At 34.9% G+C, this 72089-nt stretch overlaps 1 long non-coding RNA gene across 1 annotated transcript; it reads left to right on the top strand.

Annotated features, from left to right (window-relative positions):
* Positions 1-40985: 40985 nt before the first annotated feature.
* LOC112799731 (uncharacterized) lies at positions 40986-43227 on the top strand. Its single transcript, XR_003201197.3, has 3 exons — positions 40986-41285; positions 41381-41505; positions 42662-43227. It is a non-coding gene; the product is annotated as an uncharacterized lncRNA (long non-coding RNA).
* Positions 43228-72089: the final 28862 nt, after the last annotated feature.

Below are 72089 nucleotides of genomic sequence, written 5' to 3'. Positions count from 1 at the left end.
GCCCAAAACACATCATAACCTGAAGTTTGACGCCACGAAAGGCCTCTACACGTGGAAAGCTTTAGTCTCAGCTCCAGCACACACCAAGTGGGCCCCAGAAGTGGATTTCTGCACCAATTATCTTAGTTTATTCATTTTCTGTAAACCTAGGTTACTAGTTTACTATTTAAACAACTTTTACAGACATTTCTTGTACCTCATGACATTTTCAGATATGAATTACATACTTTGTGACGGCATGAGTCTCTAAACTCCATTGTTGGGGGTGAGGAGCTCTGCAGCGTCTCGATGATTTAATACAATTCCTTTGTTCTCCATTCAAACACGCTTGTTCTTATCTAAGATGTTTATTCGCGCTTAATTGTGAAGGAGGTGATGATCCGTGACACTCATCACCTTCCTCAATCCATGAACGTGTGCCTGACAACCACCTCCGTTCTACATTAGATTGAATGAACATCTCTTAGATTCCCCAACAGAATCTTCGTGGTATAAGCCGGATTGATGGCAGCATTCATGAGAATCCGGAAAGTCTAAACCTTGTCTGTGGTATTCCGAGTAGGATTCCGGGATTGAATGACTGTGACGTGCTTCAAACTTTAACCTGCTGGGCGTTAGTGACAGACGCAAAAGAGGGATTCTATTCCAGTAGGAGCGGGAACCAACCGGTGATTAGCCGTACTGTGACAGAGTGCGTGAGCATAGTTTTCACTGCGAGGATGGGAAGTAGCCACTGACAACGGTGACACCCTATATAGAGCTTGCCATGGAAGGGACCTGCGTGTGAGAAGAGGATTTCAAGGAAGCGTTGAAGTCAGAGGACAAAGCATCTCCAAAACTCCAACATATTTCCCAGTGCTGCAAATCAAAGTAACATTGTTCCCTCTTTTATCAAATCCAGTAATTTCACTTTTAATCCAAATAATCCTATTGACATCCTGACTAAGATTAATAAAATAAATATTGATTGCTTCAAACCAATAATCTCTGTGGATTCGACCCTTACTCACGTAAGGTATTACTTGGACGACCCAGTACACTTGCTGGTTAGTTGAACGAAATTGATTCTGGACCAGGCTCTATTATCATATTCTATAAAGAGATACAATTTCGTCCACCAGTGGCCAAATCACGCAATTCAAAAACAAGAAGCTTGAGGGCAAATTTTTTTTTTCATGTACTTGGTATTCACAAAAGTTAAGCATGAAAAATTCAAAACCAATTAACAATTTACGACCTCAACAATGGAATCCAACAATGAATAACCATGACAATGATGCTAAAATAGAATTCAATCAATACGAAGCAGCAATATATATATATAGTAAACAAATTCAATAATTCAACACTTAGAATGAAAAAGAGGAAATGAAATGAAAATTTAACTACTAAATAACTAACTAACTAACTAAAATAAGTGGTTGTAAATGGTGTTTAGAGGTGTTGGATGAGGGGTAAGAGGTGGAAAGAAAAGAGAAAAAGAGGGAAAAAGAAAAGAAATAGAAAGAAGATGAGAAAAGAAGAGTGTTGAGAAGAGTTGATCCACGCGTACGCGTACGTGACGCGTGCACGTGGGTGGTGGCGAAATGGAGGCAACGCGTACGCGTGAGTTGTGCCAGAGTGAAGCGATGCATACATGATAAACAACTATTTTATGGTTTATCTTGTGCTCAATTGAGTGGTTTTATCAACTCTTTACCCACTTATTCATAGTATTTGCATGAGTTTACGTTTTCCTTCCTGATTTTGTCCTATGATTGAAAACTTGCTTCCTAGAGTCTTTAATTTGTGTATTTTTCATCTCTTATTATCATTCGATGCCTTGATATGTGTGTTAAGTGATTTCAGAGATTACAGGGCAGGAATGGCTTAGAGGATAGAAAGGAAGCATGCAAAAGTGGAAGGAATACAAGAAACCGAAGGAATTGCCAAAACTGTCAACCTGCCTCTTCGCATTCAAATGGTCATAACTTGAGCTACAGAAATTCAAATGATGCGGTTTCAGTTGCGTTAGAAAGCTAACGTCCGAGGCTTCGATTTGATATATAATTTTCCTTAGTAGCCATACATATAGGTGATGCGAACGCGTGCTCCACACGGACACGTCGCAGTGACAAAAATCAGCGTGTTGGAATTCGCATCCAGCAATTTTTGGGCTGTTTTTGACCCAGTTCTCGACCCAGAAAATACAGATTAAAGGCTGCAAAGTAGAGGAATGAAGAGAGATGACTCATAATTCACAATTTTAGTTTCTAGATGTAGTTTTTAGAGAGAGAGGCTCTCTCCTCTCTCTTAGGATTAGGATTTATCTTAGGATTTAGGATTAGGATTTATCTTATTGGGATTATTTCATCTTCATCACAGGTTCAATGTTCTTTTTATTTATTTTTCTCTTTTATTTGTTTATGAACTTTTCCATGTTGGATTTGATATCTTTTATCTAATATAAATTGAGGTATTTCAGACATATGACTTTTATTTAGTTTCTTATATTCTTGGCTTTGGTTGATTAATTAGTGACTCTTGAGTTATCAAACTCATCGTGATTGATAATTTTTATCTTTGCTGATTGATTTAGATTCCTATAACTCTAGTCTTTCCTTAGGAGTTGACTAGGACTTTAGGTGTTAAATTGATTTGTCCACTTGACTTACCTTCATAGTTAGAAGTTGACTTAGTGGTAGCAAAAATATAATTCTCATCACCATTGATAAGGATAACTAGGATAGGACTTCCAGTTTTCATACCTTGCCAAGAGTTTTATTAGTTATTAATATATTAATTCTTGCAATTTATTTCTCTTGTTCAAATCCTTTTTAAAACCCAAAAATACTATTTTCCATAACCAATAATAAATCATACTTCCCTGCAATTCCTTGAAAAGACAACCCGAGGTTTGAATACTTCGGTTTATAAATTTTATTGGGTTTGTTACATGTGACAACCAAACGTTTGTACGAAAGGATTTTCTGTTGGTTTAGAAGCTGTACTTACAACGTGATTATTTTTGTGAATTTCTATACCGGTAGGAAATTCCGCTGGTCAAAATGGCACCGTTGCCAGGGAATTGCAAACGTGTATCTTATTATTGGTTATTGTAAATATTTTTCAAAAAAAATTCAGATTTTTTTTTAATTTTTATCTTATCTTATCTTATTTTTCAAAATTCAAATCTTTTTTTCAAAAATTATATCTTTTTCAAAATCTTATCTTATCCTTTTTCAAAAATCATATCTTTTTCAAAATCTTATCTTATCTTTTTCAAAATATTTTCTTATCTTTTTTTTTTCAAAAATCATATCTTTTTCCAAAATATTTGCTTTTTGTTAGTTTTTGTTTCTATTTTCTCCTACTACTATGAACTCTCACCCCTTTGGCTATGAGTCTGGTTACAATTATGTTGTAGGAAGAGGAGATTACAATGAGAACAGGCATCAAGGTTGGAAAAATCAAAGATGGGAGGAGCCACAAGAATTTGATCAACCCTCATGGCAACAACTACCTCCAATGGACTATCAACAACCGTTCTATGATGCATATCAAGGTAATGGCTATGGTGAGCGCTCTTTTGATTATCAACAACCACCACTATATGCCTATGAACCCCCTCCTCAACATAATTTTGGACCAAAATGTGGAAATAGGAGAGACCCTTGAAGATGAAAGAATAGTTGAAAGGAGTTGTCATGGAAAGAAAATCATCAAGGATGAGTACAATTTTATATTAGAACTACTGGACAAAGCAGTAATTATTGAAGAGGAAGAAGTGGTTGAAGACTTGGGAGATGCTGAACCTCCATGGGAAATTCAAGACATAGAGCCTCCTTCCAAGACGATTGTATTTGGTGTTGAGGAAGGTGTACAACCTCCATGGCATATCACAGTTGAAGACCTGGAAGAGGTTGATCAAGAGATGGAGATTCAAGAAGAAGAAGCACAACCCCCCATGCCCTTGGTGAGCAATGAAGAAGAGATTGAATTAGAAGAAAATTACCAAGAGGAAGAGGTTGATATTAAAGAAGCTTGCAAAGAGGTGGTAGTTGTCAAAGAAGAACACAAAGGAGTGGAGCTTGCAAGTTCATTAGAAATCCCTCCCCCTAAGTTGCCATCATCATTCACAACATTCAAGTGGGTAAAATTCATATCCCTTAGCTTTCTAATTCCACTTGAATATGGGCTACTGGAGACGGATGGTCAATTTAGAGCTCTTTGTGGCATTAAGAGTAAGATGAAGATGGTCAGTGGTAAGAATTGTCATGCAAGGTTCATTATGGTTGCAAGCTTTAAGTTTAAACGCAAAGGTTGGTATAGAGCTCAATTGAATGGGTCTAAGAAGTTGTTTGGACACTTCAGTGACAATTCTAAAGCTGAACCACCCGGATGGAATCATGATAATCAACTTGAAGACGGGTGTAGAAATACGATTTGGGATCCCAGAGGATATTGGATTTGCAAACATTGGTGGAGATTCCTGGATGAGTTCAAGCACAAGCCACCATAACAAAAGAGCTTGCCAACTTTCTAACTTAAGGACTTTAACTAAAAGTGCTAGGTGGGAGACAACCCACCATGGTATGATCGTTCTTTTTTTTCAGTTTTAATTTTAGTCTGTTTTTGAGTTTTGATTGAACCTGGAATCATGCATAGCATTCATATTAAGCATTGCATTCTGCATACTACATTATAAAAAAATCACGCACACGACATGACAGCGTCGCCGTCGCGTCCGCGTCATATGTGCGTTAGGAAGAAAACAAAATTGAACAGAGAGTCACGCGAAAGCGTGGCTGGAGGTGTGCCTTTGTCACAAATTGATCCACGTGACTGCGTCACTGACGCGTTCGCGTCATTTGCGAAAAATGCCTCCCACGCATCTGCATCAACCACGCGAATGCGTGACCTGAAAATCGGCGTAAAAAAGGGTGTATGGCAGCAAGTTGTGATGGAGTGGGGCTGGAACCATGCTAGAAGCACAAGCCCTACCACGTGAACGCGTGCTCCACGCGTCCGCGTCATTTTTCAAAGTATGGCTAATCATGTGATCGAGTCAATCACGCTACCGCGTCACCCAGATTTTTGGCAAAATGCATTTGAAACAGAGAGTTGCGCGACCACGAGGCTGCCCTCGCGCTAATGGCTCAAATCACTCCACGCGAACGTGTGACCCACGTGTCCGCGTCGCTTTATAAATCGCGCCAACCACGCGAACGCGTGCTCCCCGCGTCCGCGTCACATGCGATGCACAACTTATCCAAATCACCGCCAACTATCCTATCTTTTCTTCCCCAAATCTAAATCTTTTCTTTCCCTTCTCTTTCTTTTTCTTTCTTTTTCTTTTAATTGGTGTTAGAAATTTATTTGGGTCATTATTTTACTTGTGGATTATTAAGGAATTGTTTGACAATTATATATTACTTTTTATAGGGTTGCTTGCATGTTTAATTTAATACTTTCAATAACTTATTTACCATGCATGCTAAGTGTTTGTGAAAAAGCCCGTATGGCATCATGCACTACTTTTATATTATCCTACTACTTTAATGCCTATTTTTTCACAAAACCCCTTTTATATTTTATTAATTAAAATATAATTGTCAATCCAAACAGATTGTTAGTTTGAAAGCGATGATAATCTAACTTGGGCATTTAATACTTGATCTATGCTACTCATTCCTTTGCCAGCATGCCAATAAACATCTTGCATTTAATAGCCATCACATGCACTTGCCATATTTCCAATTGATGAACTTTTCACATGTAGTCATGACCATGTGTTAACAACATCATTCTTTACCATTCATTGATTATCACTTGTACCATCCTCTTCCTTGCTCTAACCCTTAGCTTTAAAAGTTACTTTCTTTTTCCCTTTTCAGGATGGCCACCAAGAAGGGTAAAGAGAAAGCTACTCCCAAACCACTGGCAAGGAAAGGAACAAAAAGAGCACCAGCTGAGGAACCACAACCCCCATCCACTTGCAAATCTTAGCATGCACCAAGGACGGTGCAATCTTTAAGTGTGTGGAGGTTGATACCGACTTCCAGGGGTTAGTTACCGTCTTTTCAACATAAATACTCTATTTTCTTTGTTTGTTCATTGTTGCATTTGCATATTTGATTGCATGTTTGTTTGATTTTATGCATTTAGTTACTACTTGGTTGAAGTAATATTTTCTTTTTCAAGAAATTTTTATAGTATTTCACTAATTTAAATCAAAACTTTTGTGTTAAACTTGTTTGAAAGTTGTATTTGGAATATAGTTAAAAGCTAGAACACACAACCTGCAAGATTTTGAGATTATTATATGGTTACATTATTTAACCATATAAATTAAATAAGTTATTTGAAAATTTGGGAAGCATGCTCAGGTGAAATCAAAATAATTAAAGTACCATGTGCATTGATATAAAAAAATTTATTAAGTAATTAAATAAGGGGATACATATATATATATATATATATATATATATATATATATATATATATGTCGAGACCTGCCAATTCTGAAATACATATTTCCGGATTACAAAACAATTCAAGCATCTCTCAAGGAGTTTACCAAGAAGATGATGGTGATGTAGAATTTGAAGTTGAATCTTCTATTCCATCCCATCAATCTCCAACATATTCTTCTTTGAATGGTAAATGAATAATACGGAATTTATTATAAACAGAGAAGCCTTACTTAAAAACCTTAACTCTAAAGAGTATGATCTCCAAAGAGAATGGTATTTAAGTAATTATACAGCTTCTCAAATCTCATCATTCAAAGAAAAATATTACAAATTTTTAAATGATGTTAGATTGCATATTCCTTTTTTTGAATGGTTTCATGCTTATTCCATAAAAAACAATATTGAGTATCCTTTTAAAAATAAACAAACTTCATTTTCAGCAAATGTTATTTCAACTTGGAAAGTCAAAGATGGGAACTTAGTTAGATCTGAGTTTCCTCCAAAAGGAGCTTTTATTATCTCAAATACGGAAGGACATAATCCTGTTATGGCCTCTCCCTTTAAAACAAAGAATGTGGATGAAGCTGTCGCCCCTAAAGATATTAAAAATCTTATTGAACAATCAAATTATACCAACAAATTTTTACAATGCTTGGGTGACAACCTTTCATCTTCAGGATCTACTTTCTCCTTGAAAAATGTTTCTGAAGCATCAACTTCTAAAAGTATTGAGAAAACTCTTTTTAAACCTTTCAAAATAAGTAGCAAGGCTAAGCAAAGTCTTAAAACCTCCATTTTAAAACAACAATCTAGTGATTCGGAAGTTATTCAAAAGATTGACCAACTTTTGAACTGTTTTACTACTATCCCTGAAACTCCTACAAACTCAGGTGAATCTACTTCTCGTATTCAAACACGAGCATCTAAAGCAATTAATGCCCTTGGCCTTGAGTCCAATGAATCTTGCTCTGAGCAAAGTGATGATTCTGGCAAATCATCCCTCAAGATCAGCCCCATTTTGACTAACTCCCTAACCAAGTGGAAGGGTTTAACTAAACCCTCTACGTATGGTTATAACCGTGTATCCGCTCCAGATCTAGAAGAAAAAGAGTTTCGTCTATCAAAGAAAATCTCTACTTTCCCTGATTCATCTTGTTTTACTTCTCTTAAAAGAGGTGCTTGTCTAGGTTGCGTTGGAATGGCTCGGTCAATAGACCATGATTGCGGGAGGTCAATTTCATCCCATCTTATGAGCCTTGGGATCATGACGTTGGCTTTTGTCATGTCTGTGACAAACAAAGTGGTTTCACGATCTTGTGACTTAAGAAGGACTCTAGAGTTACAAGTGTTCATGACCTTGTATTGAATTCTATAGATTAAAGCGGCTGGAATGGAACCTTCTTTCATGTTAAGACCATGAATTCGAATGTTTAGGAAGAGGGAGTCAAGAATGTTAAGATCTAACAGACTGACTGTCTTATTTGGGAAACAGTTGAAGTAAACTGGACCATGTCCAAGACTTGTTTCAACTGTTCCAATTAAGGAGTCTTGGAAGTCATTGTGTCTAATGTCTCTAAGACACATGAGGATAGAGGCATTCAAACCTTCTCGGATGAGTGGTTTGACTGCAACTTGGACACACCCTATGTGAAGATATCTGTAGTGGCGGGCATGTTCTCTAACTGATTGTTTAGTCAGAAGATGGAATTCCTCACCGGAATCGGGTCCTAGAGGAATATTGTTTTCAGCGGTTTTGATGATATAATCAGATTTTCTCTTGTTATCATCAGGAACATATAACTCATCTTGTGGGATTTTGGGTATTTCCCAATTGTCAATGGCTTGATTGATATCTTCGAAGCAAACTTCTTCTTCAAAGATATTGTGTTTGGGGGAAAGTTCCTCAGGGCGAGTAACTTTCTCAGTGAGAGGATTGGAAGAGGAATGGATCAGAGAGGAAGAAGAAGAGGATGGTGAAGAAAAGGAAAGTCGCCTAGAGAGAGAGCGAAAGAGTTTAGACATGATTACATAAAATCTGATATCATGGCCCTCCTTTGGTTCAGAGAGAACATATATATTATCACTAAACTATCACTCAAACTTTTGAATCTGGGTTTTTAACTCTTTTTTTTTTAATCCTTTAAATCTATAGCCACCAGGAGTTCTTATGTTTGGACCATTATCACTGTTGGGGACATCATCAAGTTAGCCTTACTGCCCTAAATCCAGGGACTTACTGCTACAGCCCCTTTGAGTGATAAGGTTAAACGGCCTGTACTTCCAGATTTAAAGTATTGTTTCTTATGTACAAAATGAACAGTAACTAAGAATATGAACAACAGTAAATAAGAACATGAACAGTAAAATCCCAGATCCATGAATTTCAGAGAGAGTTTAATGATAATATGTATATTCCTACTTCCCCATCAGGCTCTGATACCAGATGGCCCGAAGTGGATCTAGGAGGGAAAGGGGAAGAAGGAGGTAAGCGTCAGTATGAATGCAGATGGATGTATGCAAAAGCAAGGAAGTAAATATGAAGTTAGATGCGGCGGTAGTCCGCACGCATATGCAAGTTAGCTATGTAGTTAGATGTGGCGGTAGTCCGCACACATATGCAATTGCAGAAATCTAAATATGGAAACACTTAAAATGAAGAACTGAATAAAAGATTTTTATTGAATGTATTGAAAAAGGAGAAGAGGGAAGAAGAGCTGGAGAGCTTACAAAGGGAACTCTCAGAGCATCTCTCACTAACTTCTCTCTATATTTTTGTAGAATGAAAAGGATGCCTTACAATGAAAGCTTGGCCTCCTTTTATAGTTGAGAAAAATACTATTTCTACAGTGTCGGTTATGTTGACCGGTACTATTGATACAGTACAAGTTGAAACATTTTTGTTTTTTGCAAAATTGCCTTAAGATCTAATCTTCTCCTAGATTGATTCCAAAGCAATCGTCTTCATTTTGATTGTAATCGCTTGATGATTCTTCTGAGGGAGTAGGATCATCTTTGTGTTTTTTATCTTCATCAATCATCTCCATGATTTGTTGAAGGTGTCTTGCTAAGGTTTCTTTTGATTGGGCCCCTGCAAGGGCTGCTGCAATTTGGGCTTTCTGGTTGAGGAATACTGATTCTTCATGGTCGAATGGTTTGGTGAACTTGGGATGCTCTTTGAACCAATTTCGAACTTTTTCTGGATGAGCCATGGTGGCATCAAACTGAGACCGCCATTTTACAAAGGCATTCCTTTGAAGCATAGGTGGTGCTTTTGGATGTTCTTGTTTGCCGTACCTGTACTGCCATGAGAATACCCACGCCAGGGAGAAAACAGAGAAAAATTGAAGATCTGCAGGAATGCTTGTTTCCTGTTGGTCAAATTTTTTGGTGAAAATTTTGAACCCCTCGTCGGCAGGTGGGGGCAAGATTTCTGGTAGAGGACCAAAGTAATCCCACCATTGGGAGAACCAATTTGGGAACTGGTAATTGGTATTTTTCTTGAAATAGATAAGCCAAGAATGTCTATTCTGATTATTTTGTAACCAAAATACTCTTGTCCAGGCATCCACATAATCCCAATAAGAATATCCTATCGGATCATAAGGATTAGAGAATTTTTTTGTATTGTTTGGGTTTTTACCAAATTGATTAGGGGTGAGTACTTTTAGAATTTGAATGGTTGAATGAGTTATGTTGGAGGCATCTTTAGGATCTTTGTAATGTTTTATTGAGACTGAATCTGAATCTACTAATATGAATTCATAAAACTGTCTGGTTTTGTTTAAGGCTGTTGGTTTAAAATGGAATCCTGGTGGAAAGACTTTAGGGATAACTTTAAAAGGTGATTTTTCCCAAAACTCAGGTTCCATAAGAAGGACAGATGAGAACTTGTTTTTTGAAATGTATGTGGTTGGTTGTTTTGATTGAGTCTTGACATGCTGGGTTTGGTTTGGTTGAGGTGGCATGGTTTGGGCAATTGTTTTTCCTTTTGGATCATTGCAAATGGTTTTTTGAGTTGCCATTTGTGAGATAAGTTTGGTAAGGTCAATTTCATCTTCATCTGAGCTGTCACATATGTCAGCCCAGGATTTTTTATGAAGTTTTGTAAGGCCTGCATCTTGTAAGGCCAACAAGGTTTGGATTGGGAAGGCATAATCTGCCTTTGTTTGTTTGGCTGTTTGGCTACTTGGGGGTTGAGTAGATGACTCAACTACATTTTTTGTTAAAACTTTTATGTACATCATCCAAAAAAATGGACTTGCTGTTTCTAAACCAAAAATTGTTCTTTTCCAAACAAAAATCCGATTTCTTGGTCACCTAATTTTCCAAGGAACAATAACCCCTATTGAAAGATCAATTTTGTTTGCGGAAAAATTTCCAGATTATATCCTCGATAAACCTCAGCTCCAGAGGTTCCTAGGGTGTCTCAATTATGTTTCAGATTTCATCCCGAATCTGAACAATCTCCTTAAGCCCCTCCATGATAGGCTTAGGAAAAATCCCCCACCTTGGACAGACAAACATTCGGATATTATCCGATTTCTTAAAACCAAAGTCCGCAATCTTCCATGTCTTTACCTACCCATTCCTCATGCATTCAAAATAGTAGAAACTGATGCATCAGATTTAGGATACGGTGGTATTTTAAAACAAAAACTGCATGATAAAGAATGTATCATTGCATTTACATCCAAACACTGGAATTCTACTCAACAAAAATATTCCACAATCAAAAAAGAAATTTTAGCCATTGTTTTATGCATTACAAAATTTCAATCCGACTTACTCAATCAAAAATTTTTAGTCCGTGTTGATTGCAAATCAGCCAAAGATGTTTTACAAAATGATGTAAAAAATCTTGCATCAAAACAAATTTTTGCCAGATGGCAAGCAATTTTAAGTGTCTTTGATTTTGACATTGAGCATATCAAGGGTAACTCACACTCTCTCCCTGACTTTCTCACACGTGAATATTTGCAGGGAGATAATCAAGGAAACGATGCCTAAAAAGGCAACATTAGCCTCGGTAAGAGGCAGAGGTATTCGCCTAGCCCTTCCTGGGCCAACCAAGAGATCTTTAATTTCTTGTTGACAATGCTGCAAAAGCTGCTCATTCATTTGAATGGGACGGGCTTTTGTAGGGATTTTCGATTCTTTGAAATCCTTTTCATATGGAAGATCAACTATGTGTTGTTTCCTATCCCAGAAGGCATGAGGCAAATCAGAACAAATAGATGTTTCAATTTGGTTTAAAAGATTTTTTATTTTTTCTTGAACTTTTGGTTGCGCAAGCTGCGATTCAAGAGTTTTGAAAGAGATTTCTTGTTTTAGAAAACAAATCTGTTTGGTTTTGGATTCGATTAGGTTTAGAGATCTTTGTTTAGGTGAGTCTAGGAACTCAAAGAATGTTATTTGTCCTCCTACAAAAGAGGTAAGTCCAGGCCAATCTGCCAGATAAGGAAACAAAAGATTTATAAAAGGTGTCCCCAAAACTACATCATTTTTTATCTCTTTTGAGATGATGAAATCGGTGGGAATACTGATATTTCCCTTTTCAATAAAAACATTGGTTATTTTAAAATTGATACTTAGCCTTTCACCCGTTATTGAGCTAAGGCGTTCAGTAGTTTTTTCAAAATATTTTGTGGGGACCAGACCTTCCATAATACAGTTTGAATCTGCACCTGAATCAAAGAGTGCAATGGTGTCAAAAACAAAATCTTTAACGACAATTCTGACATTAACACGATGCTTCATGAAGGAGAATACATTTATTATTCTCAAAATTTGTTTTACCTCATTGTCGTTAGAAATTTTGTTTTCTTGTTCCTTAGAGGACTCAGTTTGGTTTAAAAGAGAACCAAGATCCTCATCACCAGATTCTTCTTCTTGTACTAATTGTGAGAGAATAAGATGATGATCGTTTTGGTTTCTTTTGATTTCCTGGATTTCTCTCTTAAGGTTGTTAACCTCACTTTGGAGGTCCTGAATGGTTACGGGACGAATAACTTGTTTTTCTAATTTTTTGAAAATAGGTTTGACGTCATATTTGTTATTAAGGACCAAACTTTTGGGTTTTTTCTCCTTTTGCAAAGATCTTTTTAGTTTTAAAAGAAAATCTTTCTTTTGTTCTGGATTGTCAATAGCCTCGATTGCATCAAATAAGAGATCTTGATCTTTGGATAAAACATTAATTTGCTTGATATCTGAATCTGAGGATGACTCAACATCATCAACTTGGATGTTGTTGATATTATTATCAGAAGATTCTGGTCCAGAGTTATCATCTGAACTTTCAATCATAAGATTATTAATCTGGTCCTCAATCTGAGGATCAAGGTTCAGATTATTAATCTTTCCTTTTAACCGACAATATTTGCTAACATGTCCAGGTTTTTTACATGTGTAACAAATAATGGGGTTTTTCTGGGGATACTTTTGGAAATTCTTTTGGAAACCTGTTTCATTTTTAGGTTTTTGAAAATCCCTTTTGAAACGTCTGAAATTCTTTTCAGGGTTAGGTTTAAAAACTTTTCGTTTGGAAGGTCTTTTAGATTTCCTTGGATGACAAGCAGGAAGACCAAATTGTTCACAGAAAGTTTCCAAATCAATACTATTTTGAGTTTTCTCACGAGCAAGTTGCCTTTGGATTTTATCATCTTGACAAATCTTTAGGGCAACCTTTTGGATAAAAGAAATGAGTTGGCCATAACTTAACTCATCATAGGGTATTATCCCGTTTGGAGTTAGGCTACGAATTTTGTCCCTTACAATATCTCCAAGTGATTTGGGGAGTCCAGCAAGAAATTTTTCTTTCCAGAAAGGTTGCTGACTGTCTTCCCTGGTATAAACCCTAGTAAGAAAGGTATCTTTATACCATCGAAAGTCAGACAAAGTTTTGCATCTAAGATTGGAAAGCAGTTCCGCAGAACGATCTTTCCAAAGAGATGGATCACCAATGAAGTGGCTTGCTATGGTAAAAATTAAGGTATTGACAGCATCGGGGATAGGTTCTCCGTCGTCACCAATGATGGGTTCGTTCTGGTCGTTGACTTTTATCGCAGAAAAGATTGAGTGTTTTTGGTTATCGGAAAGGTAGTTATCCCACCATCCCTTCAGCTGGCCACTAAATCCAGAAACAATAACATTGGCTATAGCTTCTTCAGAGGTGTCATGGGCTGCTTGATAGGCTGTGCCTACCATTGTCATGTGTTGGAGCATACTCATGATATTATATTCCGTTTTGCCATCTATATTCCATTCATAGACATTATTGGCATTGAACCGACTGGGTCATCTACCCAACAACCTTCCCCTATAACCCAAGAACCGACTGGGTCATCTACTCAGATCACAAAAAATGTAGTTGAGTCATCTACTCAACCCCCAAGTAGCCAAACAGCCAAACAAACAAAGGCAGATTATGCCTTCCCAATCCAAACCTTGTTGGCCTTACAAGATGCAGGCCTTACAAAACTTCATAAAAAATCCTGGGCTGACATATGTGACAGCTCAGATGAAGATGAAATTGACCTTACCAAACTTATCTCACAAATGGCAACTCAAAAAACCATTTGCAATGATCCAAAAGGAAAAATAATTGCCCAAACCATGCCACCTCAACCAAACCAAACCCAGCATGTCAAGACTCAATCAAAACAACCAACCACATACATTTCAAAAAACAAGTTCTCATCTGTCCTTCTTATGGAACCTGAGTTTTGAGAAAAATCACCTTTTAAAGTTATCCCTAAAGTCTTTCCACCAGGATTCCATTTTAAACCAACAGCCTTAAACAAAACCAGACAGTTTTATGAATTCATATTAGTGGATTCAGATTCAGTCTCAATAAAACATTACAAAGATCCTAAAGATGCCTCCAACATAACTCATTCAACCATTCAAATTCTAAAAGTACTCACCCCTAATCAATTTGGTAAAAACCCAAACAATACAAAAACATTCTCTAATCCTTATGATCCGATAGGATATTCTTATTGGGATTATGTGGATGCCTGGACAAGAGTATTTTGGTTACAAAATAATCAGAATAGACATTCTTGGCTTATCTATTTCAAGAAAAATACCAATTACCAGTTCCCAAATTGGTTCTCCCAATGGTGGGATTACTTTGGTCCTCTACCAGAAATCTTGCCCCCACCTGCCGACGAGGGGTTCAAAATTTTCACCAAAAAATTTGACCAACAGGAAACAAGCATTCCTGCAGATCTTCAATTTTTCTCTGTTTTCTCCCTGGCGTGGGTATTCTCATGGCAGTACAGGTACGGCAAACAAGAACATCCAAAAGCACCACCTATGCTTCAAAGGAATGCCTTTATAAAATGGTGGTCTCAGTTTGATGCCACCATGGCTCATCCAGAAAAAGTTCGAAATTGGTTCAAAGAGCACCCCAAGTTCACCAAACCATTCGACCATGAAGAATCAGTATTCCTCAACCAGAAAGCCCAAATTGCAGCAGCCCTTGCAGGGGCCCAATCAAAAGAAACCTTAGCAAGACACCTTCAACAAATCATGGAGATGATTGATGAAGATAAAAAACACAAAGATGATCCTACTCCCTCAGAAGAATCATCAAGCGATTACAATCAAAATGAAGACGATTGCTTTGGAATCAATCTAGGAGAAGATTAGATCTTAAGGCAATTTTGCAAAAAACAAAAATGTTTCAACTTGTACTGTATCAATAGTACCGGTCAACATAACCGACACTGTAGAAATAGTATTTTTCTCAACTATAAAAGGAGGCCAAGCTTTCATTGTAAGGCATCCTTTTCATTCTACAAAAATATAGAGAGAAGTTAGTGAGAGATGCTCTGAGAGTTCCCTTTGTAAGCTCTCCAACTCTTCTTCCCTCTTCTCCTTTTTCAATACATTCAATAAAAATCTTTTATTCAGTTCTTCATTTTAAGTGTTTCCATATTTAGATTTCTGCAATTGCATATGTGTGCGGACTACCGCCACATCTAACTACATAGCTAACCTGCATATGCGTGCGGACTACCGCCGCATCTAACTTCATATTTACTTCCTTGCTTTTGCATACATCCATCTGCATTCATACTGACGCTTACCTCCTTCTTCCCCTTTCCCTCCTAGATCCACTTCGGGCCATCTGGTATCAGAGCCTGATGGGGAAGTAGGAATATACATATTATCATTAAACTCTCTCTGAAATTCATGGATCTGGGATTTTACTGTTCATGTTCTTATTTACTGTTGTTCATATTCTTAGTTACTGTTCATTTTGTACATAAGAAACAATACTTTAAATCTGGAAGTACAGGCCGTTTAACCTTATCACTCAAAGGGGCTGTAGCAGTAAGTCCCTGGATTTAGGGCAGTAAGGCTAACTTGATGATGTCCCCAACAGTGATAATGGTCCAAACATAAGAACTCCTGGTGGCTATAGATTTAAAGGATTAAAAAAAAAGAGTTAAAAACCCAGATTCAAAAGTTTGAGTGATAGTTTAGTGATAATATATATGTTCTCTCTGAACCAAAGGAGGGCCATGATATCAGATTTTATGTAATCATGTCTAAACTCTTTCGCTCTCTCTCTAGGCGACTTTCCTTTTCTTCACCATCCTCTTCTTCTTCCTCTCCGATCCATTCCTCTTCCAATCCTCTCACTGAGAAAGTTACTCACCCTGAGGAACTTTCCCCCAAACACAATATCTTTGAAGAAGAAGTTTGCTTCGAAGATATCAATCAAGCCATTGACAATTGGGAAATACCCAAAATCCCACAAGATGAGTTATATGTTCCTGATGATAACAAGAGAAAATCTGATTATATCATCAAAACCGCTGAAAACAATATTCCTCTAGGACCCGATTCCGGTGAGGAATTCCATCTTCTGACTAAACAATCAGTTAGAGAACATGCCCGCCACTACAGATATCTCACATAGGGTGTGTCCAAGTTGCAGTCAAACCACTCATTCGAGAAGGTTTGAATGCCTCTATCCTCATGTGTCTTAGAGACATTAGACACAATGACTTCCAAGACTCCTTAATTGGAACAGTTGAAACAAGTCTTGGACATGGTCCAGTTTACTTCAACTGTTTCCCAAATAAGACAGTCAGTCTGTTAGATCTTAACATTCTTGACTCCCTCTTCCTAAACATTCGAATTCATGGTCTTAACATGAAAGAAGGTTCCATTCCAGCCGCTTTAATCTATAGAATTCAATACAAGGTCATGAACACTTGTAACTCTAGAGTCCTTCTTAAGTCACAAGATCGTGAAACCACTTTGTTTGTCACAGACATGACAAAAGCCAACGTCATGATCCCAAGGCTCATAAGATGGGATGAAATTGACCTCCCGCAATCATGGTCTATTGACCGAGCCATTCCAACGCAACCTAGACAAGCACCTCTTCTAAGAGAAGTAAAACAAGTTGAATCAGGGAAAGTAGAGATTTTCTTTGATAGACGAAACTCTTTTTCTTCTAGATCTGAAGCAGGAACATCAAATGATTTTGCTTCAGCAAGAAGATCTTTTTCAGTAACTTCCCAATCTCAGTTTTCAAAAATGTCGAGACCTGCCAATTCTGAAATACATATTTCCGGATTACAAAACAATTTAAGCATCTCTCAAGGAGTTTACCAAGAAGATGATGGTGATGTAGAATTTGAAGTTGAATCTTCTATTCCATCCCATCAATCTCCAACATATTCTTCTTTGAATGGTAAATGAATAATACGGAATTTATTATAAACAGAGAAGCCTTACTTAAAAACCTTAACTCTAAAGAGTATGATCTCCAAAGAGAATGGTATTTAAGTAATTATACAGCTTCTCAAATCTCATCATTCAAAGAAAAATATTACAAATTTTTAAATGATATTAGATTGCATATTCCTTTTTCTGAATGGTTTCATGCTTATTCCATAAAAAACAATATTGAGTATCCTTTTAAAAATAAACAAACTTCATTTTCAGCAAATGTTATTTCAACTTGGAAAGTCAAAGATGGGAACTTAGTTAGATCTGAGTTTCCTCCAAAAGGAGCTTTTATTATCTCAAATACGGAAGGACATAATCCTGTTATGGCCTCTCCCTTTAAAACAAAGAATGTGGATGAAGCTGTCGCCCCTAAAGATATTAAAAATCTTATTGAACAATCAAATTATACCAACAAATTTTTACAATGCTTGGGTGACAACCTTTCATCTTCAGGATCTACTTTCTCCTTGAAAAATGTTTCTGAAGCATCAACTTCTAAAAGTATTGAGAAATCTCTTTTTAAACCTTTCAAAATAAGTAGCAAGGCTAAGCAAAGTCTTAAAACCTCCATTTTAAAACAACAATCTAGTGATTCGGAAGTTATTCAAAAGATTGACCAACTTTTGAACCGTTTTACTACTATCCCTGAAACTCCTACAAACTCGGGTGAATCTACGTCTCGTATTCAAACACGAGCATCTAAAGCAATTAATGCCCTTGGCCTTGAGTCCAATGAATCTTGCTCTGAGCAAAGTGATGATTCTGGCAAATCATCCCTCAAGATCAGCCCCATTTTGACTAACTCCCTAACCAAGTGGAAGGGTTTAACTAAACCCTCTACGTATGGTTATAACCGTGTATCCGCTCCAGATCTAGCTCTCGAAGAAAGAGAACTAGGTTTTGTTAGCTTCAATGCCAATAATGTCTATGAATGGAATATAGATGGCAAAACGGAATATAATATCATGAGTATGCTCCAACACATGACAATGGTAGGCACAGCCTATCAAGCAGCCCATGACACCTCTGAAGAAGCTATAGCCAATGTTATTGTTTCTGGATTTAGTGGCCAGCTGAAGGGATGGTGGGATAACTACCTTTTCGATAACCAAAATACTCTTGTCCAGGCATCCACATAATCCCAATAAGAATATCCTATCGGATCATAAGGATTAGTGAATATTTTTGTATTGTTTGGGTTTTTACCAAATTGATTAGGGGTGAGTACTTTTAGAATTTGAATGGTTGAATGAGTTATGTTGGAGGCATCTTTAGGATCTTTGTAATGTTTTATTGAGACTGAATCTGAATCCACTAATATGAATTCATAAAACTGTCTGGTTTTGTTTAAGGCTGTTGGTTTAAAATGGAATCCTGGTGGAAAGACTTTAGGGATAATTTTAAAAGGTGATTTTTCCCAAAACTCAGGTTCCATAAGAAGGACAGATGAGAACTTGTTTTTTGAAATGTATGTGGTTGGTTGTTTTGATTGAGTTTTGACATGCTGGGTTTGGTTTGGTTGAGGTGGCATGGTTTGGGCAATTGTTTTTCCTTTTGGATCATTGCAAATGGTTTTTTGAGTTGCCATTTGTGAGATAAGTTTGGTAAGGTCAATTTCATCTTCATCTGAGCTGTCACATATGTCAGCCCAGGATTTTTTATGAAGTTTTGTAAGGCCTGCATCTTGTAAGGCCAACAAGGTTTGGATTGGGAAGGCATAATCTGCCTTTGTTTGTTTGGCTGTTTGGCTACTTGGGGGTTGAGTAGATGACTCAACTACATTTTTTGTTAAAACTTTTATGTACATCATCCAAAAAAATGGACTTGCTGTTTCTAAACCAAAAATTGTTCTTTTCCAAACAAAAATCCGATTTCTTGGTCACCTAATTTTCCAAGGAACAATAACCCCTATTGAAAGATCAATTTTGTTTGCAGAAAAATTTCCAGATTATATCCTCGATAAACCTCAGCTCCAGAGGTTCCTAGGGTGTCTCAATTATGTTTCAGATTTCATCCCGAATCTGAACAATCTCCTTAAGCCCCTCCATGATAGGCTTAGGAAAAATCCCCCACCTTGGACAGACAAACATTCGGATATTATCCGATTTCTTAAAACCAAAGTCCGCAATCTTCCATGTCTTTACCTACCCATTCCTCATGCATTCAAAATAGTAGAAACTGATGCATCAGATTTAGGATACGGTGGTATTTTAAAACAAAAACTGCATGATAAAGAATGTATCATTGCATTTACATCCAAACACTGGAATTCTACTCAACAAAAATATTCCACAATCAAAAAAGAAATTTTAGCCATTGTTTTATGCATTACAAAATTTCAATCCGACTTACTCAATCAAAAATTTTTAGTCCGTGTTGATTGCAAATCAGCCAAAGATGTTTTACAAAATGATGTAAAAAATCTTGCATCAAAACAAATTTTTGCCAGATGGCAAGCAATTTTAAGTGTCTTTGATTTTGACATTGAGCATATCAAGGGTAACTCAAACTCTCTCCCTGACTTTCTCACACGTGAATATTTGCAGGGAGATAATCAAGGAAAAGATGCCTAAAAAGGCAACATTAGCCTCGGTAAGAGGCAGAGGTATTCGCCTAGCCCTTCCTAGGCCAACCAAGAGATCTTTAATTTCTTGTTGACAATGCTGAAAAAGCTGCTCATTCATTTGAATGGGACGGGCTTTTGTAGGGATTTTCGATTCTTTGAAATCCTTTTCATATGGAAGATCAACTATGTGTTGTTTCCTATCCCAGAAGGCATGAGGCAAATCAGAACAAATAGAAGTTTCAATTTGGTTTAAAAGATTTTTTATTTTTTCTTGAACTTTTGGTTGCGCAAGCTGCGATTCAAGAGTTTTGAAAGAGATTTCTTGTTTTAGAAAACAAATCTGTTTGGTTTTGGTTTCGATTAGGTTTAGAGATCTTTGTTTAGGTGAGTCTAGGAACTCAAAGAAAGTTATTTGTCCTCCTACAAAAGAGGTAAGTCCAGGCCAATCTGCCAGATAAGGAAACAAAAGATTTATAAAAGGTGTCCCCAAAACTACATCATTTTTTATCTCTTTTGAGATGATGAAATCGGTGGGAATACTGATATTTCCCTTTTCAATAAAAACATTGGTTATTTTAAAATTGATACTTAGCCTTTCACCCGTTATTGAGCTAAGGCGTTCAGTAGTTTTTTCAAAATATTTTGTGGGGACCAGACCTTCCATAATACAGTTTGAATCTGCACCTGAATCAAAGAGTGCAATAGGGTCAAAAACAAAATCTTTAACGACAATTCTGACATTAACACGATGCTTCATGAAGGAGAATACATTTATTATTCTCAAAATTTGTTTTACCTCATTGTCGTTAGAAATTTTGTTTTCTTGTTCTTTAGAGGACTTAGTTTGGTTTAAAAGAGAACCAAGATCCTCATCACCAGATTCTTCTTCTTGTACTAATTGTGAGAGAATAAGATGATGATCGTTTTGGTTTCTTTTGATTTCCTGGATTTCTCTCTTAAGGTTGTTAACCTCACTTTGGAGGTCCTGAATGGTTACGGGACGAATAACTTGTTTTTCTAATTTTTTAAAAATAGGTTTGACGTCATATTTGTTATTAAGGACCAAACTTTTGGGTTTTTTCTCCTTTTGCAAAGATCTTTTTAGTTTTAAAAGAAAATCTTTCTTTTGTTCTGGATTGTCAATAGCCTCGATTGCATCAAATAAGAGATCTTGATCTTTGGATAAAACATTAATTTGCTTGATATCTGAATCTGAGGATGACTCAACATCATCAACTTGGATGTTGTTGATATTATTATCAGAAGATTCTGGTCCAGAGTTATCATCTGAACTTTCAATCATAAGATTATTAATCTGGTCCTCAATCTGAGGATCAAGGTTCAGATTATTAATCTTTCCTTTTAACCGACAATATTTGCTAACATGTCCAGGTTTTTTACATGTGTAACAAATAATGGGGTTTTTCTGGGGATACTTTTGGAAATTCTTTTGGAAACCTGTTTCATTTTTAGGTTTTTGAAAATCCCTTTTGAAACGTCTGAAATTCTTTTCAGGGTTAGGTTTAAAAACTTTTCGTTTGGAAGGTCTTTTAGATTTCCTTGGATGACAAGCAGGAAGACCAAATTGTTCACAGAAAGTTCCCAAATCAATACGATTTTGAGTTTTCTCACGAGCAAGTTGCCTTTGGATTTTATCATCTTGACAAATCTTTAGGGCAACCTTTTGGATAAAAGAAATGAGTTGGCCATAACTTAACTCATCATAGGGTATTATCCCGTCTGGAGTTAGGCTACGAATTTTGTCCCTTACCTTATCTCCAAGTGATTTGGGGAGTCCAGCAAGAAATTTTTTTTTCCAGAAAGGTTGCTGACTGTCTTCCCTAGTATAAACCCTAGTAAGAAAGGTATCTTTATACCATCGAAAGTCAGACAAAGTTTTGCATCTAAGATTGGAAAGCAGTTCCGCAGAACGATCTTTCCAAAGAGATGGATCACCAATGAAGTGGCTTGCTATGGTAAAAATTAAGGTATTGACAGCATCGGGGATAGGTTCTCCGTCGTCACCAATGATGGGTTCGTTCTGGTCGTTGACTTTTATGGTAGAAAAGATTGAGTGTTTTTGGTTATGGAAAGGTAGTTATCCCACCATCCCTTCAGCTGGCCACTAAATCCAGAAACAATAACATTGGCTATAGCTTCTTCAGAGGTGTCATGGGCTGCTTGATAGGCTGTGCCTACCATTGTCATGTGTTGGAGCATACTCATGATATTATATTCCATTTTGCCATCTATATTCCATTCATAGACATTATTGGCATTGAAGCTAACAAAACCTAGTTCTCTTTCTTCGAGAGCTAGATCTGGAGCGGATACACGGTTATAACCATACGTAGAGGGTTTAGTTAAACCCTTCCACTTGGTTAGGGAGTTAGTCAAAATGGGGCTGATCTTGAGGGATGATTTGCCAGAATCATCACTTTGCTCAGAGCAAGATTCATTGGACTCAAGGCCAAGGGCATTAATTGCTTTAGATGCTCGTGTTTGAATACGAGAAGTAGATTCACCTGAGTTTGTAGGAGTTTCAGGGATAGTAGTAAAACGGTTCAAAAGTTGGTCAATCTTTTGAATAACTTCCGAATCACTAGATTGTTGTTTTAAAATGGAGGTTTTAAGACTTTGCTTAGCCTTGCTACTTATTTTGAAAGGTTTAAAAAGAGGTTTCTCAATACTTTTAGAAGTTGATGCTTCAGAAACATTTTTCAAGGAGAAAGTAGATCCTGAAGATGAAAGGTTGTCACCCAAGCATTGTAAAAATTTGTTGGTATAATTTGATTGTTCAATAAGATTTTTAATATCTTTAGGGGCGACAGCTTCATCCACATTCTTTGTTTTAAAGGGAGAGGCCATAACAGGATTATGTCCTTCCGTATTTGAGATAATAAAAGCTCCTTTTGGAGGAAACTCAGATCTAACTAAGTTCCCATCTTTGACTTTCCAAAAGCAAAATAAAAATAATCAATGCACATGGGACAAAATTCAAAAATAAGTTTGATACATGAGCATGTAATACAAAAGTGGAAAAAATTTGGGTAGCTAGGTAAAGCATTTTAAATTATATAAAGTATGTATATGTTAGGTGAGATCTTAGACTAATCAAGGATTCACTTTGTTAGCTCACTTAGCCTTATATATATATCCTTACCTTTACCTCAGCCCCATTACAACCCTAAAAAGACCTCATGATGTTTGCATTGGTACATTAAATATTTGTTGATTGGTTAGATGAAGAACAAAGTTTAGAAAGCATGACTAGAGAAGAGTAGAGTGAATTACCCTATACACTTGAGAGATTAGAGTGCATATACACTACCAGTAAGGGTTCAATGCTTGATTCTATGTTCCCTGCTTTCATGAGCTATCTTCTTACAAGTTTACTTGTCTTTCATTGTATAATTTGAATTAGTGGAATTTGATTCATATTTGTCTTGGAGAACTTATTTACTTTTAACCAAGTAGGTAGAAACATTTTGCATGTAGTTGCATTCACATAGATAGGCTGCATTGCATACTCTCTATCATACCTCTTCACCCCTTTATAGCTTCTCTTGAGTTTAGCACGAGGACATGCTAATGTTTAAGTGTGGAGAGGTTGATAAACCACTATTTTATGGTTTATCTTATGCTCAATTGAGTGGTTTTTATCAACTTTTTACCCACTTATTCATACTATTTGCATGAGTTTACGTTTTCCTTCCTGATTTTGTCCTATGATTGAAAACTTGCTTCCTAGAGTCTTTAATTTGTTTATTTTTCATCTCTTATGACCATTCGATGCCTTGATATGTGTGTTAAGTGATTTCAGAGATTACAGGCAGGAATGGCTTAGAGGACGGAAAGGAAGCATGCAAAAGTGGAAGGAATACAAGAAACTGAAGGAATTACCAAAGATGTCAGCCTAACCTCTTCGCATTCAAATGGTCATAACTTGAGCTAAAAATGTCCAAATGATTCAGTTCTAGTTGCATTGGAAAGCTAACGTCCGGGGCTTTGATTTGATATATAATTTGCCATAGTGGCCATACATCTAGGCGACGCAAACATATGCTCCACGCGGATGCGTCGCAGTGACGAAAATCAGCGTGTTGGAATTCGCATCCAGCAATTTCTGGGCTATTTTTGACCCAGTTCTCGACCCAAAAAACACAAATTAAAGGCTACAAAGTAGAGGAATGAAGAGAGATGACTCATAATTCACAATTTTAGTTTCTAGATGTAGTTTTTAGAGAGAGAGGCTCTCTCCTCTCTCTTAGGATTAGGATTTATCTTAGGATTTAGGATTAGGATTTATCTTATTGGGATTATTTCATCTTCATCACAGGTTCAATGTTCTTTTTATTTATTTTTCTCTTTTATTTGTTTATGAACTTTTCCATGTTGAATTTGATATCTTTTATCTAATATAAATTGAGGTATTTCAGACATATGACTTTTATTTAGTTTCATATATTCTTGGCTTTGGTTGATTAATTAGTGACTCTTGAGTTATCAAACTCATCGTGATTGATAATTGTTATCTTTGATGATTGATTTAGATTCCTATAACTCTAGTCTTTCCTTAGGAGTTGACTAGGACTTTAGGTGTTAAATTAATTTGTCCACTTGACTTACCTTCATAATTAGAGGTTGACTTAATGGTAGCAAAAATATAATTCTCATCACCATTGATAAGGATAACTAGGATAGGACTTCCAGTTTTCATACCTTGCCAAGAGTTTTATTAGTTGTTAATTTATTAATTCCTATAATTTATTTCTCTTGTTCAAACCCTTTTTAAAACCCAAAAATACTATTTTTCATAACCAATAAAAAATCATACTTTCCTGCAATTCCTTGAGAAGACGACCCGAGGTTTGAATACTTCAGTTTATAAATTTTATTGGGTTTGTTACTTGTGACAACCAAACGTTTGTACGAAAGGATTTTCTGTTGGTTTAGAAGCTGTACTTACAACGTGATTATTTTTGTGAATTTATTTACCGATAGGAAATCCCGCTCGTCAGTACGCGTGGTGTATGCGTGCGCATAAGTTGGTTTGTGCTAGAGGCACAATGTTCGCGCAGTGCAAGCGCAACTCTCGGGTCAATGTATGGAGGGGTGAAACTTCTCGATCCACGCGTACGCATTGGTGACGCGTGCGCGTGGATGGTCGAAAATGCTTGGGGCACGCGTATGCGTGCATGGCGTGTACACAGGGGTTGGTGCTCTGTTTTCAAAATTTTCCATGTTTTTGCACCAAACCAAGCATTCCAAACCTCCAAACAGCTACCAAAACACCATAAAACCTTATTTAACATACTAAACTACTACTACACTCTGGACAAATGGGAGTTTAACTCCTAAAGAAGCGCTTTATGAAGCCTCCCGTAATTTGATTGACCTATTAGAATTCCAACCTCCCGCAGAAAACTTGAAATTAGAAAAAAAAATCAACACAAAGTTACTTTACCCGGTTTCACTTTTCATGATACATTGGCTAAACTAAGAAAAAAAAAAGAGATAGAATTAAAATCTTTTTTTATTGACCAATTAGAATTGCCTCCCAGGATCTATAATTATCTCAAAAGGTCCAATAATGACATGAATTTAAACTAATATTACCAATATTTACAAAAGATAAAAAGGAAAGAATTTACCATGGTGGGGTGTCTCCCGCCTAGCACTTTTATTTATTATCCTTAAGTTAGACTTATGGGGAGCTCCTTTCAAGGTGGCTTGTGTTTGTACTCATCTTGGAACACCCATCAATGCTTAAATCTCCAATAAGCTCCATTTTTCAAAATTAATGCCATCAAGCTTTGATGGAGTTCTTCACAAGTTAAGGGCTCTCAAAGTTGATCCTCATGTATTCCTGGATACCATATCTTGTTTCTACACTCATCTTTAAGTTGATCATCATTAATCCATTCGGGTGCCATGATCTTGGAATTCTCATTCAAGCATCCAAACAACTTTCTAGACCCACGCACTCTAGTTCTACACCAACCCTTGCTATTAAGCTTTGAACATGTCACCATAATGAGCCTTGATTTACAATGCCAACCACTAACCATCTCCCTTTTGCTCTTAAAGCCACAAATATGTCTAAGTTGACCATCCGTTTCAAGCAAACCATATTCAAGGGGAATCATAAAGCGTAAGCATAAGGAATTACCCACTTGAATGAAAGAATGGATGGTGGTGGCTTGGGGAAAGGTATTTCCAATGTCCTTGCAAGCTCTACTCCCTTGTGTTCTTCCTTGATTACCTCCACCTCTTTGCAAACTTCTTCATTCTCAATCCTTTATTAATCACTTTCATCTAACTCTTCTCTATCACTCAAATCATAAATGGGAGAATTAGAGAAATCTACCTCCACATTGCTCTCTATCTCATTGGAAGAGGTTCTTCAAGTTTAAAGGATTTACCAGCAAAAAGGTTGGATGCATGATCTTCATCACCAAGGAAACTCAATTCTTGCTTCATTCCCTCTAAGTCTTCATTCAAAAATTGTTTTGGAGGTTTTGCACTCTCCTCCTCAACATCAAATTCAATCTTCTTGGAGGTATATATGTTCTATGGTTCTAGATTCCCATGGAGGTTCCGCATCTCCTAAATCTTCAACCACTTCTTCCTTTTCTTCAACAATCATAGGTTTCTCCAAATAATGTTCTAACACAACATAGCATTCCTCCTTCTCCACTGGAGTTTCCAATCTCTCCTTCATGCTATTCACTTCAATTGATTCTCCACATGTAATCATGGGAGTTCCTTGAGTGTTCAAGCATTGGGAGGCTAATCGGCTTACCACCTCGGTCAAGGAAGCCATAAATTCTAGTGTCTCCCCGTGCATTTCTTCTTGCCCTTGAAGTAGCAAAGTAAGAGAGTCATCTATTGGGGCTTGGGGTGGATACGATGGTTCATCATTTTGGAGGAAGGGTTCATGATAGGAAGGTGGTTCTTCTTAGTAAGGGTATGGAGGTGGTTCTTGGGAGTAATTGTGATGGAATTATGGTGGTTCTTCTATGTATGGTTCATATGACTCATAAGGTGGTTGGTATGGTGGATAAGGATTAGGGTCATATGAGGGTGTTCGATAAAAAGGGTCTTATGAGTATGGTTGAGGGCTATGTTGAGGAGATAGTTTATAGGCATGTGGTGATGGTTGGTGACATGTACAACAAGGGCTACCACATCCATTAGATTGATATGCATTAGAATTGGAGTTATACCTATATGAGACCGGAGGAGGTTATTGCCAAGAAGGTTGAGCATATGCTTGAGGCTCCTCCCACCTTTGATTGTTCCATCCTTGATGCATATCTTCATTGTAGCTCTCATTTTCTACAACATAGTGAGAACCAAACTCATAGCCAAAGTGAAAATTCATAGTAGTAAGATAAAACAAAATCAAAAGCTAACAAGAAATAATGAAAACAAACTACTAAGACTAGCAATGATCAACAAAGAAGCATATTCACAATATTCACATATCTACAATAACCAATAACAAGGCACACAATTGCAATTCCCCGGAAACAGCCCCATTTTGATGAATGGATTTTTGTGCGGTATAGAATTTCACTAATGAAATCTCGTTGCAAGTATAGTTTCTAAACCAACAATAATCCGTTCATAAAAAAATTTGTTTGTCACAAGTACAAACCCCTAATAATCCTAATAACTGAAGTATTTAAACCTCGGATTGTCTCTCAAAGGAATTGCAGGGTAGTGTTCTTGTTATTGGTTATGAGTTGTATATTTTGGGGTTTTGGATGAGAAACAAGAAAAGTAAATTGCAAAGGAATTCAAATGATAAAGCGTTATAAGGGTGTGGATACCTCTCCCTAGCATGACGCGTTTTGACGAGTGAGTGTGGGGGGCTTCGGCTAGCATCCCTATCATCAAAGGCAAAACCGTGAGGCCTTGTGTGCCAAAGCGGACAATATCGTGCTAGCGGGTGGTCTGGGCTGTTACAGATGGTATCAGAGCTGGAGCCGGATCGATGTACCAGTGATGGCGCTGGGCTCCCTTAGCGGGGTGGATTGTAAGGTCCCATATCGGTTGAAGAGGGGAACGAAGTATGCCTTATAAGGGTGTGGATACCTCTCCCTAGCATGACGCGTTTTGACGAGTGAGTGTGGGGGGCTTCGACTAGCATCCCTATTGTCAAAGGCAAAACCGTGAGGCCTTGTGTGCCAAAGCGGACAATATCATGCTAGTGGGTGGTCTGGGCTGTTACAGTCTTGGCAAGGTTTGGTGGTCAAGAATCTCTATCCCAATCACTAACCACAACATGATAATCGCAAGGATCAATCCCATTAAATCATCCTCTAATTAGTAAAGGTTCTATCAAATGAGCTATATCAATCCAAGACCATAGGTCCTAACTATTCACTAATTGAATTAGTGAAGGCTAGAGTCAATAGCTACCAACTATCACTCACTTGGACATTAGTAACTCAAGAGTTCCTAAGTTACCTTCTCAAGCCAAGAATATAAAGTTCTACTCTAACATCCTCCCAAGCATTTTATCAAACACTTGGAAGGTAATAAAGGTAAACAACATGAATTGCAAGAATTAGAGAGAGATCTAACTACAAGGCAATATATCAATAATAGAAAATCAAATTAATCATGAAAAGACATGAAAATCATAAATTGCATTGAAAGAGAAATAGAGATCTACATAAGAATTCATAAAGCAAAGGGAAGATTGAAGCAATAGTAGAAGTAGATCTAGATCTAAGAGAAGAAACTAAAACCTAATCCTAATCCTAATTCTAAAGAGAAGAGAGAGCTTCTCTCTCTAGAAACTAACTCTAACTACTTCTCTAACCAAACTATGTCCTAATGTGTTGGAAGCTTCTTGATTCCCCTTCAATCCTTGGGTTAAATAGCATCAGAAATGAGTTGGATTTCGGCCTGGGAAGCCCAGAATTTGCCCCCAGCATTTTCCCTTTAAGTGAGTCACGTGCAAGCATCGACGCATACTCAGCATGTACGCGTACGCGTCCCTGGAGTTTCACGATCCACGCGTATGCGTCTAGTGCGTGCGCGCGTCCATGGGCGCATCCCAAATCCTTGTTCCTTCATGAGTTCTCCACTTGTATGCTTTTCCTCTCCATCCCTTTGATTCATTCCTAGCCTTTCCAATCTGAATTCACTAACAAACATATCAAGGCATCTAGTGGAATCAAAGGTGAATCAAAATTAGCAATTAAGAGCCTAAAAAGCATGTTTTCATACTTAAGCACAAATTAGAAGACAATCATGAAACCATGCTATTTCATTGAATAAATGTGTGTAAAAGGTGGTAAAATCCCCTAAATTAAGCACAAGATGTACCACGAAATAGTGGTGCATCACTTAGTCAGGTGAATAGAAAGATAATTGTTGTTGTTGTAGGCACATAAACAAAACAATAAAGAGAGAAATATAGAATAGGTGTAGCAACAATGATAGGAAATCAGTTAAGGCCTTGGAGATGCTTTCTCTTCCGGATTAATACTTCTTACTGACTACTTTAACAATGAGTGATTCATTCAATAGAAAGGCTGTAAGTGATTAAAGCCGGGGCTAGTGGTCATTAATCCTCTCTAATCCAGATCACACATCGGTGCTAATGGTCATCCAATCTGAACGAGGGTGAAGCTTACGCAATTCAATCTCTGGTGATCCTACTCAAAATGTCACAGACAAGGTCAAATCTTTCGGATCAGATAATGATGCTTTGTATTCTAGCCTTAACGATGCAGAGACCTCAATTACCCATGACTAACGAAATTTCATGTCACGTATCCCAATTAGCCCAGATACTCTCTTGGAACCTGTAATGTACTCTCAAGATGTAGCTCAATACTATCCGGCTAAGGCTTCGCATGAGCTCATGTAGAATAAGGGGTCATACTCTCGTTCCATCCCAGATTCATAAAGATGAAGAACGAATATACATCACAGAATGGAATCAAACATATATTAAAGTAGAAAAGTAATGATATTAATCCATAGGAATGAGCAGAGCTCCTATCCTTAATTCAGGAGGTCTAGCCGCTCATATTTTACAGAAATAATATGTGATAAGTTCTGAGAAGCTGAAACTCCTAAATATGGGTGATTTTCTCCTATATATACTAATCTAAAAATTAAAAGTTACAAAAATGAGATAAACTAAGCAAAAAGGTGCAAAAATCCACTTCTGAGCCCACTTGGTGAGTGTTTGGGCTGAGTTTGCCGTTTAGCTTGGAAGAGCGGGCATTGAACGCCCACTAGGGAGTGTCCACGTTGCTTCCTTGCTCCCTTGGTGGCGCTGTACACCAGTTTTCGGCGTTCAACGCTGGCCTTGGTCTTTCTAGGGCGTTGAACACCCGAAAGGGGGTAAGTTGGGTGTTCAACGCCCATTTTGAGCAATCATTTACAAAAAAAAAAAAAGTATAAACCATTATACATTTTTGGAAAGCCTTGAAAGTTAGCTTTCTAACGCCGTTAAGATCGCATTAATTAGACCTCTGTAGCTCAAGATATGCTCATTGGAATGTATGGAGGTCAGGATTTGATAGCATCTGCTATCCTTTCTTTGCCTCTGAATCAGACTTTGCCAAAAATTGCCAAATTCACCCAAAAATCACCTGAAATCATAATAAAAATACAAAAACTCAAAGTAGCATCCAAAAGGTGAATTTTACACTAAAACCTACTAAAACATAATAAAACTTGCTAAAATATGCTCGAAAACTCTAGGAAAATGGTACTAAAAATGGTATAAAATATCCACTCATCAGTTGACTGTCATTCTTGGACTATTCCAGGTACTATCAAGAAACATTTCGAAAGTTGGATAGGTTCGATAATGAGGAAGGTGCTACGTAAGAAGTGGTTAATGAGCTTCTTTGCTATTGTCTAGAATAGTTGGATAGAAAGAAATCGAAGAATTTTTTAGAATAAGATAGAGAGAGTTGATGATGTTCTTGCATCATCTTTTAGAAGCTATAGAGAGTGGAGTTTAATTGATTTCTTTTGTTGTTAATGGCAATGCCAGAGATGACGAAGGAGTTGGGTTTGCTACTAGTTTGTATGATCTTTGGTTTGTTTCTTTATTCTACCTTGTTGTGTTGAGTTGTCTCTTTCCCAAAAAAAAAAGATAAAGAAGAAAAAGAGAAAGAGAAAGAAAAAGAAAAAGAGGAGGAAGACAAAAAAGACTAACGTACACAGTGTAAATACTAAAGCACGTTGTTTAAAATTTAAAACTTTTTAAAATTTAAATAGTTGTCTCAAATTAGTTGCACCCCTAGTTAATTACCTATATTTTTTTCTATAAATATTGAACAAAATCTTTCAATCAAAGAGTAAAAGTCAAGTTGAAACATTCAAAAGTTATTCAGTTAAAATTACTTCTTCTAAAAATTTAAACTGATAATAAAAAATATATAAATAATTATATCTTTAACAGATTTTTTCATGTAAGATTTTTTTTGAATTTTTTATAATTTTTGTATAATTTTTTTCTTCTTTTATTAGTTTTAAATTAAAATTTTTTTATCAATAAAGATTAAATTCTAAACTCTTATGTTATAAAAATTTTAATATCGCATTATAAAAGATTTTTTTAATTTAAGCTAAATAAAATATATAAATAGTTAAATTTATATCTATTATAAATTAGCAAGATATACCCAAACTCCAAATAAAACATTTCTAACCGCAAACAAAACATTTTTCAGTTTTTTATTTTTAATATTGGGGCGAAATTGGTATAATCAACCAAAATGGCTAAAAAACTGTGTTTAACGCCGTTGTGGAGATTTTTTATGGCTACAAAAAAAGGTCACTACCATTTTTCATCCACGTCACTATCATTTTCGACAAAACGTCAGTGATGTTTTGCATAAAAACGTCAATAACGCTTTCTGTGTATGGCTAACACGTAGCTGACGGACTTTTTCTTTCTAGCATAAAATTTTTTCATCTTAACAATCATCTTCTCTTCTCCTTTTCTTCTTCTCTTTCTAGCTCCACAATACAACTCTCTTCTGTTATTGTCATTTTTATCCACCAAAAATAAACAAACTCACCAAAAACAAGTAAATGACAATGCCATACTCACCAATCACCATAACTAAACCAAATATATTCAAGTAAATACTTGTATGTGTTGGTTGTTGCTTTTTTTTTTTATAAAATTGAAAGTGTAAAAAAAATTTTAAAAAAATAGGTAAGGTTTTGTCATTTTTGTTTAGGTTATTTTGTTGTTGATTAATAGTAAGTTAATTAATTGTTAGTAATAGTACCGGCGTTAGTATAGGTGTTAATTACTTTAATTTTTTTATTTTACATAAAATATTAGTTTCAATTATTATTAATTTATGTTTTTAGTGATATTAGTTTTGACTGAAATATCTTTTTAATTAAATCTGAACTATTATTAGAAAATAAAATTAATTATAGTGACGTTATTTTTATTTTTATTATTATTATTAATTTTTAGGATATATTAATTTTGGTTTTATTTAAAATATTTTTTAAATAAAGAAAAATAGAATTATTAATGTTAATAATTAGGATAGATGTATTTATAATAAAATATCGTTCATTTTAAATAATTTTTAAAAAAATATTTTAATTATTCATATTTTTTTTTAATGTAGAATTTAGAAAAAAAATGAAAAAATATTACATAATACATATTAAAGACTATATTACAAAATATCTTTAATATTTTGTATATGTAAATAATTTTTGTATTTATTATAATAATTAATAATTAATACTTTATTTAATAATCATCAATTATTAGAATATATAATAATTTAATAAATATTAAATATAATAATAGCCATAGACTAATTATAGTGATTTACTATTAATTATTATTTTTTATTTCCAAAATTCAAGAAATTGAATATCATAGACGTGATAGACGTTTTGTTCCTTTCAAGAAATTAAAACAGATCCATAATAGGATAAAACACAATACCACTAAAATATCATTGAATATTACACAGAGATTTATAATATAAAAAAAATCAGCTACATTTCTCACATCCAAAAGGAAAAACAAAAATTATGACATTTTGGCTTTGGCCGTACATTTACAAAAAAATGGGGGTAGGTTTGTGCAGAGTGCTGCGCACGATCAACGCATAATGTGATTGGAGTAGATTCCGGTTCCCTTGCTTGACCATACTCTTATTCCAGATACAATGCATAAGGTCATGTTATCCATATTTCCCATCTTTTTGTTTTCTTCTTCCTAATATCATAATATTATTAATTTATTCTGATATCCACAAAATATGTTAATACTTAAAACAGACTAATAATGTGGACGTGGCTCATACATCAATATCATATTCGATTTCCTTTTTTAAATATACCTCCAACTTACACCATACATACATGCATTCCCAAAAATATAATAGAAATAACAACATTACTCGAATCTGTTTTTATTCGCTGAAGACATATAATTATCTATCTCAATACAGAATAAATTTTTAATGAAACAAAATCTTAGACGAGACAAGACCAAATTTAAATAATACACGTCCTAGTATATATATATATATATATATATATATATATATATATATATATATATATAATTTTAATATATATTATATGTAATTTATTTAAAATAATTAATAATATTATATTATATTTAAATTTTTATTTTAATTTATATTATATATGTAATCATAGTTATATAAATTTTAAAATTTAATTTTATTTATTAAATTTTAATAATTATAGGAGTGAATAGAAGAATGGGTACCCGCAAAAACGGATTATGATTCAATTTTTTACTATCGGCAAATAAAAATAGAATAGATTTTATGTGGATTATTGTAAGATAGAAATAGAATAGATTTTATCTACCTCTGTCGTATTGCCATCCCTAAATATAATATGCAACTTTATCATATAAAAGTTTGTCAAAAATAAAAGAAAAAAGAAAGGATTAAATTTTTATAATAGTCCTGAGATTTACGATTTTATTATTTTAGTTATTCAAATTCAAAATTTATTATATTAGTTTTTGAAATTCTTCTCCAAGCATCATATTAGTCCTTAAATTTTTTTGGTATTTGGTCAATGAATAGAATACTAAATTAGTTCCGACTCGATCATCACGTTAGATACAATGTTAAATGATGTTATTGTTTTGTTTTTACACTTAAATAAGGCAAAAATAATATCATTTTGAAAAATTAGGATAGATAAAATGGTTTGAACATCATATAAACTCTTATTCATCTTATCGTTTTGTCTTGTTTAAATGCAAAACAAAACACTGCTATTTAGTCTTATGCCTAGCGTGATAAGTTAGAGTTAAACTCAGCATTTTTTTTTGCTAACTCAATTCTAGAAAGAGTCTAGGAACTAATACAGTGTTTAGAGTTTAGTAAATCCCTATAATGGTCCCTGAGATTGACGCTGTACACCAAAATGGTCTTGAGATTCTAATTGCACCAATTACATTCTTGAGATTGAAAAAATTGTACCATATTAGTACTTGACCCATTTTCCGTTAACGACGCGCTGACGTGGACCTTTGGTGATACGTGTCACCTCATGGTTTGGCCACGTGTAACGGTATGATGACGTGTCATTCAACGACACGTGCCCCTGCTGATGTGGAAGGTTATGCCACGTGTCAGATTATGCCACGTATCACAATGCTAAGCTATTTGTCCACATGTATCATTCACTATGTCATCGCTACATGTGCACTAAATTGGTCTCTTACTTTGCATCAAATGACTCATCTTAGTTCTTGAAATTGAATATCGTGCACCAAATTAGTCCCTTCATCAGTTTTTTCTCATTTTTTTATAAATTTAAAATTCTCAATATTTTTTATACACTAGTTTTAATTATATTTTTTATTATACAAATTTTTATAATAATTTTTTAATTTATAATTTTAACTTTTATCATTAGAACACATGTTAACTGTCTAAAATCAAAACTTTATTATTGTCTCTTGTATTTATTTGTATATGTTTTAATACTATCCAAGTCATGGTTACAATAAGTATTTATATTGATTAATAGTGTAATATATGAAAAAGCCACCTAACTAAGTTATAGATAAAATGAATTATTATAATCGATAGTATAAATCTATCTTATTAATTTAGTGAGAAGTCAATTATAGGGGAACTCGGACATTCTTAAAATGAATGGAAATAATGAATTTATATTAGTTAACAAGTGCCTTATCAAGTATTCTTAAAATATTTATTAAAGTGTTAAATATTAAAAAAATTGTATTAAGGAATATTATTATACTCTTAACCTACACTCTTTACTCAATCAATATCAATATCTCACATAATTCTTTTAATAAAATATTGTAGAAAAAATTGAATAATTAAAACTAAAATTTTAAAAATATTTTATAAAAATACTTGTATTTAAGTAATTTGTGAAAAGATAAAATTAAAATTAGTGTATTCAAATATATAATGAGAATTTTAAATTTATAAAAAAAGGAGAAAAAACATATGAAGGGACTAATTTGGTACACAATATTTAATTTCAAGGACTAAAATGAGTCATTTGTTGCAAAGTAAGAGACCAATTTGGTACACATGTAACAATGACACAGTGGATGACACGTAGACAAATAATATTGTAACACGTGACATAATTTGACACGTGATAAAATAGCATTGTGACATGTGGCATAACCATCCACGTCAGCATACCATGTGTCGTTGACCGACACATCATCTTATCGTTACACGTGGGCAAACCATGAGGACCAAAGGTCCACGCTATCAAACTACGCCAGCGCGTCGTTAACGAAAAATGGGTCGAGGATTAATATGGTGCAATTTTTGCAATGTCAAAAACGTAATTGATGCAATTGAAATTTTATGAACAATTTTAGTACACGACGTCAATCTCAGATATCACTATAAAAATTTAGTCATTTAGAGTTGGATTTTGAAAACTATTATAATAAATTTAAATTTAAAAAAACTAAAATAATAAAAGCCATAAATTTAAGAGACTATTTCAAGAATATAAATGAAAGCAGAAGCCAACTTAGTGTATATAAAAGGAGACTATGCTCCTCCCAAATTAATAAAGAATTAGATATTTCTTACCAGTAATTAAGTATAACTGTTACACTAATTAATTGCAGTATTTCATCCAGAATCATGTGTTCTGCTACTAACGCATAGCCGTCATATTACTTGATACAACAATATATAAAGAAAAAGAGATTCAATAAAAAATATATATCTGCTTCTACTCTTTTATAAACGGTTTAAAAGAATCAATATTTTAGTAGAAAAAAATTGAAAATTGACTAATATATATATTAATTCAAATGAAAAAAAAATATTAAAAGGAATGTTGATTAGCTCTCTTTTTTAGGAATAGGAAAAGATTGTGTATAATTTATTGTAATAGTTAATTGGTGTTTTTTCTATATAAATTTTAATTTTTTTAATTTTAAATAAAAAATTAGACCCTCAGATTAAAAGAAAAATTTAAAAATTAAATTTCATAATGCACAAATTTAAGGATTCGATTCATCTGAAATAATTTTTTTCCGTAAAACAAATCAGAATTTTCAATTTGCATATTTAAATTTTTTAATACTAAAATATAAATTTAAAAGTCAGATTTGTATTTTTAAAATTAAAAAACAAATTGAATTCTTAAATTTACATGTTTTAAAAAATAATTAAAAATTACGAATTCAACTCTCAAATTTAGACTCTCAACATAAGAAAACCACATAAAATCTTCATACTACTTAAAAATACTATTAAAATCCTAACATCAAAATGAAAAAGTAAATGTTGATCATCATTATTATATATATAATGTCGGAATAAAAATAATCTAAGCGATATATATATATATATATATATATATATATATATATATATATAATAAATATTGGAATAAAAATAAAGTAGACAAATTATCGAACTATAGATCAAATAACATAATTTTTCTATACTCTACTAAAAATTACGAATTCGAGTCTCACTCTTAATTTTTTTTAAAAAAAAAGTAGACAATGACGACTCCACATATTTCAGATTACGTATTTTTTCATGTTTTTCTATATATTAGAATAAACCTATGTTTAAAAAGTTTATTTTTGATATAACATTTTAGTTTTCAAAATCTTTTATTTAAAAAATTACTAATTTGTCTTAGAGTATATATTTTAAAATTTGATTATTTTATAATAAAATTTATTAAAATTTTGATTGGAAATACCTAAAAAATCAATTCGACAAAAGTAATTATAAAAAATTTGTACAGAGTAAAAATTTGTTTAAAACAAAAGTATTTAATAAAAAATTTCTTAGAAATTAATTGAGTTTTTACTCTATAAATTATTGAAAGATATTAATGACTAACACGTGATGAATGAAAATGAATAGGAGAGAAATATATTTTCAGAAAATGAGAGAATGAATTGATTGAATTGTGGAGAGCTAATACAAGAGGCTTTTATCGCCTTGACTTGCTATACAAGGAATATAACTAACTGTAATAAACTCTGCTGAATTTAAGAATATTATTATTATTATTTATATTTATATTTATTAAAAATATTTTTAATTTAATTTATTAAATATAAATATTATATCTTTTAAAAAATATCTTTTAAAAGGAAATTTTAATAATTTACTTATGAAAAATAAAAAAATTTTACCAAACAAAATCTTCCAAAAACGCTTTTCCAAGGAAATTTTTTTTATCCGTGCCTAGCCATACGCCAAAGCAAGGTTCTGAGAATCGGATCGGTCATTGAACCGCTCTAAACATTGATTCACTGTTTTATTGGTTCAACCGGTCCAACCGTGGTTCGACCGAAAAAACCGTTTAAATAAAATAATAAATAAATTATAAATAAACATCCTAAAATATAATTATAATCTAATATAAATCTTTAAATATCTTTCAAATTTAAAACTCTACATGAAATGTCATCAACTAAAACCATATGATCTTTATCAAAATACAAACTCAAAAGTTAAATGATAAAAAATATCTAAATGTTAAAATTGAACATTATGGTTCTAATCCTAAATTGTTTTATCCATTTATATAATAATTTAATCCTAATATTGAAGCATTTGAGAACAAAATCGGCATTTGAGATCTGAAGGGAAGGCCAATCATACTTGACATGACACCTGAGAGAACAAAACCAGCATTTGAGAATGACAAGAAAAGTTGTTCATAAAACCAAAAGGTAACAAAAAAAAGATTGAACATATTTGGTCAATCCGAAAAAATGAGCACACAATCAAATCAATCATAGATGTTCATGTCATTTATAGCTTGTTGCAAAAAAAAATGGTGCCAAAGAAATTGAAATTTTTTTTCTAACATTAAGATCCGTTGACAGGCAGAAATCATCAAATAAGCTAGTTATTGAATCTTGAAGGCATGTTATGCCTTCAACTCCTTTATTTTCATTAAACAAAGAATTGAGTCAGAGAACAATCTTCTAACTTAGTTATGAGCTTACCTGAATTCGCCCAAGGCTTCTCCAAAAGAATCTTATAATATGCATTGTCAAAAGAAGTTGGACTTCCAAAACCTTTACTTCCAAGAGTGTGGATTCTAGACAAAGCTACAAGTACTTGTGTTCTATTGAAGAGAATCCCAAAAGGATAACAAGTTAACAACACATAAGTAAAATGAGTTCTAGTTAAAAGAACAAATAATATGCAAAGAATTTTAGCCAATAATGAATAGATTTCGTTTAAGCAAACAATCAAATAGCTTTTAGGTTAGGTAATTACGACATTTTGTTATCTTGCCTCGATACATTTTGAAAACAGCCGCAGCACAACGAGAAATAAAAAAAAATCATCAACAAAATAGTAAAACACTAAAATAGACTAACAGAGCTATCACTATCCAGCAATTACAAAATAGTAAAACACTAAAACAAACTAACAGAGCCATCAAGCCATCAGTAAATTTGAAAAAAAAAATTTATAGCCATCACCAACTAGCAAATACAAGACAGATCCATCAGCAATAGGCAATTACAAAACATTACAAGAAAAATGGAACAAAAATTGAACAACAATTTCAGAACTTCAATGAAATTAACAGATATAAAATTAACAAGACCATATCAGCAATTCTGCCTACACAACAGAGTAAGTTTCCAGCATTAACAAAACACCAAAACACTAAATCGGAGTAACAGTTACATAACAGAGCAAGTTTCCAGCATATTAGGTGTTCTGGACTAAAATAGAGTAACAATTACAAAGCAGCAAAAGTGTAAAACACTAAAACAGCAATATTAGGAGTTCTGGAATCAGAACCATACAGTCTAAGAAGACCGAAGCACGAAGAACACAAACCTAAGACCCAAGATGAATTAAAGAATTATGGAACAAAAATTGAAGAAGAAGTTCAAAAAAGATGAAGACGAGGAGTCACTCACCTGGGTTCGAGCTTCCAACGAAGACGAAGAGGATCTGCCGAGTGATTGGGTTCCGGACACGGGGAAGAGGTTGAAGCGGCGGTGCTGATGACCTGGCGACGGCGGCGGCGCTGACGACCTGTGAACCACGGCGATGATGGAGGGCTATTGGGCTAGGGTACTGGGTACGTTATTCCTTTGCTACAGAGGGCTAGGGTTCACGATGGAGTGAGAATGTGAGATCTGAGATGAATGAATGGGGGAAGGGGGGTTGGTGCTGGCTTCTGGGTCACGAGCGGGTCGGGTATGCGGGTTTCATTTTTTTAAAAACCAACTAAAAAGCGGCGTCGTTTTGGAGGAACCGGCCGGTCACCAATCTGGCCCAATCGGCCGGTTCAACGATTTTTCAGCAGTTTTATCTCCACTGGTTATTGGAGGAGGACCGAACTGTTTGCATGGCCAATTCGCGGTTAAACCGATTCGACCGGTCAGTCCGATCCGATTTTCAAAACCTTGAGCCAAAGCCAAGCATTTAAGTTGTGTATAAAACTTTTTGGGAGACTGTAAAACTGTGGGTAGGCTGCCCTTCCTATAAATTTCTTTTTGGTTGAAGCCGGGATTAAACCAAAAGCACCGCTCACTGGTTTGATTTAAGCTTGCACAATATTTATGTCGCACATAAGGAAAAATAATAACACAAACTAGGCCAGATCTTCATTACCAAATATATATATATATATATATATATATATATATATATATATATAGGGATATATATCCAATCATATATGAAGTTAGACGAACGCGCATATATACCTATTTTTTTTTTAATTTCTCACAATATTTTCATTTCGAAGGTTAATGACTAATTTATTATGGTATTGAGTTTTATTTGAATTTATCACTGACCAATGAGTTGATGCATGCACAAAGCGATATTCGAACTTCTAAAACTTACTTAAACAAACTACTGAACCAACCACTAGATCAACCCATCTTGATTTCATATATATAGTTATCTAATAGAGTCATTAACACAAATGCTAAAAAACATGGGGGATCATGGTTATCAAATCAACCTAAGATTTAAACAAAATAATATAATAATATAGCATCAAAATTTTATGTTCAAAAAATTTAGAGTTTAATTTTTAATAAATTAAAAAAAATACATAAGACAAATAAAAGAAGAAAATAATTTATACAAAAATTAAATAAACTCAAAAGAAATTTTTATTTAAAAGAGCATATTAAAAAAATAACACATTTATTTTATCTTTATCGAGTTAATACTCAATTTGGCTCCTAAAATTTGAAGTTGGATTCAAGTTGACCCTTAAAATTTCAAAAGCTTAAATTGGATTCCGAAATTTACAATCGTAACACACATTAACCCTTGAGATAGTCTTCGTTAACGACGTGTTGATTTGGTACATTAACCTATTACACTACAAGAAAATAGGCATGAGGCTATGCTTTTTTCTTGCCATGCTTTAAAAGCATGGCAAGAAAGGGTCAATGGTCACACTTTCATGAGGGTGGCAATTGATTAGAGATACGGTCACGTTTTTTTTCTGCCACGCTTCAAAAGCGCAGCCATAGAGAGACATAGGGACGTTTTGAAAGCGTGTCGACATGGTTCCATTACAGTAAAGTTTTTAAAGCGTGGCCGTTTTCTGATACTCTTTTGGCACGCTTTCAAAGTGTGGCCAAAAGATTTTAGAAAAAAAAAACTTTTGTATGTTCAAAACAGTTTCGAGACTCTCTTATGAAACCCAATCTTTAGCAAATAACCCTAATAACCCCAGCACTCCCACAATGCTTCCGCTGCTTACAACCCCTGCACTGGCGATGAAACCCTAATAACCCCTGAAGAACAAAGAACATCGCCGGCGCTCACAATGCCTCCGTTGCCATTGGCACTCCCGCCATCGCTGCTCTCATCATAAACTCCTAACCTTCTTCTCAGTACTCCCATCATCGCTGCTCCCACCAGAGCCTCTTCATCGCGCCTCCAACCCTAACTCCAAAGCCTCTTCATCGCGCCTCCAATCCTATTCTATTACCATTTTGGCATGTAGTTCATGTGTGCCTCAATTACTTCTGTGAATTATTTGTAGTTTTTCTGTGAGGTAGATTTATGTTTTAGTCTTGATGTGTATCCCTGGTTTTAATATGCAGTCAAGTTGATGTGTGTGGGGGGTCGAAAGGCTGTTGTTATCCATGTTCCCTTTAGATTAAGGAAAGGTTTCCGAAAGATTCATGTTAGACTTGTTAGAGAGCTTGAGAAGAAGTTCAGTGGCAAGGTACGCACCACATAGTCAATATCTTTGTTTTGGAAGATGTATGATATTTGTTACCACTGTTCCTTGATGAAGTTGTCCATTCCTTTACCTTCTCCTGTGCTCCACTCAATATTGGAATTTTGTTGAATTTTCTGCTCATTGCAATCTATTATTCATTATTTTTTCATGGAACAGTTCTAGATTTCTGATCATCTGATGTTAAGAAGCTGCATTTATGCTTAACCAAATTGCAGATAGAATATCATCAGTTGTCAAAATTTGTCTTACTAGTTTTTTTTAATGATACATTAAGTTTACTTTTTTCTATAGTATTCATAATAACACTAGCTCTATTTTTGATATAGCCTCTTATCTATTAACTTTTTTGGTGCGGTTATAATTTTAAATGGTAATAATTAGTGATGTTGTTTGTGTCTTATATTTGTGATAGATCTTTAACTTGTTAGGTCTTCTTACAAGTTAATATCATCTTGTAACTGCAACTATAAATTTGATAGTCTACAACTCAAGGTTTTTACTTCTGCTCAGTTAAAGTGTTGCAATACTCATGTAGTAGTATATTCTTAAACATTAATGTGTTATGGAATCACGGCTATGTAGTCTCAGTTTAAAGTTTTTTGCACCAAAATAAATTGCTTGCTTTATTTTCCTTGTTTTTAGTCTTTTGATCGTTCGCATGTCTTCCAAGCAAGTATTGCTTTTCCACTCTCTCTGTCACCCAAACCCACCTCGTACATTTATTTATTTTTCCAAAAGTGCATTTATGGTTCATTTTTCATGTTTTACCATTATTGATGACAAATATGCGGAGGACAAGTACTCATTTGGGTTATAATTTAAATGATATAGGCCCTTGTCTATTAACTTTTTTTTAGTATTCATAATAACTTTTTTTTTTGTTAAAAAGCTGCCTTAATTTTTCACTCAATTTTGACTAGTGAAGACTACTGCAGAAAAAATTAGAATATCCTAGTCACAGTATAATTTAATTTCAATTTAGAATATCTAAAAATTTCAGTAGTTGTGACTAATGAGAGTGACATATTTGATTTATTAACACTGCAAAATAATATTATATTATATTATAAGTTGATGCATTTGACTCTATTTCTCATATAGCTGTGTGATTTTGGTTTTGAAATTTTGTTGTTTGCAGTGCATGGTGTGGAGTATGCAAAATGATATCATATTATATTATAAGTTGACGTGCTTATTGAATTGCTAATGGATGATAAAGCTAGCATTATTGATGATGCATTATCATTTCTTACTTTGTTACTTGGATTCTCACAAGGACTAAAAGAAATAAGGAATAGTAGAGAGTTGGTGCCACTTCTCATTGATCTTCTAAGATTTGGATCAGTAAAAGGGAAGGAAAATTCTATAACACTTATTCTAGGATTTTGCAAGGAAGAAACCGAGGTAGTTGCGCGACGGTTTGCTGGCGAATCCAAGGAGCGTGCCATTGCTTCAAAGTTTGGCTGCTCATGGTTCATTAAGAGCTAGAAGGAAGGCTGATGCATTGTTAAAGTTGCTCAATAGATGCTATTCTTAGCCTCATCATTCTCTTTGATTCATACATGTATTTTGCAATGACCATGGATTTGTATATTCTTCTTGTCATTCTTATGAGTTTGTTACAATAATTTCTCATTAGGAAATAATCCTTAGATAACTTAATAACACAAGTTGTCAAAATATTTAAAAAAAAATTTGTTGGATTCAATCACATTTCTTTAGTAAACATTCTTGTTATCCACGCTATTTTTAGTCCCGAAATTTGCAAAACAAAATTATTAAATTCATAAATTTAAAATTAATAACAAATCAATTCTTTTTTTATTTTCTTATTTTTTTCGGTTTTTTTTGTTAATTTGACAAAGGAATAGGTCATGATTTGAAAGCTTGGCAAAATGTTCTAGCTAGCAAGTGACGCTTTCAAAACGTGGTCATATCTCTTTATTGGCATGTTTCAAAAGCGTGGCTATATATCACACATGGCCACACTCATACTGCCATATTTTTAAGAGTGACAATTTGTAAAAAGCATGGCAAAAAAAGCATAGCGATCCATCACTAAAAGCATGGGAATAGAACAACCGCTGCGTTTGCAGATGTGATCCTTTTAAAAGTGTGGCGGTAGTTCAAAAAGAGTGACAAAAAGCTATCGCCATGCTTTTTTCAACTTTTTGTTCGTGGCAACAGAGATGTTTTCTTGTAGTGTTACGATTTGGATCCCTTGCCTAACTTCCATGTAATCAACATCTATTAGAATTCCAAAAGTTTGATTATTGCTTTCAGAACATTGAACTTGTTATTGTCATCTTCGTATGTTGGGAAGCCAATTAAAATTTTAGGAGATCTAGTAGATCTTAGTCATATGAAATCTCGGCGAGAGATCCAAATTTTGACAAGTTAACGTAAAAAATCAATACGCTATTTACGAAAATCAGCTCACGAGATAACATGAACTACTGGTATAAATTTTGAAAATCAAATTGAGTCAATTATAATTTTAAGGATTAATTTAAATCCAACTTTAAATTTTAGAAGTCAAATTGAATATTAATTCTATCTTCGCCTCTTAGTTTAAACTTAAAAAATAAACGTGATATCCAAATCAAAATAACTAAAGACATTTTCAGACGCAAAGTATTTTACGGCTGCTGGTGGTTGAAAAATTTGAACACTTGTGCTTATAGTATTAACTAATAATAACTAATAATCAAAGTATGCAACAGAGGTATATAATTACTCTTTGTTTAGATCACTTCATTTGTCTGAGCCAAGTTTTGTTATTATATTTTCATTCAATGAACTTGATGAATTGTGAAACAGTGAATTAGTATTAATATTTATTAATTTGAATCCATACAAATGGCGACAGGCATATATCATGCATGCCCATGCTCCATATATAGTACATTTTATATTAGACGGTTGCTCGTATATATAGATAGATTCACAGATATATAACGGTTGTCCTGTCTTTATGCATGATATTTATTTAACTTTAAAATTTTAAAAACATAACAAATTAATTACTAATCAGCAGCAACATATATTCATTTTCTTTACATTCATAGATAATTCATTAATGTAGCTTTTCTTAGTTATGCACAATGATAAAATAATTGATGCCTTCATACATATAAATATAATTACAATATTTAGAGTTTCTTTCCTAAAAGAAAGAAAATTGAAATATCTATGAATTTAATATGTAAATAATTAACTCACACATAAACAATTCGATCAGAGAGTATCACGGACCTATGCCCTTTTAATCAATTATCGATAGCTTAGCTCTTGTTTTGGGTTATTAGTACTGTCTAAAGAGAACGTTTATTAGAACTTCGAATTATTAGTTATATATTACTCATTGAGGTGTTTAAAAGTGGTAGGCTGGTAGCTTTACAATATTTCATATTGAATTTTAATTATTCATAAATTTAAATATGATTTAATAATTCTATTAATTATCATCTAAGTTTGTTTAAGTGTTTAAATATATTAAAAAAATTTTGCTTAAGTACTATAAGCAAATTAAGTTATTTTAAATTCGAAAAAGGGTTAAAGAATCTCAAAAATCGAATTTGAATAAATAGTTTACTTCAACAGCACCACCTCAAAAGTGAGAGCATACCTTAGAAAATAATATTACTGTTTTACTGTAAAAAAAAAAAAAAAAAAAAAACTTAAAGGAATTAAAAGTGACTACCTCACAGGCTAAACATGTTTTTTGACTCTATGCTTTTTTTATATAATTTTTCATAATTTTATATATCTTTCAATTTTATTATTTTTTTAATATTTTTAATTTTAAATTTTAATTTAATCAATTATAATTTAGATATTAAACTATTTTTTTATTGTCTTCGTGACTTTATATATTTTATTTTATTCTTAATTTATTGATCTTTATTATTATTTTTTTATCTTTCATTCTATTATATGTAATTATGTTGTATATAAATTTTTAAAGCGAATCGATGAATTTATTAATTTAGAATATATTTTTTATTTTTAAAAATAGTAATAGAAAAATATTTTAATTATAATACATAATTAAATAGATGCATAAAATTTTTAGTATGATATTATATCAAAATTAAATTAAAAATATATAAAAAATTAATTATTTTAAAAAGAAAGAAAGAAAAAATTTTAAATTAAGTTTCTATTATTTTATATAAGAATAAAGCTCTACATCCAAACAAAATTTTAACCAAGTCTAACAAAGTTGTTATATCTCTTTTTTCATTTTCTTCTCCTTTTTGTTCTCTTTCTCTTTCTCTTTCTCTTTCTCTTTCTCCTCCTCTTTGTTCTTCTTTTTCTTCCAAATTCGTGCACGCAGGTTCTTCTTCTCTCCTCCTCCTCCTTCCCCAATGTTACGTCTTTTTTTTTATTCCTTAAGTAATTTTTTAACTGTTTGTTCAAGTATGAATTGAATTACTAATAAATCAGAAGTAGAAATTTAAAATAGACCAGGAAGAAACAAATCATAGTGTTTAAACAATGAATTATTCAAATTCAAATCAGTTGAATGAGAGCGAGTTCGATTTTTCTTCTTAATCGAATCAAGTAGATGAGGTTCGGATTATTCAATTTTGAATTAAATAGAATAGAATGCATCTCTAAATTCAGTTATTTATGAACATCATTTTTGGTTCATTTTGTATTATAAAACGGTTTTGTTTTGATTATATTTTCGATTCATTTGAGACGCAGGTGTTTCTGAATTTGAATTTATATAATGGACAATTTTCGGTTCATTTGGTATTATACAATAGTTTCGTTTTGATAATATTTTCGGTTCATTCAAGATGCAGGTGTTTCTGAATTCGAATTTATATAATGGACAATTTTCGGTTCATTTGGTATTATACAACAGTTTTTGTTTTTATAATATTTTCGGTTCATTCAAGACGCAGTTGTTTCTGAATTTGAATTTATATCATGGACAATTGTCGGTTCATTTGATATTATAAAATATTTTCGTTTTGATAATATTTTCGGTTTCAAAATTATTTAATGATGTCACCATAGAAAATCAGAATCAATAAAGATGTTAGTGAAATGTTGGTATTGTTGGTGATGACGATAACAAAGAAGAAGCATGCGCGAATTTAAAAGAAGAAGGAGGAGGAGGAAACAGAGAAGGAAAAGGAGAAGACGAAAATCAAGATGAAGAAGTTACGTTATTGAAATGCTCGTGTGATACACGCTAGTGTGATGATGAAAGTGGTTTTAGATGAGTTTGGGTCAACTTGGTTGGACTTAGTTGCCAAAAATACTTGGATGTGTAGCTCAACTGATTATATAAACATACTTTTCATATACAAGTTTAATTTTGGATATTTATATACAATTTTAGTTTCAAATTATAAATACTATGTATTATTAGGTTCTAACATGCCAATTTCTGTCTTTTATTATTAAAAGTGTATAAAAATAAATAAAAGTAAAATTAATTAGGATAACAAGTTATCCATAATTTTAACTAAAATAATTTAAGTTCGAGTTTTAAAAATAAAAAAATATTTTTATATAAATTATATATAATGAATAGTATTTTAAGAATGAAAGTGTTTACTAGCACTTTTTTATTTTTGTATCTCTTATATTTTTAATATAATTAATAATGTTTAATAAAATTTATTTTAGTATATATAATTTTGTCTCCACTCTTAAAAATTTTTAGGTTAGTCATTGGATGCATCCCTAAGGCTCCGTTTGGTAACAAAGACACAAAAGAGCATAGTTCTGAAAATCGAGTTGGACTGGCTGGTCGAACCGGTCCATGTAACACCCTAACTCTTAGTACTTTATGATCGTACTAAAAGCGCAGCTATTACTTACCTCTAAATTTTTTTATTTTATACTCTCTTTATTTAATATCGAGCCTTTGCGAATACAAACCAAAATTTTAATTAAGAAACGAAAAGTCTTCACTTTTAACCACTTAATCAAAATGATACATATATATTTATATACATATTCACATAGCAATACATACATAGACTTATCTCAGGATTCTCAAATACAAGTCCTACCCCTCTAAAAAAAACAAAACAGTAAATGATGAGGGGAAAATAAAATCTAAGATTAAATCAAATACAGAAAATATGAATACATATATATATAAAACTCTGTGGATCAATCGCGGCTCCTCACCCGGAATTTCTGAACCTGTCGCTGAAATAAAAGATCTGTAGGGGAATAAGAACATCGTCCTCGCAGATTCTCAGTAGGAAAAGTGAATGCCGTGAGAGTAAAAAAATAAGTTGCAAATAATTACTTTTTAGCTTTAAAATAATTTCCTTTTGAATTTCTTAAAACTTACTTTAAAGACTTAAGTTAGTTCTCTTCAAATTATCTTACTTAAAACAAATTCCAGTTACATCACTCGATTTTAAGTTACAGTAATCAGTTCTCGGTTATTTTAATCCCTAACATATACCGAAGCCAACAAGCACAAGCACACACGCAATACAACACTCAAATAATTCACACATAAATCAAATACAAGGAATTCACAAATAACTTAGCACAGCATACAGGAACACTCAAGCAATTTACGCAAATGCATATGATAAATATCTTTTCTATGTAGACCATGAGCTCATGCGTCGGTTGTCTACCCGCAACCTGATGTTACTCGGAGTGAACCCCGAATATGATTTTTCTGTTGTGTTAGTCAAGCACATTGGTATCATTATAGGCAAACCCATGTCAGTTAGGATACCTTGATATCACGGTTATCTGTGTCAGTTAGGCCAAATCGTAATAACATTTCTATGTGCATCACAGTAACAAACAGGCTATTAGTTAGGCGTGCACTTTGCTTTAACAGTTTGGTACAAAGGCCTATTCAAACATACAATTCTCAATTATCTTTTTCATTTAGACTATTAGTTAGGCGGATATTCCAGCATTAGCAACCTTAGGCTATCAGTTAGGCGGGCGCTTCCGCATTAGCACTTGGCACAAAGGCCCTATCAAACAACCAATTCTCAATTATCTTTTTCATTTATCGTTTCTTATTTCTTTTCTTTTTGTCATACCTCCGCATCACCAAATAATTAATCATATCTCCGCATCACCACGTAATTAATCATACCTTCGCATCACCACATATTTAATCGTACCTCTGCATCACCACAAAATTTCTTACACTTTCGCATCACCATAAAGATACATTTTCAGTCACTCTTTAATTTTAACCTCAAAACGTTTAGTTTATAAGTATTCAAATTTCTTTACACATTTAATCAAAATAAAATTCATTTTTTTAATAAACCGAACTCAAATCATAACTTAAAACAAAAATCTTTTCTCAATAGATTAAAATTAAAATATAATACTTTTCTTGATAAATCGAAAATCAAATATTATGATTCTTAAATCAAATTTTCTTTAAAATAATGCTTCAAGTAAAACCTCGGAGTTCTCTAAAAATTTCTGCAGTATTTCCTCTAAAATTCGGATTTTGCCACCCTTCAAGGGTCCCAATCAAATCATTTCTCAAACATTCCGAATATCAAATCCTTTTCATTAATCAAATCATTTTCAAATATCAAATAATTTTCAATAATCAAATTATTTCCTTTGAAGGTAAGCCACTTTCTATTTCAATGAAATTAGCCCCATTTCAAATCTTTTGCTATTGAAACTAAAAGAAATTCACTTCTTCACTCAAACTTTACAAAACTCTCCGACCATATTTGTTTAACATTTAATATTAACCAAAATCACCTTATCGCATATTTTTACGAGAACTTGGACAGAAGTTCTCCTTAAAATTAGGCTTCACCACCCTTACGGACTCCCTCACTTTCATAATTTCTCAATTTATATGTCATTTAATAAAAGCATGAACATAACGTATTTCCAACTATAATTCAAGCAATCAAGAAATCAGACACACTCATCAAACTTAATCATTTTCACAGTCAACACTGATTAATCAAATTCATTTATTTTTCATAGTCACAAATCTAACTCAAGCTCATCTTTGAATCAGTCCAGACAATCACAATTTATTTGCAATTACTCAATAAGATTTTTGACATTTTTAAATTAAAAACTATTAATTTTAAAATAAAACCCCCTACCTCCGTGTAAAAATCACGACAACAGAAGCTTCCGAGAAGGTTGCTGAACCAGAATTATCGAAGAAGAAAGTATCAAAATTGGCTACTCCACCTTCAGAGTTTCCTCGGCCAAATTTTGCATGGAGAGACATTAATTCCACCATCAATTTTTTTCGAACAAAAATAACGTCAACATAAAATAGAAAAAAATACAAATATTTTTATTGGATTAGATTTTTTATTAGAGTTACGAATTTTAAGAAATCAGACTCAAAAGGTTGAGGATCCATGGTTTCTCGTTCCTCTCACTCACGGCTTACTCTCTCTTTTTCTTTCAAGTTTAATTCGGTGATGCATTAGGGAAAAGAAAGTATGATTAGTGATGATGGTGATTAATAAGGATTTGTGGTAGTAAAGGTTATTAGGTGTCATTGGTTATTAAATGAATGAAACATGTGTCATTGGTTATTAAATAGAATAATAATAATAATAATAGTAATAATAATAATAATAATAATTTTAAACTTAAAATATGATAAAAATTTAGTTTAATTATTTTTAAAAAAATAAATTTTTTTAAATAAAATAATAAATAATAAATAACTCATTATTTAATTTTCAAAACCTTAAATTGTTATAATCCAACTGAAAACCGACGATGCTAATGATCCAATGCCATGCATAAAACCGCCAAGAAAAAAAATTGGCCAAAAACCACTGAACCGGTCGATCTTTCTAAATGACGTTGTTTTTTTTTTTTAAATAATAAAAAAAAGAGAAACAAGTTCAGCATGCGTTCCCCACTTTCCCCACTTCCTCCTTCGTGCAATTGAGAAAGAAAGGCAAAAGCCTTTCTTGTAAACCCAAAAGGCTAAAATCCTAGCTTCTTCGTCGATTACACCACCGCCGTTTGTAGTTGTCCGCACCTCCGTGGCTTCCCTTTTCGCCCTGTCTCAAACCCAAACCTTCTGTTCTATTTCGGCTCGGTGTTCATCTTCCATCCTCCCGCGACTTATTTATTTGAACTACTCACTATCGTCTGGCCACCTTTGTGCTACTTGCCGTTGTCCCGTCGTCGTCCAGTTCTCTGTCACGCTTTATCGTTGTCGAAGGTTAGTGGCACTGCTTAGAAGTTAGATCAATACGTTTTTCCTTTTATACTCTGTTCTAAATTTCTGATTTATGAATGTGAAATCATTGATAAGATTATAGGGATTGTGTGTTATTGTTGAAATTATTGATAAAAAATAGCTTTGCTATGCTACTGCTATTTTTTGAATTTTTGTTGCTGATTTATTTGATTTGCGCCTCTATTGTGCTATTGATATTTTTTATTGTGTTGATGAGAGCTCTTGTTTTTCACTGTGGTGTTGATTTATTGATTTCAGTTATAGATGATTATATATTGAATGATTATTTGATTTCTGGCTCTATTGTGCTGTTTCTATTTTCAACTTTGTTGATGATTTATTGATTTCAGTTATTGATGATAGTATTAATCAAGAAACAATTGCTGATAATAATATGAATAATAATTTGCCTGTCAATGCTCCTATTTTGAATGATGCTGCTAATCCTAATCCTCCTAGTTCTAATGATAGTCGGTCACAAGCTTCTTTTAATTTACAGAAAAATAGATCTAGCTTAGTGATGAGCGGATATTTTATACGCTTTTGGGGGTAATTTCATGTAGATTTTAGTATGTTTTAATTAGTTTTTAGTAGAATATTATTAGTTTTTAGGCAAAAATCATATTTTTGGACTTTACTATGAGTTTGTGTATTTTTCTGTGATTTCAGGTATTTTCTGGCTGAAATTGAGGGAGCTGGGCAAAAATCTGAGTTAGGCTGAAAAAGGACTGCTGATGCTGTTGGATCCTGACCTCCCTGCACTCGGAATGGATTTTTTGGAGCTACAGAAGTCCATTTGGCACGCTCTTAATTGGGTTGGAAAGTAGACATCCAGTGCTTTCCATCAATATATAATAGTCCATATTTTGCGTGAAGATAGATGACGTAAACTGGCGTTCAACGCCAGTTTCATGTTGCAGTCTGGCGTTCAGCACCAGAAACAGGTTACAAGTTGGAGTTCAACGCCCAAAACACGTTACAACCTGGCGTTCAACTCCAGAAACAGCCCAGGCATGTGAGAAGCTTAAGTCTCAGTCCCAACACACACCAAGTGGTCCCTAGAAGTGGATTTCTGGACCAATTATCTTAGTTTACTCATTTTCTGTAAACCTAGGTTACTAGTTTAGCATTTAAACAACTTTTAGAGACTTATTTTGTATCTCATGGCATTTTAGATCTGAAATTTGTATCTTTTGGCATCATGAGTCTCTAAACCCTATTGTTGGGGGTGAGAAGCTCTGCAGCGTCTCGATGAATTAATGCAATTATTTCTGTTTTCCTTTCAAACACGCGTGTTCCTATCTAAGATGTTCATTCGCGCTTAATTATGGAGAAGGTGATGATCCGTGACACTCATCACCTTCCTCAATCCATGAATGTGTGCCTGACAACCACCTTCATTCTACATTAGATTGAATGAGTGTCTCTTAGATTCCTTAATCAGAATCTTCGTGGTATAAGCTAGGTTGATGGCGGCATTCATGAGAATCCGAAAAGTCTAAACCTTGTCTGTGGTATTCTGAGTATGATTCTGGGATTGGATGGCTGTGACGAGCTTCAAACTCGCGAGTGTTGGGCGTGATGACAAACGCAAAAGGATCAATGGATCTTATTCCGACATGATCGAGAACCAATAGATGATTAGCCGTGCTGTGACAGAGCATTTGGACCATTTTCACTGAGAGGATGAGAAGTAGCCATTGACAACGGTGATTCCCTACATACAGCTTGCCATGGAAGGAGCCTTGCATTTATGAAAGTGAGTAAGCATTATGTTGCAAGGATTCAGAGGACAAAGCATCTCCAAAACCCCAACATATTCTCCATTACTACACAACAAGTAATTATTTCATGCTATTTTACTTTTTACAATTAAAACTAAGAATTATTATTAATATTATATCCTGACTAAGAGTTACAAGATAACCATAGCTTGCTTCAAGCCAACAATCTCCGTGGGATCGACTCTTACTCACGTAAGGTATTACTTGGACGACCCAGTGCACTTGCTGGTTAGTGGTACGAGTTGTGAAAAGTGTGATTTACAATTTCGTGCACCACTTAGAAATATGTTGTTTTACAAGTAATGAATGGAAAATAGATCTAGCTTTGGTTGATGACATTTTATGTAGCGTTTTAAATTTGAAAGATATTTTAAGATTTATATTAGACTATAATTATATTTTATGATGTTTATTTATAATTTATTTATTATTTTATTCTGAAATAGTTTTTCTGGTTGAACCACAATTGGACCGGTTAGACTAGTGAACCAGTGATTAGAGTAATTTGATGACCGGTTCGATTCTCAGAACCTTGCAAAAGAGTGGATAGAGACACAAAGTCATAAACATACACAATTTTTTTTATTTTGTTTAGAAACAATATACACAACACTACACTAAAATTTCTATTAATATCAAAATACCAAATTTATCCTTATCAGAAACACCACTACCACCATCACCTTCAACATCTGTAACCACTACCATTATCTACAACCATAATCAATACTACTACTATCATAATCATCATCTATAATTAACAAAAAATCTTGAAATAAATTTCTTAACAATAACTATTTATCTATCTCAAAGAAAGATTGACAAAGAGAGACAACTAGTAGTCACAGTAACAATCAACCAAAATTAAAAAAATAAAGAGAACGAGGGAGATGGGTGATGGCAATAGAAGGGGAGAGGAAGGTAATGGCAGTTGTGAGTTACTGGAAGGCGATGATAGTTTTGAAACGGAGGAAGACAAGTAGACACGACGCACGAGTGTTCCTATGTCGCAAGGGGTGGGAACTGCGAGATGCTAGGCCGCGAGAGGTGGATGACGATGGCACTGTGAGTTTTTGGGTCACAAGGGGTGGACAATAACGGCTCTACAACGGTACGGTGACTTGCTACTCGTGAGGGTTGGATGGCAACGGTGTTGCGACTATTTCAGTGGTGGGCAATGGATCTTGAGGAGTGGCTAAGAATAGCAGTAGTGGCAATGGCAGAGGGAGGAGTGATTGAGGGAAGGGGATAGATGCAGAAGAAGATGAAGGAGAGAAAGAGAAATAGGAAGAAATTTTATTAGGGTTCAAGATTAAAATTGAAATTTAAACGAAAAAAATTAGTGTCTTAGTGTCTCAGTTTATAGATGGTACACAAATTTTGTGTATTTATGTTCATCTATGTCTTTCTGTATCCATTAAAATTTTGTGTCTTACCAAACCAAGCAAAGGACATGTGTCATTGTGTCCATGTCTTAGGAGGACATGGACAGTAATCAAATGCTACCTGAAGGTTGACTGGCTGAAGCCTTAAAAAGGATGCAAACACCTCCCATCAGGAACCCATCTAACCGCATATATTTGGGTGCGCATCATGAACTTCTGTCTCCAAGGCTCACCACAAAAAATGTTACTACTAAATAAATAAGCAAATAGATATATCATATTTTTTATTTTTATTTTTGAGAAAATAGGAAAAGAAAATGGAGACCACCACCGAATTTACTTATATGCCCCATGCAACTTGCTATCACTGCTACAAACATCGGCTCATTTTTTACATATGGAAATCATTATGGTGTAACTCAATGAAATTGAGGTGTATAAAGATTTTATGCTACTATGATGTTAATGAAAATTACTACCTATGTTTTGCTTTTCCACTTTATTTCTTTTTTTTTGAAACACACCAAATGCAAGTCACGTTTTTCCTTTGTAACCTTTTTTTTTTGAATTTAACAAAATGCATCTTGCGTTTTAGGAGTTATTTTTTTAATTTTTTTCTAAAATCAAAACACAGTTGACGATCACCTTCGCTCTTTCATATCTAGCCCACGTGGATGGGTCACCTATCGGAACAAACTCGCCTCTGTAGATCTTACAAATTTCAGACATTCTGTACATGTTAAATACATATACTGCCAATCAAGATGCTGGTTAATGCAACATGCCAGAACGTGACGACATGGAAGACGCCCGACCTAAAAATGGCCACAATCACAGTGTCGTTGCGCATGGTTAACATTGTATATAGAACCATCTTGCATTTCATGAATCTCAAACATCTTAGTGCGCTTGTCAAACCAATTGACCACAATATTTCCTGCACGTCGAAAACTTTCTTCAACTTGTATGGTGGACAATGGCAGTTACAGGAAGGTTGCGCGTACCCTTAAGGACAAAATTTATGCACTCTACCAAATTCGTCGTCATATGACCCCAACGATGACCCCCATCAAATGCCAACACCCATCTCTCAACACCGATCTCTTCACACCATTGAGTATATGCCTCACCCCACTCTTTAAGCCTTTGGTAGTTTTTGTTGTACTCATATTCCATCCTAGAATAGCCTGTAGAATAAACCATGTTATTATAAGAAGATGCCACAAATTCCTATGAATAGAACCATAACAACAAATTCAAATACCTGTGTTAAGCACCTGGTTATGCAAGTATGAAGCCTTGAACCTCCTTAAGAAGTTGGACCCAATGTGCCTGATGCAGAACATGTGCCACGCTCTTGGTGGTGACCATGCACCGTTGCTGCGGGCTATTTGTAACACCCCATTATCCTAAGCCTTACCTCTAGCCGTAAAGCAGAGGATAACAAAGTGCCACGATAGTTCTAAAGCTTACAATATATAATTTATATGCAATAATTTATATAACAAGAAGCCTGATGAAGGAGTAAAGCTCAAAGTCGCATAAATCAGAATTACAAAACGTGAAGCGTTCACACACGATGACTAAACACGTAGGCACAAATAGAACCAAACATAATATATATATATATATATATATATATATATATATATATATATATATATGTATGTATGTATGAAATACCAAAAAGAGGACTAGAGATAGCCTACAAAGTTTAGGCTGGCTAGTCAAACTGAAATACAAAAGAGTTTTTGAGAAGTTTAAAAGAGCTTATACAACCTATCTCTCCAAGTTTTCAGAAATAAAGCCTCTAAGGCAACAAAGTTATATAAATATAAAGGATGAGAGAGTAACTACATCAAAATAAACAAACTACAAAAGGTGATGAAAGATCCTTTGCTCCATTACCATCTCACAACTCACTAAGGTGGGTTACGACCTGTATCTGAAAAACAACAACAACTTATAGTATGAGAACCGGAGGTTCTCAGTATGGTAATAGTGCCCAATATATAAGATGCAAGGTTCTAGGATGCCAAAGGCAATCCTAGAACTTCACATCGATACAGATATTCAAGCTTAACAAAAATAAATAACTTAAACCGTAAGCCATAAACAGGGTTATCTAAACTTAGGGGATCTCTAACTAATACTAATCTCACCGTTGTATCCAACAGCCTTCGCCAACCTAACTTCCGTTCGATCCCATCACCACCGCCCCCCGATCCTCTTTAACACCAGTAAAGCACATTCAATACAAACAAGTAAAGCACAATTAATATTCATGTATAACAGGTAAGCCAACTAGCATGTAGACATATTATTCAAATAGGCATAACTCAAGTATAATTAATCATACACCAACACAATTCAATCCTATCTTAGGGTCCACTAGCCTAAGTATCAAGAAATATTACATATTACATAGAGAAAACCGAAACCATACCTTGGTCGATTCCCAAAATGCACCAAACACCAAAACAAAGCCACCAAGCTCGATCCAAAAGCCTCAAACCAACTCCAACAAACACCAAAACTCAATCTAACATCAAACAACATACCAACATCAACACTATGGCTAACCAAAACATCAAAACACAAGAGTTTGAAGAGACTTACCTTACCCAAAGAGATTAAGGACAAAATCCAACAATATTCCAATGCTAGATCACCCTTAAACAACCAAAATCACAAAATCTACTAAAAAACTATAACAAAAAATGCAAAACTGTTAGGGCTAGAAATTAGAGCATGGATTTCGAAAATCTTACCACTTTGTTCAGTTAGAAACAAATAGCTCGATGAGAGCTTCGTATGGCCGCAAATGACTCGCCAATTGGAGCACCATAGCTCAAGTTATGGCTCCCGGAAGATGGTGATGAATAGTAACATTACCCTCTTCTCCTCTCTTCTCAATTCAGCGCCCCTCTCTCTCAAATTAGGGCAAGAATGAGCTGCATGCTCATTAAAAGGGGTTTATATATGTTAGGCTTGGGCCCAGCTTGGGTCCGGTCCAATCCATTAACGTTTTAGGTCCATTTGGCCCAACTTTGGGCCAAAACCTTTAAGATTAGTGCCCGATTTTCGATTCTAAATTATTTTTGTCCTTTCAAAATAATAAATTCAATTTTCAAAATCTTATTTTCTAAAATTCGCGATACCAGACAGACTAGAGCCAGTACTACCAACTAGGGGTGTAAGTTACCGAACTGGACCGAAAATTATCACAGAACTGAACCGAATTTTACAACAACCGATTAAAAACCGAAAAAACTGGTTTTTTTTTTGTTTTTTCGAACTAAACCGATCGGTTCGGTTCGGTTCTCAGTTGGCTCAGTAGAAACTGAACCGAACCGGACCGAACCAAAGGATGAGGGTTCAATAGTGTGTGTTTTTTCTTTGTTGCCCTTTAACCTAGGTATTTAAGGGCCACTCAGCCACAACCCTAGCTTTCTTCTTCTCCCTTTACTGGAATCCTAAACGGCAAAACCCATTCACCCACAAAAAACTTCTCTCTCCCATTTTTCCGCGGTTCCACCTCTGACCTCCATGCTTGAGAGAAGGAGAGCCTGAGGGAGCCAGAGAGTGCTGTCTAGTGTCCACCGTCAAGGAAGTCGCCAATCCTTGCTCGAAGGCGTTCATTCATCACCGTCGCAGGGTCGCCGTCGTTGGGTCGCCGTAGCAACAAAGCCAAAGCCGAGCAGCACTCCAACCAGTCCATCGCCGAACAGAGTCATTGAGCAGCAGTCCATCACCGAGCAGTAATCCAGTCGCCAAGCAAGACTCCAGTCACCGAGCATCCAACTCGAGCAGCACTCCTGTCACCAAGCCCTCTCCTAATCTCCTGCAAAAAGCAACTGAAGAATTTCTTCTTCGGAGGTTAGAGTTTGTGCTTGGTTATAATTTTTTTTACAGTCATTAATGTATATATTGTCAACAAAATCCTAGTCTGCAATATTTTTAGTGATATTTGTACTTGATTTAGTGGGATTTTTAGTGATATTGTGCTTGATTTAACCTGAATAATTGTTTTTAGAAATTATGTTTGTGGTTCTATTTTTAGAAATTCTGTTTGTGGGATTTTTAGTCAGTTGTACTGTTACGTGAGTTTCTTATCTTTTGGTTTCGTTTTTAGAAATTCTATTTGTAGAATTTTTAGTGAGTTGTACTGTTATGTGAGTTTCTTATCTTTTAATTTCTTCCAATTTACTTTTGTTTTGGTTATTTCTTATTTTCTGTGAGTGTTGTCCACTTGTATAGGGTAGCTTTCCAATTTATCAACCATGAATGATATCAATTTTCCTCTATCTCATTTTCTCTCGAATTCTGGTTGAGTGTTTATGAAATCAAGTTCTTGTATCTTTTATTCCTAGCCTTGCCGTGAGTCCATTGGATCCTTTTAAGTTCCTTGAGATTCATTTATTTTTTTTCTTAATCTAGGTTTTGTATTTCCTGCATCAAGAACTCACAGAATCATGCATCGCTTTCTTTTTTTATTTTCATTTTTTTCCTGGATGAAAAATAAAGTCATTCATTGAATACATTGCTTGTGAAATAATAACTTGCCTTCTAGTTGTTAGAATTTGTTAGCATTACTTATGTATCCTACGTTTCAGTTCATAAACACGAATAGAGAAATGGGAAAAAAATGAATTAGTTATGGTTCTATTTATGAGCTGCTTATGAGCTGCTTTGGTTTTGCTTATGAGCTGTGTATTAGCTGCTTATGTCTTAAATTGGTTTTGCTTATCAGCTGTTTTAGTTGTACTATTATGAGCTGCTGTGGTTTTGTTCTGCATATATATGGCTGCATATAATTAAAAATGCTAATTTTTCATAAGTTGCTTATGAGCTGTTGTGGTTTTGTTGCTGGAAACAAAACTTTTGGTGCTGTTCATGAGTTAAAAATGCTAATTTTTCATTGTTATGTTTATATATATGCAGCCAACAAGCAATGAGGTGCCCAATGAGCGGACGCCTAAAGTTGGGGGTGAAAATGTTGAGTCTGTGGTACGTTCTTCAATGAACAGCAGCGTGCTTACCAAACCCCCGCCCCATCCTAGATCAAAGAAGAGGAAGGTTGACTCAACTAATGTAGGTGTAACTCCGGGAGCAACTCCTACAAATCCAGCTCCAAGCACTATGAAAATTGATGAAGATGATGGCAAGGATGAAGCTAATGAAGGTAATAGAAAATCATCTAGACCTAGATCTTGGACTTGGGAACACTTTACAAAGGATCCTAAGTCCAAGCCATCACATCCTAGGACTAAATGTAATTGGTGTGGTGCATCATATGCATGTGACTCTCATAGAAATGGTACAACTAATATGCGTTATCATTTGTTGTACCAATGTAAAAAATTTTCTAGGGACTCAGGTGACCCTAGTCAAACAATCCTTACCTTCCAACAAAAAAAAGAGGGTGAAGGGGAATTTACTGCAGTTACTTTTGTGCTGAAATGTGTAGAAAAGCCCTTGCTAGGATGATAATTGTTGATGAGCTACCGTTCAAGTTTGTTGAGGGAGAGGGATTCAGATTCTATATGAGTATTGTGCAACCTAGATTTCCACTTCCAAGAAGGATTACTATTGCTAAGGATTGTTGGAGTCTTTATATTAGTGAGAAGAATAGGTTGAAAACTGTGTTCAAACAACCAAATCAATCTGTTTGTTTAACTACTGATTGTTGGACTTTTGTGCAAAATCTGAATTATATGTGTCTCACTGCTCATTACATTGATCATGATTGGAAATTGCAAAAGAGGATTATCAATTTTTGTCTTATTAAAAACCACAAGGGAGAAATAATTGGTAGAAAAATTGAGAGATGTCTTTTGGGGTGGGGGATATCTAGAGTGTTCACAATTACTGTTGATAACGCTAGTTCTAATGATACTAAAATATCTTATCTAAGAACTAGAATGGAGGATTGGAATTTACATCTTTTGAAAGGAGAGCATTTGCATGTTAGGTGTTGTGCACATATTCTTAATCTTGTTGTTAATGATGGACTGAAAGAGATGCATGAATCTATTAGCAAGATAAGAAATGCTATTAGATATGTGCGTGCTTCCCCTAGTCGTATGAATAGGTTCAAAAATTTCATTAAGGAAGCTAGGATACAAGACAAGTGTACTGTTCAACTCGATGTTCCCACTAGATGGAACTCTACATACACCATGCTTGAAAGTGGTTTGAAGTTTCAAAAGGCGTTCAAGAGGATAGGGGAGAGAGATATAGAATATCCTCTAATGCAAGGTGGTATTCCGAGGAATATTGAATGGGACAATGCAAAACACTTTATGGAATTCTTGAAAATTTTTCATGATGTTACAAAGAGTGTGTCTGGTAGTTTGCTTGTGACTTCTTCTTAATATTTTCATGAGTTTTGTAAGATTTTGCAAGTGTTCAAGGCTTCTTGTGGTAGTCGAGATCCATTACTTGGGAGTATGGCTGAGAGGATGAAGCTTTAGTATGACAAGTACTGGGATAACATAAAAAATATCAATATGATGATTTTTGTTGCTGTGGTTCTTGATCCTAGATACAAGTTGAAGTTTGTGAACTTTAGTTTTGAAAAGCTATATGATAAGGATGATGTTGATTTTTTTAGGTGCAAAAGTGAAAGAGACCTTCTCCAAGATGTTTGAATGCTATGTGAATGTAAATAATGGGGGTAGATCTTTTACTTCAGCAACAATGGATGGTGCATCAGATGTGGGAGTACCTGATGGCGACATGGCTGGTGATTTTTTCAAGGAGGTGCATTTTCATGAGATCATCAACAAGAATGAAGTGGACTTGTATTTGATGGATGGTTTAGAGAAGCCTCGTTATCAAAATACTTTTGACATATTGAATTGGTGGAAGGTAAATTCTAGCAAGTATCCTATCTTATCCCAAATAGTTAGAGATGTCTTAGTAATGCCAGTCTCAACTGTTGCTTCAGAATCAACTTTTAGCACTGGTGAAAGAGTACTTAACAACTATTGGAGTTCTTTAACTCCAAAGACAGTTGAGGCATTGATATGCACACAAAATTGACTTCGTGCTTCTCCAATGACAACTGATTTTGAGGAGCTTATTGAAGAGTTTGAGAAACTTGAATTAGGTATGCAAAAAAGAAATTTGTAGTTCCTTTCATGGTTTATGTTTATAATTTATAATCTATATTATGTTTATAATCTATGTTGATTTTCTTGTTTTATTTTTGTAGAAATTGCACCAACCGGAGAAGATGAGGATGAGTCTGGTGTGGATTCAGATTAGGCATGGTGGCTAATTGGCTGTTTGGTTTTTATTTGTTTTAAAGTGACTATTTCGGTTTAAAGTGTGTTTATTTTTGTTGTTTTACTAGACATTTTTAATTGTCTTTGTTTTATGTTTAATTAAGTTGAATTTGTATTGGATTTGGATGTGATATACTCTTGTTATTCTAGTTTATTGAAGGTTTTAAACTTCATTTTATGGTATTTTAAATTCTGATTATTAGGTGTAAAAAACTGAAAAAACCGACCAAACCAAACCGCTATTGGTTCGGTTCGATTCGGTTCGGTTGTTCAAACAATAGCCAACCGAATGGTTGGTATCAATGTACAACCGATCAGGTCGGTTTGGTTGGTTTTCGGTCCAAAACTGAACCAAACCGAACTGATTACAACCATACTACCAGCTTAAGTACCGGTAGGCATTTTTGCAAAAATTTTCTGCAAAAGATACCTTTTCCCACTCAGGAAAATCCATTGTATTCAAATTTTACCATTTTATTTTTAAAATATCATTTTTATATTTTTTGACCTATTTTGGGCAGTTAAAAATTATTATTTTATTAAATTGGCTATTCCCATTCTTACATTCTCCCCTCCTAATTAGGAATTTTATCCCCAAAAATTAAATCGCGTGATGTATCCTCTACGAAGCATTCTACTATCCATGTTGTCAACCTAAACAAGTTGTCAAAGCCACTCGTCCACCATAGTTCTACCGTGTTGATGTTCCCTCTCGCCTTTCGCTGCGTCACTTTGATTATTCATCACTAATAACTCGAATTACTCCACTACGTCAAACATAAATTTTTCTTTAAACCAAATACTGCTTTTATAACATTTTTCAAAACCTTCAAAACAAGTTTAATCTAGACCTTTTCTATGTCAAATCTTTTTCAAAAGACTCAAAACGATGCGTACGTGTCAGGGACTCGTCCGCGTGGTGGGGCTTGTGTGCCCAGCATAGTTCCAGCCCCACACCAACATAACTCTCTGGCCAAACACCTTTTACGGCGATTTTACTCATCCACGCGTGCACGTGCTTGAGGCGTATGCGTGATCCAATTTGTGTGCAAGGCACACTTCTTTCGCCACTCCCGTGCAACTCTCTATTCACTTTTATTTTTCACGCGACGCATACGCGTCAGCGACGCTTGCGCGTCGTGTGCTCATTTTTTTTTTGAAGTGTCCGGTTCCTGTTCAAAAATAGCTGCATGATCAGAAAATTAGTGAAAACTCAATAAAAATAAAATAAGTAAGAAAACTACTACTACGAAAAACAATTAAGAATGAAAAGGAGAGATCATACCACGGTGGGTTGTCTCCCACCAAGCACTTTTAGTTAAAGTCCTTAAGTTGGACATGTGGTGAGCTCCTTGTCATGGTGGCTTGTGCTTGTACTGATCCAGGAATCTCCACCAATGTTTGTAATTCCAAGCTAGGCGCATAACGCCTTCGAGTAAGTTGAAGCAAGTGACAAGGCCCCAAGAGTGTTGATTGTGGGAATGAATTCTAGGATCCCAAACCTTGCATTTACACCCGTCTTCTTGTGGATCACCATTGTTCCCACCGGGTGGCAAGAAATCTGAATTCTCACAGAGACATCCAAACAACCTTCTAGACCCATTCAATTGAGCTCTACATCAATCCTTGCACTTCAATTTGGATCATGCAACCATATTAAACCTTGTTTGACAACTCTTGCCACTAACCATCTTCTTCTTACTCTTAATGCCACAAAGAGCTCTAAGTTGACCATCCGTCTCCAGTAGCCCATATTCAAGTGGGAAAGTAAAGGTTAAGGATAAGAATTTTACCCACTTGAATGTTGTATTGGATGGTGATGGCTTTGGAAGAGATCTTGCAAGCTCCACTCCCTTGTGTTCTTCTTTGAATTCTTCTACCTCTTTGCAAGCTTCCTCAATTTCAACCTCTTCCTCTTAGTAGCTTTCATCTAATTCAATCTCTTCTTCATTGCTTACCAAGGGCATGGGAGGTTGTGCATCTTCCTCTTCTTCCATATCTGAGGGGGAAAAGTTCTCTAATTCACTGAAGTATAAACTCCTTTGATTGGTTTCCTCACTTTCTTCCATAGGATCTTGCATTGTATCTCTTGGGAAGGAATTTGCTTGTTCCTCTTCCTGGTTCTTGATCATCGTCTGCACATATTTCTCTACATTTTTGACACTTGTCTTTATATCATGTAGGAATTCTTTCATGAGAAGCTCAAGATCTGATGGTATTTGATATGAATAAGGAGATGGTGGCTCTTGGTATAGGTAGAAAGATGAAGGTTCTTGATATGGATAGAAAGATGATGGTTCTTGATATGAATATAGAGATGGTGGTTCTTTGTATGAATATGGAGGTGGTGGCTCTTGATAGTTGGAACATGGAGCATTGAAGTTTCTTTGGTTTTGACTTTGCCAACAAAAATTTGGATAGTTCCTCCATCCACCATAATATGAATCACTACTCGGGTGTGAGTAGTAACCCATATGATCTCTCTCCATTTTTTTCCTTAGCACAAAACACCAAACAAAATTAAACGTACCATGTGGTAAACAGGAAAGCAAAGAAGATAGAATAGAAATTTTTTTTCGAAAATTTTTTAAATAAAATTTAAATTAAATTAAAACTAAAATGCCTAAGCTATGCAATCAAACAACTGATAGTTGTTAATCACAGTCAATCCCTGGCAATGGCGCAAAAAACTTGTTGCGGGATTTATAACCCACAAACTAACCGGTAAGTGCACCAGATCGTACCAAGTAATACCTCAGGTGCATGAGGGTCGATCCCACGAGGATTGATGGGCTAAGCAACAATGGTTAATTGATTTAATTAGTTAGGCAGGCAGAAAATGGTTTTGAGATATTCAAAAGGTTTTAAAAGTGACTTCAAAATATCAAAAGGCAGCAAGTAATTAAGTTAAAAATAAAATATGGGAGAAAATAGTTAAGGCTTCAAAGTTATCTATTTTTCTGATTGACTTTTCTTATTAACTATTTTAATCATGCAAGATTTAATTCATGACAAACTATTTGTGACTAGACCCAAATTTCTTAGACCTTCCTAGTCTCCTCTAAAATTCATCAACTGCCAATTCCTTGGTCAATTAATTCCAATTAGAGGGTGATGATCAAAATTCCAGTTTATATGCTACAAGAATCCTAATTATCCAAAAATAAGAGGATTATATATCACGTATCCCGTTAAATACAAACAATTAGAAATTCAGGATAATATGTTTTCAAGCTGTTGTTCAAGTAAAGAGCTTTTCCAAGTTATACAAGAACTCAATTAGAACATTGGTCATACTTCTGTTCCACCCAAATTCATAAAACAAAGCACGAAAACAATTATTGAAATATAAATCAAAACATGAATTAAAATAGAAAAATAAGAGTATTGATGAGCGGATATTTTATACACTTTTTGGGGGTGCTTTAATATAGTTTTTAGTAGGATCTATCTACTTTTTAGTATATTTTTATTAGTTTTTATGCAAAAATCACATTTCTGGACTTTACTATGAGTTTGTGTGTTTTTCTGTGATTTCAGATATTTTCTGGCTGAAATTAAGGGACTTGAGCAAAAATCTTATTCAGAGGCTGATAGAGGACTGCTGTTGCTGTTTGATTCTAACCTCTCTACACTCGAAGTGGAATTTTTGGAGTACAGAAATCTAAATGGCGTGCTCTCAATTGCGTTGGAAATTAGATATCTAGGACTTTCCAGAAATATATAATAGTCCATACTTTGCCCAAGTTTAGATGACGCAAACTGGTGTTTAAAGCCAGCTTTGTACCCTATTCTGGCGTCAAATGCCAGAAACAAGTTGCAAAGCAGAGTTAAACGCCTAAAACAGGTTACAAACTGGCGTTTAACTCCAAGAATGAACTATGCACATGAAATCTTCAATGCTCAGCCCTAGCACACACCAAGTGGGCCCCAGAAGTGGATTTCTGCCCTATCTATCTTAGTTTACTTATTTTCTGTAAACCTAGGTTACTAGTTGAGTATATAAACTACTTTTAGAGATTTATTTTGTACCTCATGATATTTTTACATCCAAACTTGTACCTTTGACGGCATGAGTCTCTAAACCCCATGGTTGGGGGTGAGGAGCTCTGTGGCGTCTCGATGAATTAATGCAAGTATTTCTGTTTTCTATTCAATCTCGCTTGTTTCTATTCTAAGATGTTCATTCGCACTTCAACATGATGAATGTGATGATCCGTGACACTCATCACCATTCTCAACCTATGAACGCGTTCCTGACAACCACTTCCGTTCTACCTTAGATTGAATGGATGTCTCTTGGGTTCTTGGCTCACGAGTTTGACTGCCTCTCCTGACAACAGAGCATTCAAATCCGTGAGATCAGAGTCTTCGTGGTATAAGCTAGAATCAATTGATAGCATTCCTGAGATCCGGAAAGTCTAAACCTTGTCTGTGGTATTCCGAGTACGATCCGGGAAGGGATGACTGTGACGAGCTTCAAACTCATGAATGCTGGGCGTGGTGACAGACGTAAAAGGATCAATGGATCCTATTCCAATATTAATGAGAACCAACAGATGATAAGCCATGTACATGGACCCTTTTCACTGAGAGGACGGCTGGTAGCCATTGACAATGGTGATCCACAAACATACAGCTTGCCATGGAAGGAGACCTGCGTGCGTGAAGAAGAAGACAATAGGAAAGCAGAAATTCAAAGGACAAAGCATCTCTAAAACTCCAACCCATTCTCCATTACTGCGTAACAAATACTCATTTCATGCTCTTTCACTTTTTACAATTAGAACAAAAGAACCCTATTGATATCCTGACTAAGAATAATAAGATAACCATAGCTTGCTTCAATCCGGCAATCTCCGCGGGATCGACCCTTACTCACGTAAGGTATTACTTGGACGACCCAGTGCACTTGCTGGTTAGTTGTGCGGAATTACATAGTGTGAGTGTAATTTTCGTGCACCAAGTTTTTGGTGCCATTGTTGGAGATTGTTCGAGTTTGAACAACTGACGGTTTATTTTGTTACTTATATTAGGAAAAAAATTTATCTTTTTGGTTTAGAGTCACTAGGATTGCATCTTTTATTATTCCTTTTAAAAATTTTTCTTCAAAAATATTATTTTTCTTTATTAATTGTTAGTTTCTCATTGAGTCTAGTTGCATATTTTAAGTTTAGTGTACTTTGTGTTCTTGTCATCTAAAAAAAAATAGTTTTATCAGTTCAATCATTGCATTTGTTAAATGTGTCTATTTTCTTGGGAATAGTTGCCCCTTTGAGTCTTCCTTTCTAAAATCTTTTTAAAATAATTTTTCCTGGATTAAATTTTGTGCCAAATTTTAAGTTTGGTGTTCTTTTTTTTTTTGTTCTTGTTGTTCTTGTGAGTCTTCAAAGTGTTCTTGAGTCTTCTTGTGTTTTGATCTTAAAATTTTTAAGTTTGGTGTGCCTTGGTGTTTCCCTCCAAAATTTTTGAAAAACAAGGAGCATTGGATCTAAAATTTTTAAGTCTTGTGTCTTGTGTGTGTTTTTCTCTTTCATAATAAAATTCAAAAATAAAAAAATATCTTTTTCTTTAATTGCTCATAATTTTTGAATCCCTTGGGTTGACTTGGTCACAATTTTTCAAATCATATCCTTTTAAGTTTTTTAAAATCATATCTTTTTCAAAAATATCCTAACCGCTTTCTCTCTCCTCACTTTTTCGAAAATCTTCATAAAATATTTTCAAATCTTTTTTTATTTTAGTTTTTATTTTATTTTATTATTTCAATTTTTTTAAAATAAATATAATAAAATAAATAAAATAAATCCATGTCATCTCCCTTTCTCCATCATGGACCTAAGTGGAAATGAACAGTCTAGAAGGACTCTGGGGTCATATGCTAACCCCACTACTGCTTCATATGGGAGTATTATCTGTATACGCTCCATCGGAGTCAGTAGTTTTGAGTTGAATCCTCAGCTCATTATCATGGTGCAGCAAAATTGTCAGTATTCTAGTCTTCCACAGGAAGAACCTACTGAGTTTTTGGCACAATTCTTACAAATTGCTGACACAGTACATGATAAGAAAGTAGATTAGGATGTCTATAGATTATTACTGTTTTTATTTGCTGTAAAAGACCAAGCTAAGAGGTGCTTAAATAACCAACCTAAAGCTAGCATAAGAACATGGAAACAGTTATCAGACAAACTCCTGAATCAAAATTTCCCTCCTAAGAGGATGACACAGCTAAGGCTGGACATCCAAGGGTTTAAACAAGAGGATAATGAATCCTTTTACAATGCCGGGGAGAGGTACAGAGAGATGCTAAGGAAATGCCCCTCTGAAATATTTTCAGAATGGGTGCAGTTAGACATCTTCTACTACGGGCTTACAGCAAAAGCTCAGATATCTCTAGACCACTCAGCTGGTGTATCTATACACATGAGAAAAATAATTGAAGAGGCTCAAGAGCTCATTGATACAGTTGCTATAAATTAGCATCTGTACTTAAGTAGTGAGCCTTCCATAAAAGAAGAGACTAAGGCAGTATCCACTGAACTTAGTCCTCTGGAACAAGTTGCTAAAATCAATCAGCATTTATGTTATCTGGCAGAACAGTTGGCAGAATTTAAAGAGATGTTACAAGACACTAAGAATGCTAACAGGAACATGGAAGCACAACTTGACCAAACAAGACGACAGTTATCAAAACAGATAACAGAAGAGTGCCAAGCAGTTCAATTAAGGAGTGGAAAACATTGAATACCTCAGCTCAAAGCAGCAGAAAGCCAAAAAAAGAACAAATAATAGAGGATGAGCAGACTGCTACTCAAAATCCCTCTGAGGACAGTAAGAGCCCAGAGAGGAATGATTCTGGCGTTCAAACACCAGAAATGGGTGAAAAACTGGCGTTAAACGCCCAGTGGACGCCCAGTTCTGGCGTTCAAACGCCAGAAAAGGGAGAAAACGTGGCGTTAAACGCCCAACCCATGTTCAATTCTGGCGTTTAAATGCCAGAAAAGGGAGGGAATCTGGCGTTAAACGCCAATCCAGCCCCCAATCCTGGCGTTCAAATGCCTATGAGGGGTCAGACACTTGCAAGTGCTGATAATAACTCCCTCAAGAAGGCTTCTCAACCTACCTCCGTAGGAAATAAACCTGCAGCAACCAAGGTTGAAGAATACGAAGCCAAAATACCTTATCCTCAGAAACTCCGCCAAGTGGAACAGGATAAACAATTTGCCCGCTTTGCAGACTATCTCAAGACTCATGAAATCAAGATTCTCTTTGTAGAGGCACTTGAACAAATACCCTCTTATGCTAAGTTCATGAAATAGATCTTAAGTCATAAGAAGGATTGGAGAGAAACTGAGAAAGTTTTTCTCACTGAAGAATGCAGTGCAATCATTTTAAAAGCTCACCAGAGAAGCTTAAGGATCCTGGAAGCTTTATGATACCGTGCACATTAGAGGGAACCTGTACCAAGACAGCTCTATGTGATCTTGGGGCAAGTATCAACATAATCCCTGCATCCACTTTCAGAAAGCTTGGCTTGACTGAAGAGGTCAAACCAACCAGGATATGTCTTCAACTTGCTGATGGCTCCATTAAATACCCATAAGGCGTGATTGAAGACATGATTGTCACAGTTGGGCCATTCGCCTTTCCCACTAATTTTGTAGTGCTGGAAATGGAGGAGCACAGGAGTGTAACTCTCATTCTAGGAAAACCTTTTCTAGCAACTGGATGAACCCTTATTGACGTCCAAAAAGGGGAAGTAACCCTGAGAGTCAATAAGGATGAGTTTAGGCTGAATGCTATTGAAGCAATGAAGCACCTAGACACATCAAAGGACTGCATGCGTGTTAATATTATTGACTCCCTGGTACAGGAGATCAGTATAGCTGAGAGTCTCGAATCAGAGCTAGAGGATATCTTTAAAGATGTTTAGCCTGATCTGGAGGAACCAGAGGAAATAAAAGAACCTCTGAAAATTCCTCATGATGAGGAGAAACCTCCTAAACCCGAGCTCAAACCACTACCACCATCCCTAAAATATGCTTTTCTAGGAGAAGGTGAAACTTTTCCTGTAATCATAAGCTCTACCTTAGAGCCACAGGAAGAGAAAGCACTAATTCAGGTGCTAAGGAAACACAAGATAGCTCTTGGGTGGTCCATTAGTGATCTCAAGGGCATTAGCCCAGCCAGATGCATTCACAAGATCCTACTGGAGGATAATGCCAAACCAGTGGTTCAACCACAAAGGCGGCTGAATCCAGCCATGAAGGAGGTGGTGCAAAAAGAGGTCATTAGATTACTAGAGGCTATGATTATTTATCCCATTTCTAATAGCCCCTGGGTGAGCCCTGTCCAAGTTGTACCCAAAAAGGGAGGCATGACAGTGGTTCATAATGAGAAAAATGAACTGGTTCCTACAAGAACAGTTACAGGGTGGCGCATGTGTATTGACTACAGAAGACTCAATACAGTCACCAGAAAGGATCATTTACCTTTACCCTTCATAGACGAAATGCTAGAAAAGCTAGCAGGTCATGACTATTATTGCTTTCTGGATGGCTACTCAGGCTACAACCAGATTGCAGTAGATCCCCAGGATCAAGAGAAAACAGCATTCACATGTCCATATGGAGTATTTGCCTACAGAAGAATGCCATTTGGTCTGTGTAATGCACCAGCAACCTTTCAGAGATGCATGCTCTCTATTTTCTCTGATATGGTGGAAAAATTTCTGGAGGTCTTCATGGACGACTTTTCAGTATTTGGAGACTCATTCAGCTCCTGTCTTGATCATCTAGCACTTGTTCTGAATAGGTGCCAAGAGACCAACCTGGTTTTAAACTGGGAGAAATGCCACTTTATGGTGACTGAAGAAATTGTCCTTGGGCATGAAATTTCGAACAAAGGCATAGAGGTGGATCAAGCTAAGGTGGAGGTAATCGAAAAATTACCACCCTCACCAATGTTAAGGCAATCAGAAGTTTTCTGGAACATGCAGGATTCTACAGGAGGTTTATAAAGGATTTTTCAAAAATTGCAAAACCTCTGAGTAACCTGCTAGCTGCTGATACACCATTTGTCTTTGACACAGAGTGTTTGTAGGCCTTTGAGACTCTAAAGGCTAAGCTGGTCATAGCGCCTGTCATTTCTACACCGGACTGGACATTACCATTTGAACTAATGTATGATGCTAGTGACTATGCCATTGGTGCAGTATTGGGACAGAGGCATGACAAGCTTCTACACGTTATTTACTATGCTAGCCGTGTTCTAAATGACACGCAGAAAAATTACACAACCACAGAAAAGGAATTGCTTGCAGTGGTTTATGCCATTGACAAGTTCAGATCCTATTTGGTAGGATCAAAAGTGATTGTGTACACTGACCATGCTGCTCTTAAATATCTACTTACAAAGCAGGATTCAAAACCCATGCTCATAAGATGGGTGTTGCTTCTGTAAGAGTTTGATATAGAAATAAGAGACAGAAAAGGGACAGAGAATCAAGTAGTAGATCACCTTTCCTGGATAGAACCAGTAGAAGGGATGTCTCTACCCCTCACTGAGATCTCTGAAACCTTTTGGATGAGTAACTCTTTGCCATTCAGGAGGTGCCATGGTTTGCAGACATTGCAAACTATAAAGCTGCAAGATTCATTCCTAAGGAGTTCAACAGGCAGCAAAAGAAAAAACTACTTTTTGATGTGAAGCACTACTTGTGGGATAAACCATATCTCTTCAAGAGATGCGCAGACGGACTAATCTGTATGTGCGTGCCTAGAGAAGAGGCGTAGAAGATCCTATGGTATTGCCATGGATCACAATATGGATGATATTTCGGAGGTGAGCAAACAGCCACCAAGGTCCTCCAATGTGGCTTCTATTGGCCTACAATCTATAGAGACTCCCGAGGGTTTGTACTTAACTGTGACAGTTTCCAATGAGCTGGTAATCTGCCTCATGGTTACGCCATGCCTCAACAAGGGATCTTAGAGATTGAGTTGTTTGATGTATGGGGTATTGACTTCATGGGTCCTTTCCCACCATCATACTCAAACACTTACATTCTGGTGACAGTAGACTATGTATCTAAATGGGTGGAGGCAATTGCAACACCCACTAACGATACTAAGACAGTACTGAAGTTTCTTCAGAAACATATCTTTAGCAGATTTGGTGTCCCTAGAGCACTGATCAATGATGGAGGCACTCATTTATGCAATAAACAGCTTTATACTGCCATGGTCCGATATGGAATTAGCCACAAGGTGGCAACTCCATATCATCCACAGACCAATGGGCAAGCTGAAGTCTCTAATAGAGAACTAAAAAGAATCATAAAACGGATTGTAATTGCCCATAGAAAGGATTGGGCAAAGAGCTTGGATGATGCTCTATGGGCATACAGAACAGCATTCAAGACTCCTATAGGAACCTCTCCATACCAACTTGTGTATGGGAAGGCCTGTCACCTGCCCGTGGAACTAGAGCATAAAGCCTACTGGGTAACCAGATTCCTAAACCTTGATGCCAAATTAGCTAGAGAGAAAAGATTGCTCCAGCTGAATGAGCTAGAGGAATTCAGACTCAATGCTTTTGACAATGCCAAAATTTACAAGGAAAAAGCAAAGAGATGGCATGATAAGAACCTGTCATCCAGATTCTTTGAGCCAGGACAAAAGGTTCTGCTGTTTAACTCTAGGCTCAGGCTATTCCCTGGGAAACTAAAATTCCGGTGGAGAGGACCATACATGATTACAGGCGTGTCACCATATGGATATGTAGAGCTTTAGGATATTGATTCTGACAAAAAGTTCATTGTTAATGGACAGAGAGTCAAACATTATCTTGAAAGCAATTTTGAGCAAGAATGCTCAAAACTGAGACTAGATTA

The sequence above is a fragment of the Arachis hypogaea genome, chromosome 5 (genome assembly GCF_003086295.3).
Source record: "Arachis hypogaea cultivar Tifrunner chromosome 5, arahy.Tifrunner.gnm2.J5K5, whole genome shotgun sequence".
NCBI lineage: Eukaryota > Viridiplantae > Streptophyta > Magnoliopsida > Fabales > Fabaceae > Arachis > Arachis hypogaea.
Note: the sequence above shows the minus strand (reverse complement) of the source record. Positions and strands in the feature narration are given on the sequence as shown.